This window comes from Dendropsophus ebraccatus, unplaced genomic scaffold, assembly GCF_027789765.1.
Source record: "Dendropsophus ebraccatus isolate aDenEbr1 unplaced genomic scaffold, aDenEbr1.pat pat_scaffold_1127_ctg1, whole genome shotgun sequence".
Lineage (NCBI taxonomy): Eukaryota > Metazoa > Chordata > Amphibia > Anura > Hylidae > Dendropsophus > Dendropsophus ebraccatus.
In genome coordinates, this window is record NW_027208544.1 from 1 (window position 1) to 55,099 (window position 55,099).

Sequence of the window (55,099 nt, forward strand, 5' to 3'; positions counted from 1 at the left end):
CCAATACTGGATGCAGCAGTGCCTAGCTGCTATCCTCAGAACATTCACACATTAAAGGGTACCTGGCATGATAATAAGTGGAGCAGAACGGCATGCAGCCACAGGCGACACTGTTTCTAAAAAACACATAGTTCAGTGCACGATCCTTACTAATCTGAATAGGACTTGTGCAATAAACTTAACTGGCCTGGGACGTATTTCAGGAAACAATTTTTTCAGGAAACAGAGCTGCACTCTGCTCACCATCCTGGCCGCTACATTTTAAAATAATTTTTATGATAATCCCTTATCATACACTGTTTTATTGTATTTTGGTGAACAATGTTAACTCAGAGGAAAGGAAGCCGAAATGTTCATTTAAGTGGGTTTATTTTATTTAATGTGACCAAGCAACAAGTCTCCCAAGTAGTTTTTTTTTCTTTTACCAACATATTATGTAAAGCTGCATTCACACATACTGCATTTGCAAATTTCAGCGAAATGCAATATAGTTATGCCCTATGGCTCTGCTTTCTCACAGCGGATTGAAAACCACTGTGAGAATATAGCCACATCCTGCTTAAGAAATCATCTGCAGAGCCTTTGAACAAAATAATACATTACCTGCCCAGGCTCCTTTCTGCTTCTCTAACTCCCAGGTCCCTGACGTCCCACTCAGCCAATCAGTGAGCTGTCCTGCCACAGCGCACTGATTGGGACGTCAGAGACCCAGGAGCTAGAGAAGCAGAGTGCGGGCAGGTAATGTATTATCTTGTTTAAAGGTCCGGCAGAGGATTAGTTATATAGAATGTGGCTACATTCTCACAGTGGATTTAGTGAGAGCCGTATATCACAACAAATTTTGCTGCGAGACTCGCAGTGTGAAATCTGCAAATGCTGTATGTGTGGACGCAGCTTTACATAATATGCTGATACTGTAAAATGAATCCCCCCCCCCCCCAAGATAGCACTCTTGTAGAGCCATATGAAATAACTGTGCCGCATATCAGAGTGGATTTCGCTGCAAGACTGAAAAGCCAAGTTGATCAAAGCCAACTGCTGTAGCTTCCATAATATGGAACAACCCAAATAGAAGCATGAAATCTGAACAGCCTGTCTGCCAAGAACACTAAGTTCATGTTTTTCTGAGATGGCTATAACACAGAAGGCTCCCTGGTTTGACAAATAACTTACCCAGATATATCAGAGTAAATAGCAGTGTCGACACAATATGTTGGGAGCAAATGGCACACAAGAAGCAATATAGCTTTACAGCTTTCCCTTGAGAAAACCACAAGTCCAAAACAGCAGGTATAGCTGCCCAGTAAGTTCCCAGAAATGGCACTGCTCCAAGAATTGCTGCCAGAGCTTGTACATGCAAGGAAATAGAGGAAATGGTTAAAACAAATGTTCCATATTACTTAATATGTATAAAATTAACAAAAAGACACTATGAGCAATGAGTCAGAGAATACAACTAGAATTTGTGTTAGATTGTGTATAAAAAATAACCCTTTGATGATGTGAAACTGAACATTATAACAATTGTTTAATCTAAACCTTGTACTGTCTGGCTATGGTAACTTATCCTAACAGATATCCAGTTAGTTATAATAGACTTCCACTGCATATGTATAGTGGAGTGGAGTTTAAATGCTAGGATCTCTATGTGAAAAAACTTTAGTCTGGAAATATTACAAAAGCTACTATAGTGACCTCAGTGCGGGCAAACCAATTCCATTGCAAAAGCATTATTTTAATCCATTGTTTCCTCTATTTTCTTTATAGGGGTGTAACTCTAGTGAGGAATGACATGTTCTCGCTAACAGTAAAAAAGAGGAATGGACTGTTCGGATTTGAAGGGTAAATAAGTTAGGTGCTAAGCATCTAAATGTTGGTCCTGACATGGACATCCCATGTTGTTATACGATTAAAGCCCTGTGTGTCAAGTTGTTGTTTTTTTTTTTTGTCACTTTTGTCTTTACCTGAAAAGAACCCACATATATATATATATATATATATATACGTCACAATGGATGTCATTGATTTCGAATGCCACAAATTATTGCTTCATTTGTTATCTGCGGTTTCATAAAATATTTTTCAGCACACTGTATAAAGCATCCATTCATCATCCCATCGACTACATTGTTAAAACCAAAAGACACAATAGTGGAAATGGGCTTTGTCTGCAGTCTGCCCAGTTTGTCATCCATTCCGATAAAAAGCAAGACAAATGAGTGGTTTTATCTTCACTTTCCTATAGTCAATATTTTTTGGGAACCGTCTAGATACAAGAGTTCTGCCTCCAGTAATATAGTTGAACAGTCATGCATACACAATTGGTCTGAATTACATAACTTTAATAATACAAAGGAACTTCTTACCAGAAGGAATAAAGATAATGTTTATCCAAAGACTGTATGAGTAAGCCAAGTATATAATCCATAGAAGCAAGCCATTTTTAGAGAAGCATCAAATACACCCCTAAATATCAAGAACAAAACATGTATATCATCTAAATACCAATTATAATGCAGAATAGAAAACAATGACAGTATACATGTAGTATATTACATATATCAATCCATCAATTGATATATAAAGGATTCAGTATTTTGGCGATTTTCATGTGCCCAAGCATCCTTATATACAACATATTAATATTCAATGCCTAAGTAGACCACAGAAATTGACCCAGCAGGTGAAGGGATTGTTTACAGAGTTCTCTATGGACTAGATAGACACAGAGATAGATTTCATTACAGGGAAGCTTATAGATATTATATAGTGTTTACAGACCTACTATGTCCTGCAAAGAGTGCACATAGAGTACATGAACAATGTGACTCTTGCAGAGCTAATGACACAAATTTTGGCAGGATGTATATGAGAATGTTTTGGGCGTTAATTTTTTACAAATAGATCCCTTTATGCAAATGCTAAGAAGTTACACACATCCATGTAGGTAAAGCAGAGTTCAGCATATGAATTATTCTGATAATACATGCAGAAAATGATTTATAGTACTAAATAAGCAAGTTACATATCCAATTATGTAGCTTGTGGGCAGCTATGGCATCATGTCATGGATGTGCTGAGAGCTGGTGGTTCACAACTTTGGGTAAGTTATGAATCCTCAGACAATGTAGACTACTATTAAATAACTGTGTACCATAAAAGATAGTAAAAGCTCAAAGTGATATTATCTCAACTAACAAAGTTATACTTGTATGGCTTTTCAAGTTAAATATTTTTGCAAACACATTCAATTACTAAATTTGTGTTCTTTAGCAACCACCACTCCTATGTTCTAAAAGCAGTGGCTTGGCTGGTATATACAGTATAGCTGTAGTATACACACACACACACATTACAAAATATATGCACTATATCTGTTTGCAAATATGTTATAGCTATTTATATATCTGAGAGACCAGGAGTAGGGAATCTACAGCTGTTGCAAAACTACAACCCCATCATGCCTGGACAGCCAAAGTTTAACTTGACGTCCTACAAGATTAACTATGTTAGTTTAGATAGGAATAGCCTTTTAAACATCAGCTTCTCGAATAAAAGCTGCAATAAAATGAGCTAGAAACAGTGCAGAGTGGCTGAAATAGTGGTAATCATAAAAAGCATCCACAGTAGAAAAGATGCAGGTAACAAGCAGGCCCACGTGCATACACTCATGTGAAAATATCGCACACACTAAATTGCACCAAGACACCATGCAACTTAGTAATGTGCAATATCCCCACCCGAGCAAGCAAAAAAGGAGCAGCAGGATACAAGGACATGGGTCATTCAGGAGCATGGAACATTCAGGAAAAAGAACATGCTGCAATGGGAAAGGGGCAGTTCTTTATGCAAACATGCACATGCCAAACTGTACAATGGCCAACAAATTCAGTTTCCAAAACTCCCTAAATGCACTAAGAGAAAATATAGACAGCTAGAGACTCTATGGACCAACAGACTCAGTGCACACTAACTTTAGAGGTAGCTTGGCGCAAAAAAAATAAAGAAAAAAAAGACACGACGCACAGGGGGTGGCGAGAACATGAGTTATATAAACCCAATCCGGTGCCAATGCAGAGCTACCGTTTCCAGTCTCCCACTGATCTCCCGGTTTCTGTGAAATTTCAGCCCCACAGGAACTGTCCGTAAGCAGCGTTGCCCTACCTCAGTCGCTGCTTGGCTGAGCGGCAGTTCCTTTGGGGACGTGATGATCAGAACAAGACACTAGGACAAGTAAATGTTCTCACTACCCTCCGCCACCTGTTTTTCTTTTTTTAATTTTGACCTGACTACCCCTTTAGGCACCATGAAGATTCTGACACAGTTTAGCAATGTTATGGATTACTATTATTTACAACTGAAAGACACAGTATGTATGGGCACAACCTGTTTATATAGTTGTGTAGAGGAGTCAGTGTTACTGCAGCTTCAAAGTGGTTTTCCAATGTTTCAGATCTCTTGAACTGCACACCCATATTTTCTTCAAGCTCTCTGTCTTCCTGTCTTTTGGTATGTTTCCATTTGTTGGCAGCAGCTTTAGTGTGGTTTTAGGTTTTGTTGTGTTTGGCTAAGGTTATCCCTATATAATGGATCCATTTACAGTTGTTCTGATATTCTTTGCATTTGAGTTTTCCTGGACCTGTTCTTGTTAAATAGTTCTTTAGTCTGTGTATTCTTGCTGTGTGCTGGTTGCTGCACTTATCTAAGCCTTCCTGCAAGACAACTACCACTCCATGAAACACTACAACACTCATTACCACTGACATCTATGATGAGTTGCCTTTGGGTTTTGACCCCAACACTGGATACAAGCTTGTATGGGTCTAAATATTCTTCTGTACCATTATTCCTAGAGGTGTATAAGTACTGGGAGCCATTATAAAGGGCCAGGAAAGGCAGCTGCTAAAGGTGAGGCCTGGTTCTAGCAGTCTTTAAATGTTGTAACTCTGATGACCTGCGTTTCGGTCTGATCCCAGGGCTGTTAGCGTTGACATCCCAGCCAAGTTGCCAAACCTCCCACTTGACAAAACCTTCTTCTTGAGATGTAACTCTCCCTGTTCTAATGTACAGGGGGTAATGTTACCTGCTTGGGGTTGTTACAGGAGTTCTGGGCCTAAATGTACCGAAGTCCATGAAAATCTTTTGTAGAATCCAATTTCCCAAATTTAAGTCAATTACCAATATTTTTTAAAGGATCTTGACCCACATGTAGTTCAGAAAACCAGAGTATGGAAATGCAATAGAAAAAGACTTGAATCATGAGTGGGGCAGATGAGATAAAAGCAGAGAAGACAGTCTGAGGACTGGAGATTTTGTGCCTGTATGTGAGGGAGGAGTAGGGGATTCAAAGAACAGGGCCACGATGGAGATTGAAGTTTAACCATTAGCTTTTTTGAAGATCACGATTATCATCCATTTACAATTATATTCAGAACACTGCCAACTGTCTGCTACATGATTTGATAAAAAAATTAAGTGTTGTAGATATACGCCAGAAGCATATCTATACTGTTTAATTCTAATATATATTCACTCTCTTCACATAAAATCTGTTAAAGGGATGCATCTAACCTACTGTTATGTCCCATAAAGCACAGGGCACTGAGGATAAAGGTAATTTTCTTACCTGAACATCTAAAATTTTTATATGCAAATGAGTCATTTTGGTGCACTGGAGGCGGGACTACTAACTTTAGAGCACTGGTCTGCCCAGTCCCTTCTTGTGAATATTACAGCGGCACTCTGCAGTGACGTTACTTAGGTGTTCATCACTGCAGAGTGCCAGTTAAATATTCATTAGGAGAGGTGGGCCGTATCGGTGCACTAAGCGTGGTAGTCTCGTCTCCAGGTCACCAAGCCGTCTCATTTGCATATGGAATAACCTGCTGTAAGTTTCCTTTTAACAATGAATACCACTGAGTCTATACAAGAAGGTGGTCAAACAGATTATCCGAAAACACAAGGTTTAGCATTATAAGAAAGTTACAGGACTTACAACTAGTTTAACAGACAACTAATGAAAGATCATTAAAGGGGTTATGCCACAACCAAAAGTTACCCCCTATCCACACGATAGGAGATAACTAGATAGGTTGGGGTCCGACCACTGGGAGCCCCACTGATCATAAAAACTGAGGAGAAATGTGCCTCAGAATAAAGTGCACCATATGTGGCCAGGGCTCTATTCATTGAACATTGACTAACGAGGAACATGCGCATTGTGCTCCATTAATTCTGGTCACATTTCACCTCAGTTCTTATGATCAGTGGGGATTACTTACTTGCAAGATAAACCCCTTTAATGGGACACATAAAACAGTAAAGCCCAAAGCCTTTGAAATCCCCTGTTAGCCATACACATTTATTTATAAGCCCAGAAACTTGGATGACTTAATTCCTTAACATCTCACAAATCCCATAATATTCATGACACCCTGGTAACTGGAATCAAATTTCCCAAAAGAACATCAATGCTGGAGTTTTCTTTAAACATTCAGTGAAGACAATCTGATTTGTACTTCCTGCTAAAGCTGCGAATGGAGGGTTTTACAGTACCTTATTGCCTCTTCTACTGACTGTCCAATAATATTGGAAGATGGGCCCGGCTGAGAGAGAGTGTGAGACTTATAACCCATTTTACTGGTTTGTAGTACTCATCACTGGAGCTCAGGAGATAGAACAATGTTGTAAGAAAAATCACCTGAAAAACATAGCAGATACCTGTTTGTATAACATACTCAGCTATTAGTATGATTTCTGAGCATTGACAACATGATCATATGTTTGAACAGGATAATAGGCTAAGTTCATCATACACCACGTACCACTAAATTTGATTTTATTAGGGAGTGTCTGGCTTGTACATTTTTATCCTTGGTAGTTTTAGGATAATATTAATAAATCTCTACCAAGGGCTCACATATTAGGGGCTACATACAAGATTCTCCATCTTTAAAATGCTTTTACAGGCAAAATGTACTGGTTTTTGCTGTGACTTAACCCGAATAGGCTAAAACACCCTTTACTGGTATCATAAAATTAAAATAATGTAATTTATTTTTATTTTGGGCACTGAAGATCCTCCAAACCAGTAATGAATAACTAACACAGTCCATTCTCACACCTACTCTATACTACATACAAAATGTTCTACAGGCAACTCAAATTTGTATTACATACCAAAGACAGGACAAAATTCAGAAGTGCCGTGCCACTGTAGATGATGACTGTAAAAAGTGTTGTTACAGTGGTGAAAAGCAAACTCAAGTTGCGACTCATTACAATCCAAAGGGATTCCAATATCTGGTTTAGCAGAATAAAGAAAATATATTATCAACCTAAATAAAGGAAAATAGCTCAGCTGTTATAAGACAACACACATGTTACATATAGGACAAGCAGAGAACAATGGTTGCTTAAAGAGAATCTGTAACCCTCACCAAGGGTCTAGAGTTGGTAATACTGCAACAATCTTAATAAACCCTTCCATGTCATACCTGTAAAACTAGTATTAGTGTATTTTTTTCTGCATGTTTTTTGGTTACTGCTGAATAGTGTTAGAGAGGTGTGTCCTATGGTCCTCTGTGACCTAGGACTGCAGTGCCTCTTTCCTCTGTATTGTGCCTATGCCTGTCCCTCTGCATAAAGATCTCCAATGCAGGGCACTGCCTTAATCATTCTAGCAGCACAATCATGGTCTCACTCAATCTACCTGCTTCTCTAGTGCATAGCATGGCAAATCGCATTTAGGCAAGGCTCTCTGATAGAACCCTACATGGGAGCTCATTATGCAGAGGGGCAGGACATAGACAGGAATACAGCAGAAAGAGGTGTTGTACAACTAGGGCACCGAGGACCTGAAGAAATGCCACTTTGACAATATTCGCCAGTGAATGAAATAATTTTTGCAGAAATAATGACACACATTTTTCAAATATGACATGAAAGAGTTTATTTTGCTTAAAGCTGAGGTGCTGCACAGCCCTGCAAGTATATCAGACACAGCCCTGCAAGTATATAAAAAAACAGAAAATTTTGCTTTAGGAAATCTTAATGTAATCATGATATATAAAAATCTGCACCAGCTAAATGACCTTCATCTGAAGGATCAAAACACTGTATGTTAAAGCGTTACTAGTTAAAAGATTCTGATTGCACCGGGTCTCACTTCTGAGACCCTCTTAAGTCCAGAGCCACAGCAGGGCACTTCCCCCAGCGGTATCTCAGGATTGCAGTGGGTCTCAGGAGAGTGATTAGTAACTTCTGACATCTCTGATGTTTTTTATAGTTTATTATCAGGGCATATAAGTTAGACCAATGAGAGAATAACATGAAGAACAAAATATCGTAAAGCCTCACCGATAGAAAGGTTTCAATGTTCTCATGAACAAAAGATGCAATATCTTGCCAGTCCACAAATTCCCCCAGCCAGCTGTTTTGACGTTGTATAGTCATCTTTTGCCCTTTGTGCCTTCCTGAATTAGTTACATTCTATTAACAGAAGATGGAAGGAGTTACGTTATTTAGCATTCCAGCTAATAAAGATAAACACATGTATAGAAATCATACAGATTACCTTTATGACCCAAGAGTGGTACAATCTGTCCCAAAGCTCTAAGACTTGCTTCTCAATAATAGCAGTATTGTTGACTTTTTCCCCTAGTACCTTGTGTAGCTGTAAGGAAATATTGACACTATTTATATTGTTACATCAGAAACCAGCATAAAATGTGGATATGCCATAAATGACGTTGATTAGAAGATCCCTCTAAGCAGTTTTTAGGATATTTAAATTAGTTTAACTGAACTAAAACTTAGCTGTATTTTCATACAAGATAAATAAGGTGAATAAAAGTTAATAATAGGACATCAGTGCACACATAAGGCTTGGGTCACACTTCCAGGCTCAGTTCAGAGAGTCTGTTTGGTGCCACGAAATGAAGCCGGGCGGTTGGTTCAAGAACGGACAGTAAAAGCAATTCGGCAGTTTATTACTCCCTGTAATAAAGACACCGATCAGCCGATGATAACGATCATCAGCTGATTGTGTCTTTTGGTCCTGACCTAAAATCATCAGTGGCAGACCACACATCGCAGCCGGCACTGATGCCTATGTAAAATTTATACATACCTGTCCACACTCCTCGATGCTTCTGCCCCCCCCCAGTGTCTTTCTCGTTTCTGGCTGCTCCCCACAGCTGCTGGTGGAACTTCAGAGCCAGCCACTAGCCGCTGCCAGTGATTAGCTTTGTGGTCTGTCACTTCATAGACTGGTTCTGAAGTTCCACCGGTGGCTGTGGGCAGTGGGCAGATCCAGGAAGATCCCGGGGAGAAGGTAGAAGCACCAACGTTGCTAACAATGTCTGTGCAGTCGTTGCTGCCCAACAGTCGAGCTGTGTAATAGGCTCAGTAAACTAGCCCTGATCTTACATTACTGTTTGGGTGGTGTAATACGACCCTAACTGATACAGACGCATACCCAAAATGCCACTGACTTCAATTTCCATCCTGTGTCCATTTATTTTGCAGGATTTAAGCAGACAAACAATTACTGCTTGCAGTACTTGCGACAGCACAGAGATTCCCAGTAGAAATGTGAACCTAGCCTAATAATTACTGTAAGCTGCAAATCTGCTACAGATCCTATATGTGTGAATGGGCACTAAAGTTGGGCACTACACGAGAGGTTAAATTTGCAGTTTTATTAAATATGTGTACATGGCAGATGCTACAAGTTTACCTTATTGGTGATCCACTCTCTGCCATACTGATAAACATTGTTAGCAGCAGAATTAAGAGCCTTCTGGATAACTTGCGCTTCAGGTAGCCAACTACATTTCAAACATACAAAAAAAATCTTTTGGCTTACTTACTACAATGTCAAATTTTACACAAAAGCAAAACATTACATACAGTGCACATAAATGGAATAATTTTTATACAAAGTGAAGGGTCAAAATGAAATAGTTTTTAGACAAAGTGAAGAGTCACTCAGTGGCCTGTGAAGCTTTAAAGGAAATGTGTCATCAGGAAATTACCTATTGTTGAAATCAAGTTTTTATGTTAAAGTGACACTGTCACCCCCTTTGTGCATTCTGACATCTCTACACAGGTGTAAAGGGTAAATTTAGCGCTTTTCATATCATACGTCATGGTGTTTGTTCAAGTAAAAAGTGTCCTTTTATCAACTGCAGATTGCATTAAGTGGGCGTGGCCCGCTGCAATAGCGCCACTTAGCCCCGCCCACAACAGCACCGTTGGCCCCAACCCCTCGACGCCCATTGGTTGGCCAACGTAAAGGGGTAGGGGTCTAGACCTTTCGGCCAGCCTGTTCCAATGGCCGACGAGGGGGTGGGGCCAACGGTGCCGTTGTGGGCGGGGCTAAGTGGCGCTAATGCTGCGAGGCCACGCCCACTTAACACAATCTGCAGTTGATAAAAGATGACTTTTTACTTGAACAAACACCATGATGTATGATATAAAATAAGGTATTAAAACCGCTAAATTTACCCTTTACACCTGTGTAGAGATGTCAGAATGCAAAAAGGAGGTGACAGTGTCACTTTAAACACATTCCAGTATCTGGCTCAAATCAGTAAAAAACAAATCTAGTTGATACATTCCCCTTAAAGGGAACCTGTCATTACTTTTATATAGCCTGAACCACAGGCTGCATTGGGGCATCGGGGTGGTACCCATAGCCTCTGCCCATCCAACCAGCCTCAATTGATTTCATCCAGGAAGTGAAGCCTTGATGCAGTAGTAAGTGGAGGGAAAAAAGCACTTTATGTGCATTTCCTGTAATAAGTGTATATTAGGGATTTTATAACTTTTGGAGGGCAATACAATACTTTAAATGTAATATATTCTTGAAATCAGCTATTCATGTATAGACAAAACTGTAAGCTCCTTACTTTGCCCATTCTGGATGATTAGAGACTGTCTCATTGATTAGATTACTGGTCACTTCAATGATATGCACACTTTCCTCGTGCACCTGGAGATAAATGTTGATAAAATAATAAGAACAAAAACTGTATTTATACACGACCACTACCACAAAATGTTCTTATCATTGACATTTTTTTTTATATTTCGCTTGGGCCATTGTAAAAGGAAACAAAAAAGGCACCCTCTTCACCTCTTTCACCTGGGTCTCCTGCAGCTCCTGGTGTGATGTTATCTGGACCTCTGCTTTCTACTTCTGAGTAATCTCAGAAGTGATGTTCCACTCAGCCAATCACTGGCCGCAACTGTGTCCCTTCTCAAGAACTGTGTAAAAGAGCCATCACAGCTGAGACAAGTCCACCTCGGAAACAGGAAGCAGCGCAAGCAGAAATGACATCACACTGAAAACTAAAGTGAGCGTCATGGCTCTGAACAGCTAGCGGTGATTACTATTACTACGTGCTCTGCTAGTGGCTCCAGCAGAGCAACCAGTGACAGTAATAACTGCTTGCTGTACAGTGGCTTTTGTGTGCTAAGAAATACTGACAGGCAGCTCCCCCTGTGTATTCTATATTCTAATATTAATACAAAGTACACAAGGGGGCCCTGCTCTGTGTCAACAGTGCAGTGTTGCAGCCCTGGACAGCGCTGCAGTTGCCAATGCGAACATTGGTGGCAGCAGAAGGGCCTTTGTTGCCCCTTAGGCCCCTTTCACACATCTGCCTATTTTGTCAGCAATTGCTGGTCAGCATTTCTGGACTGATTGAGGACCCATTGATTTCTCTTGCCCCCAATTCACATCTGTAGTTCTTAAAGGAGAACTCCAGGCTGGGGTGATGGGGAGGATGAAAGAAGTAACATGCTCTCACCTCCCCTGCTCCAGCGCTGGTGCTAGTATCCCACAGTTCTGGTCCCCCGGTCCCGGCTGCTTCTGGGTTTGAGCTGGGACCTGGGATGTGACGTGTTAGGTCCGCTCAGCCAGTCAGTGGCTGTGACCGGTCCCTGCTTTGGAACAGGATCTGCAGGATACCAGAACCAGCAGTGGAGCAGGGGAGGTGAGAGCATGGTACTTCTTTCACCCTCCCTTTCCCCAGCACTCTGCTAAAAATCACCCCAGACCGGAGTTCTCCTTTAAGGAACTGTGATGAGAACAGATCACCCATTTCAATCAATGAGTCGGTTGTAACTGCGGACAGTATAGATACATATCTGTAATCCTGTCCAGTACCCCTTGTCCAGTATCCCATGCAGCAGTTGGTTGCAAATGTGGACTTTCCCTTTAGCTTTAAGAAGCTGTAAATATTTTTTTGTTTCCAATTCATTTATACCAGGTGTGTCAAAGCTTTAGCTGTCCAGTCATGATGGAAATTGTGGTTTTGCAACAGCTGGAGGGCCGCAGTTTTGTTGTGATTTATACAAAGTCAACAGAGCAGTTCATTTGTTTCTACTTGCTTATTAGAATTCCTGATTTTAAAATTATTTAAAAAATTTGTTAAAGAGCAAACAAAAAAACATGTTATACGTTTCACAATTATACTCTGGAAAATTCCAAGTCAAATAACTTAAAGGAACCAATCACCGGAAAAACGCATATAGAGCTTTTGAAATGTGCTGTTAGAGCACACAAGCACACTTGCCACACGTGTTTCCATAGCCTCCGTGCCTTCCCCATGTAAGCCGCAAAGTAACTTTATAAAACTGGCGCCCTGTATGCTAATTACCTGAGGTAGTCACCTGGGCGGTGTTCGGCTAGCAGGTAGTCACGGCCCCTGGGCGTTCTACCGCTGTAATCACGCCCCTCTGGGCGTGATTCAAATGGCCGAGTAGCTGTGACATTCTGATGCCGGACGCCGCCGCACATGCGCAGTGCAGCCGCTTCCATTCCGGCGGTACTGCACCTGTGCAGAATAGCCTCGAATAGCCTGTTAGCCGGAGTTCGAGGCTATTCTGCACAGGCGCAGTCCAACCGGAATGGAAGCGGCTGCACTGCGCATGTGCGGCGGCGTCCGGCATCAGTACGTAAGCGCGCCTGACGTTGGGCACGGCGCGCTCCCGAGTGACGCCACAGCCACTCTGCCATTTGAATCACGCCCAGAGGGGCGTGATTACAGCGGAAGAACGCCCAGGGGACCACGACTACCTGCTAGCCGAACACCGCCCAGGTGACTACCTCAGGTAATTAGCATACAGGGCGCCAGTTTTATAAAGTTACTTTGCGGCTTACAGGGGGGAGGCAGGGAGGCTATGGAAACACGTGTGGCAAGTGTGCTGTGTGCTCTAACAGCACATTTCAAAAGCTCTATATGCTTTTTTCCAGTGATTGGTTCCCTTTAAAGTGTACCTGTCGTTTGTAAAAAACTTTTCACATGTCATAGAGGCACCAGAAAGAAAAAAAAAAAGAAATTGGCAGCACTTCAATGCCTCTGTTCACACTGTGGAATGTGTGGCTAAAGTACAGACAAAAAAACAAAACGTGCAACAGCAACCTGCAGGTTTTGTATTTTATGTCACAGAGACACATCAAAAGTTTTGATCGGTCCAAGTCGGAGTGTTCAGACCTGTACCATATCAGGAGAAAAAGCGGGGAGAGGACCGTGCTGCAGCGTGTCCTTTCCTCGCTCTGTGTGAGATAAAAAGTCGCACTCCATAGACTTACTTTATCAGCCAGACTCTTTATTTTCTAACAGAGGAGGAGTGGACCATGCTGCAGCCTCTCCCACTCTGTGTAAGAAAAAAAGAGTGGGCTTCATAGACTTACATTACACAGACCCAGAGCGATCCAAAACTTTTGACATGTTTCTATGAAATGTCAAAAGTCTTTAAAAACAACAGTGACACTTTAATTGTACTTCTGGGACCTTCCATATCAGAATACAGTTTAATGTTACCTTTGCCGTTAGGAGTAAGGCTAACAGGAGAGTGCCGATCACCAGCAGAAATATAATAAATATGCTTATTATTTTTGTTCAAGCATTTTCTCCAACCATATTATCATCTACAGAAATAAGGAAAAACAAGCACAATTTTATAAAATCCTACTCAATGCTGCTAAGTGTAACTGATGCAACATATTAGCAACAATGTACAGAAAAGATGAGCAGCACATACAATGCCTGGTGAGCAGAAGTAGAAGCTAATATTCCATAAACACAAGCACAGTGCAGGTAGTCAGAACATTAGTACATGAATACATACATTTTACACAAATATGTTAACAGCATGTTACATGTTCAACTAACAGTATATCTTACCTTTCATCGGCTGCCCAGTTTAACAGAAATAATATTTCCTGATGTCAGCTATTTCCAACAGGTGGAAAGATGGGATTGCAGACCAAAGCCATGACAATATGCCCACCCTATGGAACTAAGACTGCAGCTCTGGCTTTTGTAGGCAGCATGATGAACATGAGTATTTAAGTGTGGTCTGGACTGGAGTGGCTTTGTGCCTTTTTGTGCCATTTTAACAAAGTTGCATTTGTTAAATTAGATGTGGAACTGAACACATACTCACCAACAGAACTATTTTGAGGACAGACCCCCATATGGTCTTGTCACATCTGGTGTAAAGCTAATACTGTAATTCCACCATAAGAACATTACACCAACAGTTACATATGGTGGTGTCAAGGAGACGGTCTGGGGTTGATTTGCTTCTGTAGGACCTGGGCAATTTGTCAAAACTGATGGGAGTCAAGAATTCTGCTCTGTATCAGAAAATCCTGAAGTGTAATGTTTACCAATCAGTTTGAGAACTACAGCTCAAGTAGAGGGGGCTATAGAGCCGGACAATGGTCAGAAGCACACAAGCAGGTCCACCTCTGAAAGGCTCAAAAGAAACAAGCAGTGCATGCTCTGAAACCTTCAATGTAGATGAAGTAAAAATAATTCTGCAAAGTAGATTGGGCTGAAATTCCTCAGCAGTGACCGCAGCTGTTACTGCCAACAGATAGTATGATCATTTAAAGCTGCATTTCTTTTTAGTCTTGCTGCTTTTATATTACATTATGATTAGTTAGATGATCTGAACCCTCACAATATGACAAATAAACAAAAACTGAAGAAAAATGGTGAGCAGCAAGTACTTTTTTAAATGCATAGGACTAATATGCCTGAGCATCAACAGACTGCAAGGTAAACATGCTACGTTCAATCAGCGTTTTGACCATCCGTCACCATTCCGTCTACCCTTTTCCCGTTTTGGAGTAAGCAAAACGGAAACTGTCGGAACCGTTTAAATCCCCATAGATTCCCATGATATTTTAGTGTGCTCCGGTTTGCCCTAATTGTGCTCAGTTTGCATGCAATCCGTTCAAGATCCGTTTTTTTGAACGGAAGAAAAAAATTGTGTTTGCAGTATTTTTCTTTCCGCTTAAAAAAACGGATCACGAACGGAAAGTGCACTTCCGTTTTTTTTTTACATTGTAGTCAATGAGGACGGATCTAAAACGGAAGGTATTTCCGTTCAAATCCGTTTTTGCACTGAGCATGCGCAGAAGCAGCAAGAAACCAAAGAAGAAAAATAAACGGATAGAAAAATGGATGCTGACTGATGCAAACGGATGCAAACTAATGTACAAAAGTCTGTTTTTTTTAAGCCAAAATACAAACGGACCATTAAAAAAAGATGAACATTTTGCAATCAGTTTGCATCAGTCTGCTCATCAGTTATGCTCATCCGTTTAATTATATGGACGGATCCGTTAGAAAAAAAGAAAAACGCTAGTGTGGCCGAGCCCTAAACCTATCTGTTCTAGTAGCTACCCTACAATAATCATTAGAAGCCATTAGGGCTCGGTTACATGGCCAAAAAATGAAATCTCAGTCTTTTAAACATATGGGTGATTCACAATTTGAATCTCAACTTTTTATTTTTACTATTTTAACAGTGTTTAAGGCAGCAATGTACAATAACAGTGCCCCATATAAGCAGTTATGCCCATATATGCCCCCGAATAGTTTTCAGGCCATTTTGTGCCCCAAAAATAGACAAAACCCCCTCTGAGCCCGCTATATAGTATAGGAGTTCAGCTCTGTGCATCCATATAGTGGTTAGGCCCCTGTGTCATTCATGTAGATAGCCCCCCTGAGATGTTAGCACACCCAGTGAGAAGAATCCCCTATGCACCTGTCCCTCCATGTAGGTAGTCCCTCTAGTAGTTGACCCCCCCCCAAGGTTATCCCTTTGTAGTAAGCCCCCTTTATAATCCTACCTACAGTAAACCCCCCCCCCCCACACACACACACGCACGCACACTTCAATACTCTGGTAGATAAAACTTCCTTTATGGGCAATACTCTCTTTGTAGGCACCATCCCCTTTGTAAAAAATAAATAAGTAACAAAACACACATACTCACCTGGCTTCTGACCTGTCCCCCGACTTCTGTCACTCTTGTGCCGGGGAACTGGAGGAGGTAGCAGATTCTAGTGGCCGGAGGCATAATGCTGTCGGTGGCCACACGAGAATCCTGCTGCTTACCCCTTGTGCACTGCAGCATGTGACATACCGTTCACTTACATGATGCAAAAAAAAGGAGGCAGATTGAAAAAAAGGGGCAGATTGATACTTCATTGCTTGTGCACTGATGACCCCTGACCTCCGCAGGGAGTCCCACACATACTACTACTACTACTACTTCTACTTGCAGGAAGCAGGTTGCGTTGGTCAAGGGTTATCAGTGCAGGAGTGATGAAGCAGAAACATCTTGCTCTTTAACCCTTTTTTATGTTGCAGAATGTAAGTGAACTATGCCACTTACACGCTGCAGCACATAGAGACTTAAAGGGGTAGTGCGGCGCTAAAAAATTATTCACAGAATAACACACATTACAAAGTATACAACTTTGTAATGTATGTTATGTCTGTGAATGGCCCCCTTCCCCGTGTCCCACCACCCCCAACCCGTGTACCCGGAAGTGTGGTGCATTATACATTACCTGATCCGTGTCGAGGGTCGCCATTTTGTGCCAAACGTCATCTTCGGACGGCGACGGGCCGAGTCGCTGCCGCCCGTCCCCCCTCCGCCGCATCACAACTGTGCTCAGGCCCGATTGGCTGAGCGCAGTTATGCTCAGCCAATCGCGGCTGATGACACGGCCGCGTCATCAGCTGCTCAGTCGCGATTGGCTGAGCACAGTTATGCTCAGCCAATCGCGGCTGAGCATCGGATGACGCTGCAGAGGGCGGCCGGCATCGGAACAGACGGAGCTGTTCGCCGGCCGGCCGAAGAAGACGTCACTGAATGAAGATCGGAGACTGTGTCGGCACGTGACAGGTGAGTATATCGCATCACACTTCCGGTACACGGGTGGGGGTGGTGGGGACACGGGGAAGGGGGCCATTCACAGACATAACATACATTACAAAGTTGTATAACTTTGTAATGTGTGTTATTCTGTGAATAATTTTTTAGCGCCGCACTACCCCTTTAAGTAACAGAACAGGACGTTTCTGCTTCATCGCTCCTGCACTACCACCATTTTTTTAATTTAAATTAAGATTTTCAAAGAAATAAAATCATTCAGGCCCTTTAGGGGCGAATTAATCAATTAATTTGATTAATCGCCCAGCTCTAGTAACCATAGTAAGAAATACAGTCTTTAGGCTTGGCCTACATGGCAGCATTTGTTCATGCTTAAAGATTACCACAATCCAGTTTCACTGTAGCAATAAATGTTGTTGGCAACCTTGCTGTCATTGCATGTTTTACAACAAGGTCAGATACTTTGCAATAGTCGGAAGATTACTCATTGCCTATAGTGAAACACTGAAAGAGGTTATCCACCTTAAACTAACTTGTCCCTTATAAGAAATCGCAGAAGGGGGGGTTCCGACCTTCATACCCCAGCTAATCTCCAGATGGGTCGCCGGCTCCTTTGTTATGAATACAGCCACGGGTACGGAACATGACTTGCGGCTCTATTTATTCCTATAGAGCCGCTGGAGAAGCTGAGTACAGCGCTCGACTCTTTCCTGTGTCTCTGCAGGAATGAAAAGAGCCGCGGGTCACGTGACATACCCGCAGCTGTATTCATAAGAAGGCAGCCAAAGGCCCATCTGGAGATCAGCGAGGGTACAGAGGTCGAACCCCTCGTGATCTCTTACTTGTCCCCTATCCTGCGGACAAGTTAGTTTAAGGAAAAAAACCCCTAGAAGTTGCCCTGAAACTGAATACTGTTTGCAGGTTTAAATATATGCTGCCATCTGGTGTCAGAGCTCTGCCCTGCAGTCAGTAAAATAAGCTACAGCACATTGAAAACACCAGGTACAAGGGTGGATATCGCAGGGGGGGCTCTCTTCAGTTGCTTTTCAGAGCTATCTCATAGATCATTTTTGTACTAGAAATGCTGTTAATACCTGTTTTAAAAGTGATTTGCAGTGTTTACAGGGTAAAATAAAACTTTCTTATATTTTTTTCCTTCCCAGTGTCCCTGTTCATGCTGCTCCCATTTTTTCTGCAAGAAGCATACTTTAGACAGAACATATCTCCTTTTGGCAACAATACTATCCCTTCATTCCTTCTCAGTGGGTATTGTGGGAGTCCTATTACACGGGACAATGACAGCCCGATATTTATTGTAAACGAGCACAGATCTACTAGATCAGCGCACAGCCCGATAATCAAGCAAGGGCTGCAAGGACATCATTAGCGATATCCGTGCAGTCCTTGCCCAAAAAGTTAATACAATACTTGTCAACGTTTCTGGTGTTCTCCAGCGCTCTTCTTCCTCCCTGGTTCCGTTGCTGCAGCTTTAGAGCGGCCTGTCTGAGCTGACAGCCCGCTCAGCCAATCACTGTCCGGGACTGTCGCAACTGGCTAAGCGGCCTGTCAGCTCAGACAGGCTGCTCTAAAGTTGCAGCTGCAGGTCCAGGGAGGAAGCAGAGCGCAGGAGAACAATGACAATGTCAACAGGTAATGTATTAATTTTTTGTTCAGTTGTCAGCCTTCAACCGAGCATCGCTATTACAAGTAGCAAGGCGGGTCGGTGGCAGATGATTTTAGGTCAGGGCCTAAAGAAATGATCAGCTGTTGATTGTTTCATCAGCTGATCGTTGTCTCTATTGCATCGAGCGATAATCGACCAGATCAGCTTATTATCACTCTGTGTAATAGGGACCTAAATTAATTGTAATTCTATATACTGGATTAAATGAATGGCCTATACCCTCACTTCATTACTCTAGAAGCCAGCAAACAAATGTATGGCATATTAATGCTTGTGTCAATGCTGTTTCCAACAACAGCAAGTACACACATTAACTAAAAGAAAATTATAATACATTTCATTACTTGTTAGCTATTTCACAGTCTAGTATATTAAGAGGTTACAAAGGTTAAAGCTGGCCATACATTAGGGAGTTCAGATGGCCAATTTCTCAACATCATACATGTTGTTAATGGTTGGACTACAAAGATTGTCTTCTTGGATGACAATGCCATAAGATAAAACACCAAATCACTGATAGGTTTCTGATATGATGTGTGGTCTGTTCTGGGCTTGCACTGATCAGATGCAGATGTACTATACCACAGACAGCAACCTAAAAAATCTAATATGAAGAGGGTTTTTTTAAACAGATATTTGTTATTGTCTCTCACACTAGTTTGTATCAAAGTGACTGGTGCTTGACAGGTCATAGTCTGAATCAGCCTCTACAGTCATCCAAAATCTCCAAAGTATGGCCACCTTAAAAAGCACACACAGCTGCTAGTGAAAACCCATGAACCTTTGTTGCCAGACACACGGACAGAAACTCACTTCAGAAGACAAACAGATCAAGAAGCTGTTGCTTTACCTGCTCATTAAGCCAATGCCACATCTTTATGTGGGCAGGAAAGTGCAACATAAAAAAGGGGCAAAGAGTATTGGGAGAGAGGGAGAGAAGACAGCAGTACATTAGTAAACAGTACACAAATACAATAAGGCAAGAACAAAGGACACACATAATAGGTAAAAATACATAGCAATAGAGTGCTATATATTTCCATGATATACTTAAGACATGGTTACAATGTTCACTAAAGCTAAACATCAGATCATGCAGTGTACCTACAACCATAATACAGGTTAACCTAGAATACATTTCTTGATGCCACATACTGTTATATTCTCTTTAAACAGCTTTTTGATATTGTGCTATCTATATCTAACATTATTAGAAGTGTGACAATATTTTATCTATAACACTGCAGAAGTAATGTAAGGGATTATTTCAAATGTAAATATACTAATTTGGTGTAGCTCACTATTTCCTCAGTGCCAAGGTTAACTAGACTTGTGATTACCCCTTATGACTAAAATACCATAGGTGAAACAGAACAAACTGTTGTGTCTAGTCCTCAAAGCAGTAGATATAAACTAACAGAGTTGTGGTCAATATGAGTCCAATTTTATACTGGTCTTAACCCTTAGACGACCCAGGGCGTATAGTTACGCCATGGAAGTCTGTCCCCAGACGACCTAGGGTGTAACTGTACGCCCTGGGTGTTTCTCACGCTATGAAGCGCGCTCCGGAGCGGAGCGCGCTTCATAGCAGGTGGGGGCCGGCTGCAATCAGCAGCCGGGACCTCACCGGCAATGACACGCTGCAGCGATCGCGCTGCCGCGTGTCATTAACTCCTTAAACGCCGCGATCGCGGCGCGACCGCGGCGTTTAAGTGTAAGTGACAGGGGGAGTCCCCTGTCACTTACCGATCGGGACCCCCGCAGTGTGACTGCGGGGGTCCCGATCGGTAAAACGGGCCGCCGGAGCTCTCTCACCTGCCTCCGCGCGGTCCGATCGGCGCTCTGGTCACTGAGCCTGCACAGGCAGGCTCAATGAGCAGAGCACCGATAACACTGATCAATGCTATGCCTATGGCATAGCATTCATCAGTGTAAAAATCCAAGTACTGTATGTACAAGTCCCCCAAAGGGACTTCAAATGTGTAAAAAAAAAAAAGTTAAAAACACTAACACACTACCCCAAAACCCTCCCCCAATAAAAGTTGAAATCACCCCCCTTTCCCATTATATAAATAAAACATATAAAAATAAATAAATAGATAAACATATAATATACCGTAGCGTGCGTAATTGTCCGATCTAGTAAAATATAACAAGCGTCATTGCGAACGGTAAACGGCGTACACGAAAAGAGGGAAAAAAGTGCGCGGATTACCGATTTTATGTTACATTATATATATAAAAAAATTAATAAAAAGTGATCAAAACGTCCGATCTTCACAAATATGGTATTAATAAAAACTAGAGATCATGGCGGAAAAAATGACACCCCATACAGCCCCGTAGGTGAAAAAATAAAACCGTTATAAGCGTCACAATAGTCCCATTTTATTTATAATTAATTGCCAAAAAAAAGGATTTCATTTAAAAAAAATATATAACATTAGAGAATCTGCGTAAACCTGCATATGGTTGTGTTCGGGACTGACCTATAGAGTAATGGTATCATGTCGCTTTTACCATATAGTGCATTACGTAGACACAGGAACCCCCCAAACGTTACCATATTGCATTCTTTTTTGCGATTTCACCAATTTATATCTTCATAAATAATATATTGGAATTCCATCATACATGTTATGGTAAAATGAATGACGCCATTACAAAGTACAACTATTCCTGTAACAAATAAGCCCTTACATGGCCTGTAGATAAAAAACTGAAAGTGCTGGAGCTCTTAGAAGGGGAGGAGGGAAAAACGGAAACACTAAGATCAAAATTTGCGCGGTCCACTGGGTCATTTTGGGCCTGGTCCTCAAAGGGTTAAAGGGGTATTCCCCCAAAAATTATTTTGCATTAATACGCTGCCCACCCGTAGCTTTCCATCTTTCCAATATAAAGTTATTATGGATTCTGCACAGTTTTGCTGTTATCCAGCTGCATTCACCCCCACGGATTGCATAGAATCATCAGACCTCAGTCCACTCCGACACGCTCCCTGCTCCTGCCCCCACCCTCTGTGTCGGCATCACGTGTCCTCAGTCCCAGCACAGTGAAGTGACTGAGAACACTGATGGGGTGGCTGCTGTTAGAGAGGCAGACAGTGATCAGCGCAGCTGTGACTACATCCCTCTCTAACAGCAGCCACCCAGTCACCCCCAGCCCAGAGCTCACCCTCTGTGTCCAGAGCCTCCCGGCAGCACTCACCCGGAGCACACAGCCCCCCGCCCCACAACCAACCGCCCCCCCCCATCACCCGTGGCATCCCTCACTCACTTGAGGCATAGCCGCTGCACTCACCCGCTGCACCTTCCCCCCCCCCCCTCTGCGGCAAGCTTCGCGCCCCCCCCCGCGATCGCCCGCGGGAAGCTCCACCCCCTGCGATCGCCCGCAGGTAGCTCCGCCCCCCCCCATCGCCCGCAGCAAGCTCCGCCCCCCCCAATCGTCCGCGTCTCTGCTACACCGTCCCCCCCAACTCAGCTCTGCCACACCGTCCCCCCAACTCAGCTCTGCTACACCGTCCCCCCCAACTCAGCTCTGCTACACCTTCCCCCAACTCAGCTCTGCTACACCGTCCCCCCAACTCAGCTCTGCTACACCGTCCCCCCCAACTCAGCTCTGCTACACTGTCATCCCCAACTCAGCTCTGCTACACCGTCATCCCCAACTCAGCTCTGCTACACCGTCATCCCCAACTCAGCTCTGCTACACCGTCATCCCCAACTCAGCTCTGCTACATTGTCATCCCCAACTCAGCTCTGCTATAACATCACTTCCAACTCAGCTCTGCTACACCGTCATCCCCAACTCAGCTCTGCAACAATGTCACCCCCAACTCAGCTCTGCTACAATGTCACCCCCAACTCAGCTCTTCTACAATGTCACTTCCAACTCAGCTCTGCTACAACGTCTCTTCCAACTCAGCTCTGCTACACCGACACCGCCATCTCAGCTCTGCTACACTGTCATCATCTCCTTCATTGTCTCAGCTCTGCTACTTCACCATCATCAGGCAGAAGCATTGCATGATGGGAAATGTAGTTTCCTATCTTGGATATAGATTGGCTTTTAGAAAAACTTGTAACTCAGGAACGGCAGCAGCTAGAAAGATGGGAGACGTCTCAAAATACTCAGAGGGACTTGGTGAGTAAGGCCAGCTAGGTTTGGGAGCATTTCATTTTTTTAGCTCTTGGGGGGAATACCCCTTTAAGTAGCATATAATATAGTAGATGTAAAATGTGTAAATGTTTCAAAATAACTAAATATGCTGGGAATTGGATCAATATAGATCTATTTATTTGTACATACTTATAACTAAATGACCATGTATCAGAATAGATCAAGTCTATATATAAACGCAATAAATATAAGCTTCCTATAACATTTAATATTTAAACATTTATTTGTAACCTATGATAAATCCCTTAAAAGAGAACATAAAATAATAGACAATATACAAATATAAATTGTGAAGTATCACCTCATAACAGGGCCCTTGTAGTTTGGCCAATATTTAAAAAGAAAAGAAACAAAAAATGACACAGTAAATACCATTCATGAGTTGTCAGATGAGGTCTAACAGTGGCACACTGATCGCAATAAGATTGTGTCTCAGCCTTCTCACACCAGTGGAGGGTAGGAAATGTTTTGCAGCTCCGCTATAGTCTTAAAGCGACTCTGTACCAACAATCAGACCCCCCACCCCCCCACCCCACTCCAAAACTGCTTGTACCCTCAGATAGCTGCTTTTAATCCTAGATCTGTCTTAGGGTCTGTTCGGCAGGTGATGCAAGTATTGTCCTAAAAAAACAAGTTTTAAACTGGCAGCCCTGTGCCAAACAGCCGTGGCCTATATTGTGTATTCATTAGTCTGGCACTCCCTCTCTGTCCCTCCTCCCCGCCCCCTTCATCATTAGGAATGCCCCTAGAACATTTTCTACTATTCATCCCCTGTGTCAGCAAGGCACATGGGCTGGACCGTTAAGGCACCTGTGCAATGTTCAGACAGGAGAAAATGTTCCAGAGGCATTCCTAATGTTGAAGAGGGTGGGGAGGAGGGAGGGACGTTAGGGCACAGATATTGTAAGCCACGGCCGTTTGACACAGGGCTGCAAGTTAAAAGTTGTTTTTTAGGACAATAACTGCATCCTGCGTCAGATTGTGGGTACAGATTTGCTTTAATGAACAGTCTCAATGAACATTTTCCATACAGGCTAAGGGCCCTTTTACACAGAAAGATTATCTGACAGATTATCTGCCAAAGATTTGAAGCCAAAACCAGGAACAGACTATAAACAGAGATCAGGTCATACATGAAAGCCTGAGATTTCTCCTCTTTTCAAATCCAGTCCTGGCTTTGGCTTCAAATCTTTGGCAGATAATCTGTCAGATAATCTTTCTGTGTAAAAGGGCCCTAAGCCTGTTGCACTGGGTGTGGCAGCCACCTAGCATCAGTGTAGTGTCAGGGCGATTTCATAATGTCTTATTGGCTACTGGTGGTGTGTGTGTGGCTGCAAAGACAAATAACCTGCACAGGAACAGAGAAAAGCTGGGGCAGTAACCTAAAATGGCAAAGTAACGTAACCACGGAAGTTATAACTAGGACTAGGCAAGTGGAGCATCCAATGGACTACGAGAGGCAGGCAATAGGAGCACAAGTTCGGCGAATCGGGTGAATTTTGGCAGCAGAGGGCGGAGGACAATAGCAAACCATAGCAGGGAGGGGGCTGGTCACTAAACAAACACATAACAGGCCTTCATCTTGTTGCCTGCCATGTTTTCCGCAGTATATTCTATGTTAAGCAGCGCTATTGCGCCGGTTAACAAAGAATTCGATACCAGGGAATCCTGGCCCTATTAGATAAGAGAGGTTGGGGAAAAGTTGGCGGTCAAAATTTGGCAGTTTGTTTCTGAGCTGGAAGAGTCCATTCTGTGGGGGAGATCTGTTCTGTTCTCTTTTCCTAGATGCTGGATGATTGTATATGAGCAGTAGTGTAGGATATCCTGTGTAATATAGAGGAGGAGTAGCCATAAGTAATGTAGCAGTAACCTCTGTTATCAACGTGGTGTTTTCTCTCTGGGAGAAGATTGTATGTTTTATTTCAGTGTGCTATGGTTGCAGCAGGCTGTGTGTGTACTATGGTTGCAGCAGGCTGTGTGTGTATATATGTGCTATGGCTGCAGCAGGCTGTGTTTGTGTGCGCGTGTGCTATGGCTACAGCAGGCTGTGTGTGTGTGTGCTATGGCTGCAGCAGGCTGTGTGTGTTCTATAGCTGCAGCAGGCTGTGTGTGTGTGTGTACGCTATGGTTGCAGCAGGCTGTGTGTGTGTATGCTATGGATGCAGCAGGCTGTGTGCGTGCTATGGCTGCAGCAGGCTGTGTCTGTGCTATGGCTGCAGCACGCTGTGTGTGTGTGTGCTATGGCTGCAGCAGGCTGTGTGTGTTATGGCTGCTGCAGGTTGCGTGCGTGCGTGCGTGTGTGCTATGGCTGCAGCAGGCTGTGTGTGTGTGTGTGTGTGTTATGGCTGCAGCAGGCTCTGTGTGTGTTATGGCTGCAGCAGGCTCTGTGTGTGTGTGTGTGTGTGTGAGAGAGAGTTTTGGCTGCTGCAGGCTGCGTGTATGTGCGCTACGGCTGCAGCAGGCTGTGTGTGTGCTATGACTGGAGCAGGCTGTGTGTGTGCGCTATGGCTGCAGCAGGCTGTTTATGTGTGTGTTCTATAGCTGCAGCAGGCTGTGTGTGTTTGTGTGCTATGGCTGCAGCAGGCTGCGTGTGTGTTTGTGTGCTATGGCTGCAGCAGGCTGCGTGTGTGTTTGTGTGCTATGGCTGCAGCAGGCTGTCTGTGTTATGGCTTCTGCAGGCTGCATGAGTGTGCTATAGCTGCAGCAGGCTGTGTGTGTGTTATGGCTGCTGCAGGCCGAGTGTGTGTGTGTGTGCACGCACCTTTGGCTGCAGCAGGCTGTGTGTGTGTGTGTGTGCTATTGCTGCAGCAGGCTGTGTGTGTGTGTGTGCTATAGCTGCAGCAGGCTGTGTGTGTGTTTGTTATGGCTGCTGCAGGCTGAGTGAGTGTGTGTGTGTCTATGCTATAGCTGCAGCAGGCTGTGTGTGTGTTATGGCTGCAGCAGGCTGCGTGTGTGTGCTATGGCTGCAGCAGGCTGTGTGTGTATGTATATGCTTTAGCTGCAGCAGGCTGCATGTGTGTATTATGGCTGCAGCAGGCGATGTGTGTGTGCTTGACAGAGAGAGAGAGGGGGGCAGAAATTAAAGGGGTATTCTGAGTAACAGTGAAAAATCCGGGGGGGGGGCAGGATCAGTCCCTGATGATTAGAGATGAGCGGATTTCCCGAAGTTCGCGTTCGCATAAACCTGAACTATCGGCATCTGACTCCCGCCTATGCTAATGGCTGTATCCCAGTTTTCTAGGCCTTCCTTAGGCTGTATCCACCCGCTGCACGGAGTCGGCAGACAGCGGGAGTCAGATGCCGATAGTTCAGGTTCATACGAACCCGAACTTCGGGAAATCCGCTCATCTCTACTGATGATTCAGGAGCACAGACGCTGACAGATAAATCTGGGCCAACGTCTGAACTCTATATCACTATGGCTGACATCTCCATTACTGATGCTGAGCCCTATATCACTACGGCTGACCTCTATACCACATGGATCTGGCATTGTTAGCAGTTTTTCTTTGTGTATGGTGAATATTTACTTAGAAACATATAAGTTTATCAGCCGAAAAAGACCACCTGCTCCATCTAGTCCGCCTATTAGAATATACAGTACCTGGGGGAGAAGCTGCCCATCACTATGGCCGATCTTGGCAGCCTCCACACAGTGAGCAGTGTTTGCTAACATAACTCGCTGAGCAGAGGCTTCTGTTTCATATATTCTAATAAGAATATTCGGTACGCGTGGAGGGTGAACGTTATTAAAGCAATGTATTAACAAAAAAAAAAAATTATTATTATTATTATTATTCTCCTGACTACTCATTTAACCAAGAACAACAGCTCTAAAATATTAGTCATTAATCACTAAGGACATACCGGTATGCCATGGCCGCCTGGATGACACAGCCACAGATGACCCTGGAAGCACCGGCACACCTATATTTTCTATGCAGCTATGAAGTGAGGTCAGTAGCTGAGCTCACGCCATAGCAGGTGAGGACTGGCTGCTTTTAGCAGCTGGGCCCTCACCCTTAATGACAGGCTGCTGCGATCATGTTGCGGCCAGTCATAAACCACTTTAACGCCACAATTGTGGTGTTTTTTAAAATAAAAACGCCAGGATTGCAGATTTTTGGTTACAGTATATATATATAAAAAAATTAATAAATAGTGATCAAAACGTCCGATCTACTCAAATATGATACTAATACAAACTAGACATAAACATGGCACAAAAATTTACACCCCATACAGCCCCTTACGCGAAAAAATAAAACTGTTATGAGAGTCACAATAGGGCCATTTTAATAATTATTTGCAAAAAAAAGCTTTCTGTAAAAAATAAATAAATAAATAAAACATTAGAAAAGCTGTGTAAGCATGCATATCATTGTGTTCGGACTGACGTAAGTTTTACCATAAAGTGCATTATGTAGACACAAGAACCCCCTACAAAATTGCAATTTTTTTCCAATTTCACTCCATAAATAATATTTTTGGGGTTCTGTCATACATTTTATGGTGGATTAAAAGGCGCCACTACAAAGTACACCTGTTCCTGAAAAAAACAAGCCTTTACATGGCCCTACAGAAAATGACAACGCTTTAGCTTTAGAAGGCAAGGAGGAATAAACAAAAATGAAAAAATGAAAATTGGGGAGGTCCTTTATGCCATTTTGGGTCCTGAAAAGAATGAGTGTCTCCCTTTTCTTCAAGCTGCTGTTTACTTGTTGTGACAGACCACAGAAGGTGGGGTGGGGCTAACCTACTGCTATGCACAGGAGACAGAGAAATAAAGCCTGTGCTGTGTCCTTGCAATACATGCGCATCCTCACTGTCCCTGAAAAGTAAATCAAGGCTACTCATCTAAGCATCAGCAATTTAGTGCTTGCTGTGCCTTGCCTTGCTGTCTTCTGCACTTTCATCAGCACTATGTCATAGCATAGCAGCAAGTAGTTGATGTGCTGTGATTGACCAGACAACTAAGAGAAAGGAAGACCTGTGTGTATACTAGTGTCCCACAGCCCAGCTCTGGCCCCATCCCCTGAAATTCAGAGAATGAGAAGTAGCTGTGCCCCAGGAAGGTGACTCAGAGACTTAATGCCTTTATGGACTTCCCTCTCCCGGCAGCAATATGTAATAAGATGCTGGGAGCGGGGGAACTGTACAGCTATGCACTGCGCTGTAATGACAGATACAGATCCGTGCGGCTGATTCATTACAGCGCGGGGTGTATCTGTACAGTTCCCCCGCTCCCAGCATCTTATCACAGATGCCACCCGGGCGGGGAGAAAGTCGGTTACAGGCATTCCATGTCCGTGTTCCGTGCGGAACGTGTGAATGCAGTCTCAATCTAACAAAACCATGTTTTTTTAAGAATTTTTTTTTAACCCCTTAAGGACCTATGATGTACGATACACCAGTAGGTCCAGAGGCTTTATGAAGCGATGCTCAGGAGCTGAGTTTGCTTCATGGCAGATGAGAACCTGCTGCTACCAGCCGGTCCCTCACCGTTAATGACAGGTAGTAGCAATTGCTTTGCTGCCTGTTATCAACTCCTTAAACACTGCCGAGCTCCTGTCACTGACCTGATCGTTTTCCCCGACTGCCAGAGGTAAAATACTTAGCTCTGTGCAGTCCCATAAGCTATGTTCTCATAGAGTTTATGAGAAGATTGCAGATAACACTGATCAATGCTAAGCAATGGCATAGCATTGATTAGTGTAAGTAATTTAATGATTGCTTCTAATAGTCCCCTGGGAAGACAAGGAGAAAAAAAATGTAAATGCAAAAATGAAAATTGACCTCGTCCTTGAGGTCAAAACCACTGTGTCCTTAAGAGGTTAAACAGGTACACTTTAAGCTCAGCATTCATTAAGTAAAGCCACTTACCTTAGTGTCAACTTTCAGAACAAACTTTCCCAATCCTCGAATGGGTCTAGGTGCCAAAGCTTCTTTACGTTCCCTCAAAAACCTTTCTATTACTTCCCACCAGCAACCAAAACGATTCCCCAAAAAACCAATCACTCCAAAGTGGATCACCAGCTTTTTTACTGCAAAAACTAAAAGACAAATTAGAGACAAAATCTTAGTTTCTTTAGCAAAGCTTTTACAGAACACTTCCTCTAGTTTGTAACTTGTATACAATGTTATTTTTTTTTATTGTCAAGAGAATTTCAGATTGTAAAAGAATATCAGTGTTAAAATGTTTGTCCATGAACAATATCACAGACTTGGCCTACTTTATGGAAAACAACAAACCATCTCACTAAGGCTCTGTCCACACGGAGCAAAACAGGCGTAATTATGCCGCGGAATCCCACCAGCCTCCCTGTCATAATGACAGTCTATGGGAGGCTCGCGCACCTCCTCTCTCGGCATCTCTCCGCGCTGAAGAATGGTCATTTTCTCACAGGGAGAGGAGACTGTCATTATGTATGTCATTACTCATGCATTAAGTCAAAGCGCCCGCCTGCCTCAATGGAATGTCGCGCACACCTTTGCTCTCCGCTCAAAGAATTGACACGTCCTCTATGTCATCACTGCACAATTCAGACGCTTGAAATGCAATATGGAGCACCCCATGGCCAAAACAGTAGACTGGAGTAGAGCTCATTGACTTTTATGGGGGCGTTTTCAAGGTCTGCTCTGTGACCTGTGCTGGGGGGGGGGGTTTAGAGTGCCAAAAATTGCCTATTGTGAATGGTCTGATTCTATTATTACCATATACTGGTGTCACCTTTCATTATAATACTGTATGTGATAAGGAAAAAAGAGATATATTCAGCTTTGTGGCCAAAAAAACTGCGTCAACAAGGTGAGGGAAAGAGTGGACACATCAGAAGAAGGAAGTAAGTTTGTTAAACAAATGTAGCAGCAAAAAACTTGTGACATATCACAAGTGACTGATCAAATTTCCCAAGTTCTGTAAATATGTGTAGCTATAAAACTCATAAGAAAATGAAGTTAATGGGAGTGTGGCTTACGAGCAATAGGTACTGGAAGGAGCTGTATGATCCACAGATGAAGCCACAGCTGGACTATGACTATGGCCCACACAAGTAAAACAAAATAGATGTCACTGGTTTTCTTTTTTTTAAGAAAGGCTCCAATGTCACTTCTTTGCCTTCCAAGTGAAGATGAAATAGGAGTCGTGGGTGTTTCATTTGTAATAGATTCTCCTAAAAAATATACAAGAAACTTAATTAATTACAAAAACTAGGAAAAATAAGTAGAGTATGAATACTTCACAGATCCTGTTTTGAACCAGTTTTGTGGTAAAATTGTAAGAGTCAGTACAAAGTATAATTGATCTCATAAAAAGCCCTTAAAGCGTAACTGTCATTTCAGGGTCATTTTTCTGAAAACATTAAATATCAACAGTTCAAGCGATTTTAAGAAACTCTGTAATAGGTTTTATGTACTAAAAGAGTTTCCTTCTGTACTAAAAAAGCAATCTCCCAGCCTCCCCCCTCACATCAGATGAAGCAGGATTTCTGTCCCCATTATGTGGCTATGGAGAGGGGAGGGGCTGTTAGGAGTGACTGAGCACGGAGGATTTCTGCAAAGCACAACACCCTGCAATCTTCTCTCAGTAAGTTCATAGATAAGCATTGACCTTTCTGACACCTGAATTTAGCGTTTTAGGTGCCCAGTCTACAAACAGCTGACCTTCATGTCACCTCTTCCTGCTCCCTCATCTCCCTCGGCCCCTCCCCCCTTCATAGGCTTACAATGGAGAGAGCAGAACCCGTCTTCACTGGCTTCTCTGTAATGAAGACGTGTTTGCCTGATAATGCACAGATAAGAAGTCAGGGGGGGAGGCTGGGAAATTGCTTCTTGAGTACAGAAGGAGGCTTTTTTGTCTGATAAAACCTATTACAGAGTTTCTTAAAATCGCTTATACTATTGATTTCTGCAATAAAAAAAACATGACAGTTACGCTTTAACCCCTAGACGACCCTGGACGTAGGGTTACGTCATGGAAGTCTGTCCCCAGACGACCCATGACGTAACCTTACGTCATGGGTGGTATTCCCGCTATGAAGCGCGCTCCGGAGCGGAGCGCGCTTCATAGGAGGTGGGGGCCGGCTGCAGTGAGCAGCCGGGACCTCACCGGTAATGACACGCTGCAGCGATCGCGCTGCCGCGTGTCATTAACCCCTTAAACGCCGCGATCGCGGCGCGACCCGCAGCGTTTAAGTGTAAGTGACAGGGGGAGTCCCCTGTCACTTACCGATCGGGACCCCCGCAGTGTGACTGCGGGGGTCCCGATCGTTGAAACGGACTGCTGGAGGTCTCTTACCTGCCTCCATGCGGTCCGATCGGCGATCTGCTACACTGAGCCTGCACAGGCAGGCTCAATGAGCAGAGCGCCGATAACACTGATCAATGCTATGCCTATGGCATAGCATTCATCAGTGTATAAATCAAAGTACTGCATGTAAAAGTCCCCCAAAGGGACTTCAAAAGTGTAAAAAAAAAAAGTTCAAAACACTAACACACAACCCCAAAACCCCTCCCCCAATAAAAGTCTAAATCACCCCCCTTTCCCATTATATAAATAAAACATATAAAATAAATAAATAGATAAACATATAATATACCGTAGCGTGCGTAATTGTCCGATCTATTAAAATATAACAAGCGTCATTGCGAACGGTGAACGGCGTACACGAAAAGAGGGGAAAAAGTGCGCAGATTACCGATTTTATGTTACATTATATATTAAAAAAAATCAATAAAAAGTGATCAAAACGTCCGATCTTCACAAATATGGTATTAATAAAAACTAGAGATCATGGCGGAAAAAATGACACCCCATACAGCCCCACAGGTGAAAAAATAAAACCGTTATAAGCGTCACAATAGGCCCATTTTATTAATATTTAATTGCCAAAAAAAAGGATTTCATAAAAAAAAAAATATATATAACATTAGAGAATCTGTGTAACCTGCATATGGTTGTGTTCGGACTGACCTATAGAGTAATAGTGTCATGTCGCTGTTACCATATAGTGCATTACGTAGACACAGGAACCCCCCAAACATTACCATATTGCATTCTTTTTTACGATTTCACCAATTTATATCTTCATAAATAATATATTTGGAATTCCATCATACATGTTATGGTAAAATGAATGACGCCATTACAAAGTACAACTATTCCTGTAAAAAACAAGCACTTACATGGCTTGTAGATAGAAAACTGAGAGTGCTGGAGCTCTAAGAAGGGGAGGAGGGAAAAACGAAAGCACTAAGATCAAAATTTGCGCGGTCCACTGGGTCATTTTGGGCCTGGTCCTCAAAGGGTTAAGTGGATCTGAAGACAGAACACTTTTTTTCCTCCTTACCTTTTAAAGCCATGTCTTATTTTCCCATCTAGAGATCCATTTAGGTTTTTTATTTGTGACTGAAAATTGTACTTTGTAATGACAAGTTTAACAGGAAAAAATATCTTTACTGAAATTTGTAGTATACACAGAAATTTTTTTTTACAAAGAAGATACACACAGAAGACCACAATTGGACAACATACCCTAGGTGTAACTGGCATTTCAGTATGCACTGTCCTGTTTTTTTTATATGAGGAGTAGGGCTATATCTGCCCATTCTATTACTAGTATATGGCATTTTTCCCCTAGTTACTCTCTCTGTCTGCTTTTCCTATGATCAGGGAAGAGAAGGGAAAACTTGTGAATACAGAATGAAGCATTTCTGCCTATTAATATCTAATACAGAGCTTCTTATATTTACTCGTAATATTAATGCAAAGCTGTTTAAAATGAGACGGCACTGTGGCAGTAACAGTATTCCATTTGTATATGGTGATTATGTAGAAAGTAGACCAGCACTTGCCACAATTCACACTTGAGGTGCAGGGGACTAATAGGCACAGGCACCTCACAGAAGTGTCTGATCACAATGTGATAGAGGTGCACAGAGGAGCAGTAATATGAGAGATAATAATCCAGCAATTTGAGAAGGAAAATGTCAGCAACTTACCTGACCACGCTCCAGCGGCGCCTGTCCCGGCCGGAGCGCAGCGCCGCCCTCCTCACCGAGGCCGGGTGACGTCACGGAGACCCGACGGCGTCCCTAACAACCAAGGGAGCAGCATAGGGAACGCCTTCGTGGTTGTCCGCGACCGTTTAGGGTCGGCCGAGGCAAGTAGGTAGGGTCAGTGGGTGGGTTCAGATCCAGGGCCCACTGTCTCTGTCCTGTCTGTGCTTGCCAGTCCTGACAGAAAAAGTCTGGCACTCACCTGTAAACCAACGCAGTGTAAGGTTCATTGCAGACACATTAGGCTAGAGCGTGGACACGCTCTAGCCCGATGTGTCTGCAATAAACCTTACACTGCGTTGGTTTATTGGTGAGTGCCGGACTTTTTCTTCCTTCAATTGCTGGATTCTATTTGTATAATTGAGGCTATTGGAGGACAGATGCACAGGTGATCAGCTGCCATTTTCCAAGTATGGCCTCCTCGCTATCCCAACCTCATCCCGGTGTGATTTTTGGTTATGGAGTTTTTTAAAGGACCAAGTCTACCGTGACAGACCTACATCCGCACCTGCTTAAAAGCACAAGGCACTTGAATGCACCACTTAACAGCATTTGAAATGAATCAGGGATTTGTCAACAATTTTTGAGGTGTGTATACTTCTCCAAATAATATACTGATGTTGGCGATGAGAATATATAATCTATCTTGACTGCTTCTTTCTTGTCTGGGATAAGGAGTGTTGTCTTTAAAGTGTACCTTTCATTTCAACAAACTTCTAACATGTTATAGCCACATGTCAGAAACTTGTATCGGTGGGGGTCCAGGTGCTAAGGCACCTGCTAATCACTAGAATTAAGGGGAAAGGTGCCTAGCAGCACACAAACTGTTTTTTTTTTTATCTCCACTGTCACTACTTAAGTAGCAGTAGACGGAAATATAATGACAGCCTATGGAACTTCCGATAGACATGATTTCTGGAAGTTCCATAGGCTACCGTTATAATCCTGTCCATTGCTACATTACCAGTGAGATGGAGAGGAAGTGGCAGAGTGCACACTTCTAAGCACTTCTGTCCCTTCTTTCTGACATGTGACTATAACATGTCAAAAGCTTGTTGAAATGACAGGTACACTTTAAAATAAAATAACCTGAATTAGATTGATAAACCAGTATGATCCCAATTCAGGTTAAATGTCAGGAATAGGAATATTTCTATTTCAGGAATCACAGGGTTTCCAGCATCAGTGCTTGCTACAGGAGGAGGAAGAAGAATTTATCAGAAACTGCTATAGATGTATAATCCCCAACTGTGTACAAACTCCCATTAGCGACTACAGGTACCAGTTTTCACATCTTTGTATTTGTGCTATTGACACTGGTATCACACCGATTTGTTTAACCAAGCTGGCATGGTCCCTGGCATGTGTTCTGATGCTAGATGTGCACTGCTCACTGCTGCCAAGAGATCTATGAGGGGTTCTGTGTATTTTCGGATCTCTCTGCACAGGTGCACCATGGTCTAAATATCTTTACACTACAAATAATACAGCCCACAATCACAGTTGACTCTAAAAATACTCCAGTGAGGAGATGAAATGTTGCTATTACTTTCAATGGGTTAATAATCATACCAAATTTTCTACATTTTTGGATCACTGCTTCTTCAATTGGATTCATAAGTGAACAAATAGTTTTGCATTTCCAGCTAAGAACAGACTTACAGATATTACATCCAATAAAAGAACTGCAGCCCTTTCATACTGCTGACTGGCAGTGGTGCTGGGAATTAAACACTGATGGCCTACCAAGAATAGTCCATCAGATTTTAAAATAGCTCAACCCCTATAGTAAAAATAGTTTTCAAATATGACAATCTAATAGTGCCTTTTACACGGACCAATGGGCTGCTGAATGGCACATGTTTGCAAAGAGGCTTGACCAATTGAGTTGCAAAGCCGAGGTCACAGAAATGATCACTGTATCACTGTCAGCTGCACCTCACCTTATTACACAGGATGATGTGTCGCCAATAAGGATGATTTTGTTGACCACATAGAAAATTCAACCAGCCACCAAACATTTGCTTGTTTGTCAGCTGATCGCTAGCCCTTTTACTCAATTATCGCAAACAAGCACGTCTCAGAAGTCTCCTTAGCCTGATAATCGGCCTGTGTAAAAAAGCCTTTAGAAAGCCCTTGATTATCACATGCTCTACAGTATGGTATGCAATGATAGCAAAAAATATCATGATCTTACTGAGTACTCAGTCACCTGGACGTTGTGTTGGGGTCAGCTCTTCCTGGTGTTCTTCAAAACCGGTGATGGAAATTGCCATGGCAATAGTTGAAGCTGCAATGGTTATAACTTGTCCAGGAAGTACAGTGGCTACAAAATAAAGCGTGATGAAATTTATTTAAAAAAGGAAAAATATAAATGTAACAAACAAAATGTAAAACTTAATGATACCATAATGCTACTGTAAAAAATTAGTTGAATATGTTACTTTACTGTAAATTCTTTGCTATACTGTCACCCTGTATTACTATGACATTATTACCCACTTAGACATTTATGGAACATCCTAAAGATGTGTCATACATGTCTGATAAGTGCAGGTTCCAGAGGTGGGATCGTCATAGCAACCAATAATAGCCCTGCTTTTTTTCTCAAAATTAGCTGTGATCAAAAATCAAAAACACTTTTTTCTCAAACAGACTAATAAATCTTGGCTTTTGTGTTTTCTGTGTTATCTACTTTGCAAAATTGAAGTTTCTCAGTTATAAACATAAAAATAAAACAAAAAATAATAAATATTATTTGATCACTGAATGTACTGTGTTAAATTTCACGTGTCACCAGTTCCCTACATGTCACAAGCAGGTCCTCAAAACTAGGTCTGATATCTGGGTGTCCTTAACCATGTGACTTGGTAAAATCATGGTTACAATTAGAGATGAGCGAACCTGGAGCATGCTCGAGTCGATCCGAACCTGAACTTTCGGCATTTGATTAGCGGTGGATGCTGAAGTTGGATAAAGCCCTAAGGCTATGAGGAAAACATGGATATAGTCATTTGCTGTATCCATGTTTTCCAGACAACCTTAGAGCTTTATCCAAGTTCAGCAGCCCCCGCTAATCATATGCCGAACGTTCAGGTTCGGATAGACACGAACCCGAACCCGGTTCGCTCATCTCTAGTTACAATGTTTTCAGGGGGTTGGGAGTTCTGTATATATGGCACTCGCGCTACTTATGCGTTTCTGAATTGGAGGTTATGTAACCAGCATAGCATAGTGAGCTTTATTAATTTTTATCTTTAGTACATTATTATGGGAGCTGCCATCTTGTCTGAGCTGTTTTTAACAGCATTTACTGATATGCTTTATGGTAAGCCTCGTGGACATAAGACATGATGAACATCTCCAGACCCTATCCTTTGTAAGCATGCTCTGTGGCCTCAGTGACCTGTGAAAAGATCATTCAAAAGTCTGTTGCACTGACCAAAGACAGAAAAATAATTCTCAGCTTAGTTTTTTTTATAAATTATTTACTCAGCTAAGTTTTAGGTGTAGTGGCCAAAATAAAACCGTAAGATTTCAGTATTTGATAATAGAGATAAAAAATGTATAACATTTTTAAAAATATGTTTATCGCAAAAACTTAATTTAAACAAAAGGTCAGTCTAATGACACATTCCCTTTAAGAAAACACTATAGCTTTCTGTGCTTTGCTGTTCACAGAACTCGTCTACCTTTTAATACTTTCACCCTCAAGCTGTTACAAAATTATAATTCCCATCATGCCTGCACAGCCAAAGCTCAAAATTACATGATGAAAATCCATTAAAGGGGTTGGCCACTTTATAGTAAAATAGGTCAGTACAAAGTATTATTAAGTGTGCTCCAGGGCTGTGGAGTCGGTAAGCCGCAGCTCCGACTCAAACTACGATTCCTGAATTTTATCAGGACCGACTCCAACTCCTGAATTTGATCAGGACCGACTCAGACTTCTGCTCCTTCATAAATGGCCAGTCATATACCAGGGGAGTTATTTATCACAGTGGCTCAGCAGCTTCTCCCTAATGTCCTTCATGATCCTGGGGCAACTTCGGAGTGAATAAAGGAATACTGTATATAAAGCAGATTCTCCTGTTTGTGCAGTGGATGCAGCCAGTCTCCAGCCTCCATGTCCTGAACTACTCACAACTAGACTAGATGGAGCAGGTGGTCTTTTCCTGCTGACAGTCTTCTATGTTTCTAACTAAATATTCACCATACTTAAAGAAACACTGCTAACAATGCTAGATACCTGTAATATAGAGGTCAGCCATAGTGATATACAGGGGGTCACACATAGTGATATAGAAAGGGGTCACACATAGTGATATAGAGGGGTCACACATAATGGTATAGAGGTCACACAGTGATATAAAAGGTCACTGTGGGGGCACGCAATAGCACACAGACACACACACCCACACAGCCTGCTGCAGCCATAGCACACACACAGCTTGCTGCAGCCATAGCGCACACCACACACACTCAGCTTGCTGCAGCCATAGCACACATACACACAGCCTGCTTCAGCCATAGTGCGCGCACACACACAGCTTGCTGCAGCCATAGCATACACACACAGCCTGCTGCAGTCATAGCACACACACACAAACACACACACACGCAGCCATAGAACACTGAAGAAAAACACACAATCTTCTCCCAGAGAGAAAACACCACACTGAGGACAGAGGTTACTGCTACACTACTTATGTCTTCTCCTCCTTCTCTATATTACACAGGAAATCTTCATATTACACTGCTGCTCATATAGTCATCCAGCATCCAGGAAGAGAACAGCACAGATCTCCCCCCACACAATGGACTCTTCCAGCTCAGAAACAAACTGGCAAATAGTGACCGACAACTTTTCCCCAGCCACCCTTATCTAATAGGGCCAGTGTCCTATTAGAATGTTGCTCATAATATATATTCATGAGCAAAACTTGTAAAATTCATATCAAAATTCTATTCTACATTTTTTAAAGATTTTTTTAAAGCTGGAGTCTTAGTCGGTACATTTTTTTCCGACTCCAGCCAAAACTAGCTCAGACTCCACAGCCCTGGTGTGCTCAATGAATATACTGACAGCAGCTCCCTGTGTACCTCATAGAGCTAAATCAGGTTCCCCTCCTCTAGGCTTGGCTATGACCATGCCCTGTCCACTGTGTCCTCCATAGACATATACAGGCTCAGTGGTGGACACTGGGGGGCGGGGCATGGTCACATGCTCCTCCATGTAAGCAATCTTATGGACCAAAACACCACAGAGCAGGGCAGCCCAGCCTGGAGGAGTGGAGTCTGATTTTAGCTGTATGAGGTACATAGGGAGCCCCTGTCAGTAAGGGCTGTGAGTAAACTTACTAATACTGTACACTGAGCAATTTTACTATAAAGTGGTCAACCCCTTTGATTTATCAGCATTGAAGGGATAGGCCAAACTTTTGGGGTTTGGCAACGTTCGCTGAACCCAAACGCTCTGCATTTGACTTCCTGCGGTTGCAGAAGTTGGATGCAGCCCTAGAGAGTCCTAGAAAACATGGATAAAGTACATTAAAATAGATACAAGTCTTGGGCCAGTGAGCCCATCAAGGCGTGACAGTTTAGCCTCTCCGCTCAATACTAGTCAGCATTATTTTCTATTATGATAGATATAAGGGATATTGTAATGGACAACATAAACCGAACCTCTGCAGCCAACATGTATCTATGAATGTTTTACACCGAATTGACTGCAGATTAAAAAGTCACAAGATGACTTGGGTTTATTCACGCCCTTACCTGAAGAACCCTGTGCAGACTGCTTCTCATGCAGAGTACCTACTGTCATCAAGAATACAATAATGAGAAAAACTGGAATTTTCCAAGACCCAGCAACGGATGCTGAAAAAAATACAAAACAACATTTACATAAGTACAGCTTTTTATTACAGGATGGGAACAAATAACGTGCAGATAATAGTATTTTGTAAACCTTTATTGAATAACATTGTACTATATATATTACAATTTACACTGCTGCAATGGTAAGAATCAGAGAGAGATTTCTAAGACATTTCTAAGACCAAGTACCTTTTTTATTTTCTTGATCTTTTTATATGACATGATTATAGAACGCTTTTTTGGAAGGCGATTTTTCTTTTTGTTCGTTCACCAAGTGGGATAAATAATAAAATAACTTTATTGTTGGGGTCATTATGAATTTGGTGATACCAAATATGCCCCAGGAGGGGACTTTAAAAAGCAATCTCCTAATTGCTGATCTCCTCTAGTACTAGAGCATTGTACTTTGCTTGAGAAGATAATGCTGACCCCAGCATTGTTAAGGTCAGTGTGCCGTAGCACATGCTATTCCCTCCTACTCAGCTATACCAGCAGTCTATGGAATTACTGTATTATGGAAGTCTATAGGACTTCCAGTACACAGAATTACCAGAAGTTCCATAGACCATTATAGCATACCATACCATTATAATTTTGTACACTGAGTCACAAATAATTACTAAAAAAAACAACAACACATCATTGGAAATATTTACCCAAATGAAAGAGAAGTAAGAGCCACACAGGAACAGAAAAGGCAGTAAGGTAGCGCTGAGTGTCTGGATTCCACTTAAAAGCGACAGCCAGAGCATACCCGGCGACCAGCGTCCAAATCTAGAAGACAAATAACACTTAGTACACACTGACGGCAAGATCACAGCGGACAGCGGCAGAATATGGAGTTTCACACAAGTGTGTTACAGGCACATTCTGCAAATGGACCCCAATGCAGAGGTCTAATGACCCAAACTTTCAGCATTGTAGATCCCTATGATCTTGTCAGCTTGGGTTATTAGATTCATCGTCAAGCTATACAAGAGCAAAAATGCATCGGTAATACTCTGGTGTGAAACTGGCATAAGGAGAAGGGTGGCTAGCATGCAGTTAGACTAAAGTTGGACCCTGGTGTTTCTGTGGTATACAATTGGAATCTTAACATATACTGTCTTGACTACTTTGCTCGGGATGAGAAGCGCTTTACACGAATAAGATTTTGTGTATATGTTATCCTGGAATTTTTCCAACAAAACTATACATTAATCTGCTCATCTCCTTCTGAACATGCTTTTGAAGAATAAACAGCATTTCCATTGACAGGTTCCCATTAAAGGGGTAGTGCGGTGTTTAATATTTATTCCCTAAATAACACACATTACAAAGTTATACAACTTTGTAATGTGTCTTAAGTGAATGGCCCCCTTCCCCGTGTTCCCCCCACCCCGAAAGTGTGTATTTACGTATTCGCTGTCGCTCCAGCCGTCCCTCATGCTGCCCCCCCCCTATGCGCACCAATCACAGCTGAGCAGCTGATGATGGATGGGGGCAGGCATGAGGGGCGGCTGGAGCGGTCCAGCCGGCCTCCCGAAAATGAGGTCGTCGACCCAAGATGGCAGCCGGGGTCGACAACGAATACGTAAGTATAATGCACCACACTTCTGGGGTGGGGGGAACACGGACAGAGTAGATTTTGGTCTTAAAGGAGAAGTCCAGGATCAGACCTTTTTTGGTCCCCGCTCAGACCAGAAATGGCCAGGGACAGGAAGCAGAGGACAGCGGACCCCAGAGCTAGAACCAGGGAGGTAGGTGTATGTTATGTTCAGCCACCTCCTCTCCAGCTTATTAGAAAAAAAAAAAAACGCTGACCCCGTACTTCTCCTTTAAGGGACCAGGCTTATTTAAATTTTTGCATTTTTGTTTTCTTCCTCCTCGCCGTCTAAGAGCCAAAGTGCTTTCATTTTTCAACCTTCAAGCCTGTTTAGGGTCTCAATTTTTGCGCCACAATCTCTAGTTTTTATTGGTATCATATTTGTGAAGAAGGGACAATCCTGGCATGTTTTCAGTTTATGCCATTCACCATATGAAAACATTATTGTTATATTTTACTAGGTCAGACAATTACGCACACTACGATATACTATATGTTCCAAATATGTTTATTTTTTTATTTAAAAAAATTGGAAAAGGTGGGTGATTTAACCCCTTAATGACGCATGACGAGTATACCCGCCATGCGGCCGGTAAGGAGGATCACAGAGGGCTCCCGGCGTGAGCCCTATCTGCAGCCCGCGGTCCCCGGTTGCTTTGTGTAGCCAGGGACCGCGGGTATTAACTATTCAGGGGCTGGCTAATTAACTATTCAAAATAAATAAATAAATAAATAAACATATATTTGGTATCGCCTCGTGCGTAATCGCCTAAACTATTAAATGATCACATTCCTGATCTCGCACAGTGAACGGCGTAAGCGCAAAACCCCAGCAAAGTGCAAAATTGGGCATTTTTGTTTACATTAAATCCAGAAAAAATCTAATTAAAAGTGATCAAAAAGTCGCATATATGCAAACAAGGTACCAAAAGAAAGAACAGGTCGTGGCGCAAAAAATGACACCTCACACAGCCCCATAGACCAAACAATAAAAGCGTTATAAGCCTGGGAATAGAGCGATTTTAAACACATTTAGTTTTCTTTAAAAGGTTTGAATTTTTTAAAAGCCATCAAATAAAATAACAGTTACACAAGTTACATATCGTTGTAATCGTACTGACTTGAGGAACATAGTTAACATGTCAGTTTTACCATAGGGCGAAACGGCGTACATACGAAACCCCTCGAAATAAAAGGAATTGCATCTTTTTTCAAATTTCACTGCACATAATTTTTTTGTTTTTTCAGCATATTTTAAAGAAAAATTAAGTCTGTATTTGCAAAGTATAGCTGGTGTCGCAAAAAATTAGGGCTCATGTGGGTCTATAGGAGGAAACATGCAAGCTCAGTGGCCTTTTAAACATGGAGGAAAAAACGAAAGAGCAAAAATGAAAACAGGCTCCGTCCTTAAAGGGTTAAACTTTTATTATGGGATGTGATTTTTTATTTATAGAAAAACTTTCTTTTTTTTACACAGTAATTTTTAGTCCTGATAGGGGACATCTATGTGCAATGCACTGATTGCTCAAAGAAATCAATGCAGTACATATGTACTGCACTGATCTCTACAATCGGTCCTCCATTAGGGTATGTGCACACTACGGATTGCGAGCAGAGAACTTAAAGCGGATTCAGCCACCCACCCCTTCTTGAATGAAATGGAGCCTATGGGACGAACAGAACTTCAATCTGGGGGGTGCAGCAGAATGCACCTGAAGTTCTCAGCTCGGACGAGTGTGGGCTGCTGGAGTAAAGGATTGCCAAGCCGAGATGAGCATCATTACACTGCTAAAGCCAGGCCTCGTCATGCCAATTGAGAATATATAGGGTGCACTGTATGCTAGATATGACTAAATAGTCATGGGGTTGATATCATCAGACCAGTATAATTAAATGGAGCCCCCTTTTAAAACATTACTACTATAGGGCATATGCACACTGAGAAAAAGTCAAGGAATTGAAGAGGAAAGATTTTTGCTTGAAATTCCTCTTTTATTCTGCTCTGGCAGAATAGGAGCAGAAAAGGAGCACAATTTGAGCAAAATTCAAGCTAAATGCAAGCTGAATTTCAAGCAGAATCCAAGCCCCATTGACTTCTATAGGATTCCTCTAGCAGAATCTGCCACTTGTCACTTCTTTGGCCTCATTCACAGTGAGCAGAAACAGCAGAATTCTGCGGCGGAGAGCTCTCCGCCGCACTCAGTGTCATGCAGTGAGTAAAGGAGAGGGCACACGTGCGTCTGCTTCCTGCCCTCTCCGCTCAAAATGACGTCACTTTTTTGAGCGTAGAGCAGTGGGAGTGGACGCACGCGTGCCCTCTCATTCACTCGCTGCTGGACACTGAGCAGGGCGGAGAGCTCCGCCGCGAAATTCTGCCGTTTATGCTCAGTGTGAATGAGGCCAAAGAAGTGACAAGTGGCAGATTCTGCTAGAGCAGGCATGTCCAAACTTTTTTCGAAGAGTGCCAAATTTGATGAAGTGAACATGTGCGAGGGCCGACCATTTTACATGCTATATGCTTTATAGCACAGGCAGATAATAGCAAGCTGGATACCTGGGGGGCCGTAAAAGTTCGGAACGCGGGCCGTAAATGGCCCTCCGGCCGGACTTTGGACATGCCTGTGCTAGAGGAATCCTATAGAAGTCAATGGGGCTTGGACTTCCGCAGTTTTTGCTCAGTAAACTGGGCCTCAAGGCGGAAAGCCGATCTGCGGCAGAAAAGTCTGCAGTGTGAACAACAGAGCGGAAATCCCATTAAACACAATGGGACATTGCTCTGTTCATATTTTACGGGAGGAATTTCACACAGAAATTAAGAGCGGATTCCTCTTGAATTCCTTGCCTTTTACTCAGTGTGCACAAGCCTCTACTAAGTAACAGCCATAACTTTCCCACTTTATCTCCTCTAAGAGTCATACATGCTAAGCATCTAGCAAACCTGCTAGACTCAGGAAGGAAAGAATTTATTTATTACATAGTCAAGTTCATGACATTTCTCGCACATATACTTTTTTTTAACTCAAAAGTGCTACAGACCAAGCTTCTGCATTGTGCACAGTAGATGTTTAAAGGGGTTATCCAGCGTTTGGAAAACATGGCCACTTTCTTCCACAGACAGCACAATTCTTGTCTCCAGTTTTGGTGTGGTTTTGCAACCAAGTGAATGGAGCTTAATTGGAATCCACACCTGAACTGGAGACGGGTCAGGTTGTGTCTGAAAGAAAGTGGCCATGTTTTTCTGAAGCTGGAAAACCCCTTCAGGGTACAAACCTACTTGCCGGATCCGCAGCGAGACTTGCTGCGGATCCCGGCCCTATTCTTTCAATGGCAGACAAAATCGCAGCAGGGGTGTACATCCCTGCTGCGAGTTTGTCCCCAGCCCGCCCCGTTAACCCCCCGGCCGCCGGAGCATATACTTTACCTGATCCCGGCTCCGGCTTGCTTCGGCAGTTCCCGGTGTCTTCAGCAAGCCAGAGCCGGGATCAGGTAAAGTATATGCTTGCCCACAGCTGCTCTACCAGGGGCTGCTCTACCGGGCTAAATATTTAGCATTACCTCTCTCTAATGTTTTGTATGTAGATAGGAGGCTTGTTTCCTTACAGCGATTTAATAAAGAAAACTATTCCATCTCATTTCCATGGTAAATGGTAGATTGTGGTTTGTTTGCTAGTGAAATAACTACTATTAAAGCTTGGCTACAACGAACTATGCAAAACATTAGGGCGAGGTACAAGAGACCAGGTTTATTTTGTCTTTATCTTAAAATTGGCTCCATGTTTGGTGCTTTACTGGACCATAGCCGACAAGCAGCAGCATCCACAAGACTGCTCACAGAAGTAGTGCCAGCACTGCTAAGAGAAGCATATTCCAAAATAGAGACCAGAGATTCTTATAGGCCACAATAAGTTTTAGGATTTTTCTACATGATGTCTAATGTTGTGTTTTAAGTGCCAATATGTTTAACAGCTATAAGGGTTTTTTTTGTTGGGGGAAGTCACCAATGCATACCTATGATGACCACCATGCTTCTGTAGCTGTTACATTTTTCTCTGTGTTAACAATGTGCAGTTTGCACGCTGCTGTGGCTGAGTGTTAGTGGAGTCCTGGCTATTCATCTGCTTTTTGTGTTATATGTGGGGTTGCGGCTACCTCCTTTTAACTTGCACTCGACCCATCTGCTGTGGGTCTTTTACACAGAGTAGACATATCTTGTAGACATATATTCCGAGAGAGACCATTTGCTAGTACAGGGACCAACTCTCCAATTTTCTATTTTTGTATGTCTTTATGACATGTCACAAGATTTTTTCAAACGTCAGTGACACTTAAAAGTGTCACTGCCGTTATACCTTTCAAAATCTAAACAGTAGATGTGATATAAAGCAAGTTTGTAATTTACATTCATTTTTTTTTTTTAGTTATCATAGAAAATACAGCATTTCCTGTTTTCGGACTTTTTTTCCTCAAAAAAAGAGGAAAGAGTCAGAAAACAAGAAGTCCTGTGTATCTCAGACCACCTGAGCGCTCACAGAAGGCAGTCATGTGACTGATGGACACATTGAGCTGTGACTCTTTGTACCAGCCAGAATTCCTGTGTTTAGTCTGTTTTTTTTCACCAGCACAAGTCAGAAAATCTGCCTTCAGGAGACTGGACCTGGATTTCTGGTAAGTTCAGCTTTGTTTTACAGCATGATAACGACAAAAAAAAATAATAATAATAATGAATGTACTGTATACTGCAAACGTTATATCAAATCTTCAGTTGATTTAGATTTTGAAAGTTATAACAACAGTGACACTATTACTGCCCAATTTCTGGGCAGTGAAAACTTACATGACAGACTACAAAGGTGCCAGATTTATCACAATGGCTCAGCCAAATCTTAAGCATCTACTTTGTCTGGTCTAAAGGCCCTTCTGCATGGCCAACTGTAGGCCCAATAAGCTAATATGTAATAGGTTCAGTGATCCTGTCTGAGCTGAGGACAGAAGGGAAAACAGTCAGCTGATTTTTTTTTTTTAATACTATAAATGATTCTCAATTTTCTTTCCTTTTTTCCTAAATAAAATGTTTCTACTTGCAGGCGCTTTAGATACCATTTTATTGGTGTTTGAGGCAGACACTGTGCTGCTTCACACTCTCCCCCCTCCTGTAGTAAAGTCCCCCTATATGTTATGGAAATACAAGCTACCATTATGGGGGGCGCTATTGCTGGCAAGGTGAGGAGAATATTGGACGCCATTACCTACTGCTAGAAGCAAGAGGAGAAACACTGCATTGACTGCTTTAAAGGGAACCAATCACACAAAAATTGGCTATAAAGCTAAGGAAACGTGCTGGTAGATCAGCCAGCACGCTTCCTAACCATCCCCCTGTCCCCTCCGTCCCCTGTACATAGAGCCTGCAAAGTTAGTTTATTAGTCTCCCGGGCTCTATGCAAATGACCATCTAAGTAGTCACGGTGGGCGGATGGCTTCTTCAAGTAGTCACGGTGGACGGGTGTCTTTTTCAAGTAGTCCGTGTCCTGGGCCGGCTCCGGCGCTGTTATCACGCCCCTCTGGGCGTGTGTAGAAAGTGCCGCATGGTGACGTCATTAGAGGGGGGGGCGGCATTGCACATCGTCCTTGCCGACGTCTTTACTAAGCTGCGCATGGGCAGTGCAGCCGGAGAAGACGCTGCGGTACTGCGCCTGCGCGGCATAGTACAGCAGCGGCTTCACCAACAGTACTGCGCATGTGCAGCTTAGTAAAGACGTCGGCCAGGCCGATGTGCAATGCCACCCCCCCCCCCCTCTAATGACGTCACCATGCGGCACTTTCTACACACGCCCAGAGGGGCGTGATAACAGCGCCGGGCACTTCATCCTGTCTCCAGTTGAGGTGCGGTTTGCAATTAAGCTCCATTCACTTGAATGGAACTAAGTGGCAAACCCCTCCCAAACCAGAGACAAGAGCGGTGCTGTCTCTGGAGAAAGTGGCCATGTTTTTGTAGTGCTGGATAACCCCTTTAAGCTTTGCTTTACACCAGTAGTTGGCTTACTTCAGACACAGATAAAGCACCAAAATTTTGGCACATAGGATTTTAGGTCGCACCCCCATTCCTTTTGACATGGCCAACATGATAAGTGTGTCTCAAATGCTATGATGCACAATTCTGGTGTATGGGGAGAAAAAACTTCTGGTGCATCAAGCATAGTAACCACAGGGAATGATCAAGAATTCAGGCGAGTGTTTTGGCTCCTGGCGTGCTGATTTACACCCATGCACAACGCTAAGCCCCTGGCCAGATGAGTCAGATGTTGTATTGGGGAAGGAGGTGGCACTTTGCATAGTAAATGTGTCTCCATAGCTGTGCCATATGCGGAGCCAAATAACAGTACCTGTGCTCCATTCTATCCCTGTATAACTGGCTCCCTGATTCCTTCCATTCCTAGGGACACCTATGGGAACCACCATTGCTCCTTGTAGTACAGCTGTCATACAGAGATATTATACAGGTGCCCATAGTAACCAGTAGGTGGGCCTGCCCTCTGATTGGTACCCCTGGCCCCCGAGCAGCAGATGGTGGCACCGGGTGCCCTCCTCACCCACAGAGTGCTGAAGTAGTCCAGAGCCCCGCAGATGACGCCGCACACGTGTGCCAGCAGCTCCCGCACCCCGAGGTAACTTCCGGCCAGGTAGAGCAGGTAGAGGAGGGGCGCCCCGGCCAGCACGGGCACCAGCACCCGCAGCCTGCGGGCAACCAACTCCCCCAGGGCCTCCAGGCTGTGGTTGACGAAGCTGAACGGGCAGCAGCAGGGTGGCCAGGACGATGGGGGAGCCCCGTCTCTGCAGGCGGCACAGCCAGCGGCGGCACACTCCGGTCAGCGAGTGCTTGAAGGGGTGAAGGAAGGTGCCGCACAGGGCGGCCCACAGCAGCGGCCGCAGGAAGGCCTCCAGGATGAAGTAGACGAGCACGGCCGCCCCGCAGCACCCGGCCGCAAACAGCAGCGCTCCCGTGTTATAGAACGCCTGCTTGATGTTCCGGTCAAAGCGGAGCGGCAGCCCAGGGGGCAGCTGGAGGAGCGCGGGCGGGCTGCGGGACGAAGTTGGTGCCGGCGGTCTAGGAGCTGCGGGGGTGTCGGGCAGGGCTGCCGGGGCGAGGGGGGCAGCCCGCCGGGAATCATGTGTGGGGCTGGAGGAGCGAGAGCCGTCCCGGTGCAGCTCTTCATTCTCTGCCATGTCTGAGGGCGTCCACGGCCCGGGCCCCGCTGCTCCCGTGCACGGCCCTCCCACCACATGGTATCTGCACGCCCCGCCCACTAAATATTACGTCACCACCTCGCCCGTAGATACTACGTGCACGCCCCGCCCACTGGCTGCTCATTGGCTGTGGTTTTGCTCTCAACGCTGAGTGCTGCCCGTTCACATGAGGTGTGAGGAGCGGCATCCGGTGATAAGCAGCGGCTCCGGTCACGTGGAAGCTGCCCAGTCACCCTCTGCCCCCTCAGTGCCCGCTTCTAGTCTGAATCATATCACAGTGTTGTATCCCCGTATTACTGTGTATGGTTTTTTGTCTGTACACTCTGGATGTATATCTCCCAGGTGTCCCTATTTTGGAGGGACAGTCCCTACTTTTGATTCCTGTCCCTCTTTACCCCTTACATGTCTCTTTGTCCCTTGCATGTCCCTCTTTTCGACCTAGGAATTAGATTTGCATTATTAAACTTTTTATATTGCTCTAGTAAGTGTCTGGTTTCTTACTGTATAATAGACCCAAACCTGCACATTATTCTAACACGTGGCATATTGGATCCTAAAAATTGTTATATCCTGATGAATCATGTGACACTACGGCCCCTGTCACACATCATATCACACGTGCAGTTCATATGGCCCCATGCACACATCTGTAGGTGTTTTGGATCCATTTTGAGGCCATGATCTGTGCCACAAAAAACTTCTGAAACACATTCGCCAGATCGCACCTGAACTGCCAGCTCCATACTGTGCAACGGGGTGAACGCTCCTTAGCTACCATCCTCTATCGCCATACCTGCCGCCTCTCTCCCGCTGCAGTAACTGATCAGGTTCAGGACTTTACAGTAGATGATGGTAACAAAGAAGCGTTCAGCGGTTCAGGTGCGATCTGGCGGCCCAGGGTGGGGATGGATGCACTACTGTTCCAGGCCGTGCAACAGGAAGGGCCTGTTATCATTTTTTACATGTAATTACTATATATATATATATATATATATATATATATATATATATATATATATATAGTTTCTTGACAGTGACAGAAAACCTTACCCTGGGTCATATATTCATCTACATAGATAGATTAAAAAGAAAGATGAAAAAACTGTCCCCCTATACTGCTCAGGAGGCTGTCACTGTTCTGTTGTTTCCCGCCCCGTGGCCAGCTGCTCACTGATTGGTGTGATGTCAGTAGTGGGCGGGGTTACAGATGAGGTGTTACAGCTGCCTGTCAACAGAAGAGACAGAGATTATAGGATTTTGGTCTCAGAAGGGAGGGGGAGAACAGAGGAGCCGAGACAATGTGGACCAGGAAGTGAGGATTTTCAGCAGCTTCAGGGTGTCAGGATGTGTTGCGTACAAACAGTCCAATTCATGTAATAGAAACCTATTACAAACTTAGATTATGGGTGGGGATTGGACAGGGTTAAACTCTTTTAAGTGGAGTACCCCTTTAACATTAAAACTTGATTTAAACAATGTAATTTTCTGACAACGCATTCCCTTTAGGCCGAGCATCACCCGTAGGCCTGAATTTCTCCTGACCAGCTTTGTGGCCTGCACCCCAGCAGCGTTTTATACTTGTGTGAGAGTGAAACGGTTCAAGTTCAGGTAACTGTACCGAATACTCTCATTGACAATATCATCCACCATGCACGAGTTGGAATTGAATAAAACATTATGTGTGTTAATGTAATGATGATATATGTCAGTGATTACAATGTTAGAGCAAAAATGATAATTAGGGAAAACTACAATTAAAAGAAACCTCTGGTACCCGGTAGTGCAGATCTGTGGGGTCACTGCACGTTGGTGTTCTGCTGTTTTATTGCAAAAGACTGAATAAACAAAAAAAAACGTCTTTGTTAAGTGCTGGACTGCCGAATCTTTTCTCCAGTGTTGCATATCTACGCATCGAGCCATATGTGAGTCCGGGCACCAAAGAGTTTTGCAGTCTGTATACAGTGTGGCCGTAGTTCTGTGCAGCCACACAGAAAACTAATGGGTCTATTTTGTGTCTATTGTCTATTCAATGAATAGCAGCAGCACAGAATAGACTGTGCACACAATGTGAAGTGCAGCTCCCAGCCGCACTTTCCATTGTGTGCTATGCTTAATTGGAGCCAGTACCAGTACCACCGTGTCACAGAACGGCTGATCATACATTGTGTGAAATTGGCTTAAGGTACAAAAATGTTGTTTTCTATGTGTATTTGAAAGTTATACAATTGCAGGGCTCGTGTAAAAGGACAGTGTGGGCAGGACATTCAGAGCTCTGTGCTCTCCTGTGCTGTCAATCACAGTGCAAGGAGCCCAGCAGCAAACTGTTTATAGAAGATTAGGTGAGCAGCTTTCAGATACCACTGGAAATGTAAATTTTATGTTGTTTTATGACTTTCATTGCTTTATCTTAATGCGCTATTTTACTGAAATTGTGAAATTCACTGTTACACAATTTTCGCAGTGATTTTGCGAAACTGGTGTTATGTAACAGTGACTTCTTTATTTCCAGAAAATAATTTTGGTTTTGCCATGGTTTTGCATAGTTGTTGGCAAAATCACTGCAAAATTGGCGCTATGTTACCAAAACTTTTGTATTTGCATTAAAATGTTATAATTGCCAAATTTGTCTGCAAGACCATAAGCCCCCTTACTGGATCCTGTGTTTGGGGTAGTTCACACTACGGAATCTGCACGGATAAATTACGGAGGATTCCATCGCTAGTACGCGCTCGCGACCACGCACCTCTCCGCCCGTGACATGTCATGTCAATTCTTTCGGCCTATAGCGGAATCATCCCACCCATAGAATGGTGTCTTTGGAGCTGACTGAAAGGCGTGCAGCCGCGAGCACATACTAGCGACGGAATCCGGAGGAATTTATCCGTGCAGATTCCGAAGTCTTAACCCGCCTTATCAAGGGAGATAAGTAGTAATCTTTGAATGGTTTTCCCTCTATACAGTCATAACTTTGAGTGAAAATGAAACAATTTATAAGCAGATAAAGATGAAAAGCAGCTGGTAAATTCTTTGGACAATTAATTACAGTCATTATTCTGTACGTTGTGTGCACTGCCAGACGATTTGCCATGAACTTCAAAGGAACACATTATTGACGTATATTCACTCACAGTATTTCCAACAGTCTTTTGGTCAGTCTTTTTTCAACCAAAATCAGGAGAGGAATTAACAAGGCAAAATTATAATGGAAAGGTTTGTACAATTCCTGTGTTTTCAATCCACTTCTGGTTTTGGTTGAAAAAAAGACTGACCAAAAGGCTAATGGGAATACTGCATGTGAATGAAGCCTTATACTGAAAAATACCTAAAAATGACAGTCGTGTTTTACCTCCATTTCACTGTGTGTGAGTCAGAAAGGATGTGGAATATATGTGGGAAGGGACAATAATGGCAATAATTACATTTTCATATTGAACAATTCCAGATACACCCCCCATACTCAAATCTTCTTTAAAAACAGTGGATATTTTATTATACGAAGCAAAATCATATGCAAACAATACATTCCTTATACTTAAGTAAAAAATGATTGTAGACTTCATACTACATAGTCTGCCCAAGTTCTCGCTAGAGATTTTCCAGGCACTCCAGTGACAAGCTAAATATTTGGATCTCCAAGCACAATAACACCCATAGCTATAAACATTGACAGCGCTCCATGTCGTATCCATAGACGGTGTGATGTGGAGCGCTGAACAAAGAATCAATACTTACTTGTCTGGTATGAAAATAGATCTTGAATAACTAATACCATTTCTTTCTCTCTACTACTACTCTCTTATTAAAGGTGTTACAAAGGAGTATCACCATTTGATAGCACTGTTATGCAAAACAATAGTCATCTCATTTAGTACAAGGTAGTAAATTATGAAATCAACATACATGACAGGCTTAGTATAGATGTCAAGGTACTCTAAGGGTGCATTCACACGTACAGGATCTGCACCAGATTTGATGGCGCAGATTTGATGCTGCAGATATTAATGTAACTAAATAACCGAACACACCATCAAATCTGTGCCATCAAATCTGCTGCGGATCCTATACGTGTGAACGTACCCTTAAGCAATAAACAGCCCCCTACACTGCAAATTGAGATTTTTTACCTACAGACCCACATGGGCCCGTATATTTTGTGGCAACAATTGTACTTTGCAGTGACAGTTAATTTGTCCATAAAATATGCTGCAAAACCGGGAAAAAAATGCTCATGAAAATTGAAAGAAAAAAAAAAGGGTCTTTGGTCTTTACGCCATTCACCCTGTAGTAAAACTGACATGATATCTATATTCCTCATGATCTCCTCCTTGCTTGTGTATATACAACTTGTTGATCACTTTTTTTTACAATTTTTCCAAATTTGATGTGACTAAAAATCTGCAATTTTGCACTTTGCTGTCTTATGCGCTTACATTTACCATATGATATCAGGAATGCCATACTTTTATAGTTTCTGGCTAATCGCACGCAGCAATAGCAAATATGTTTATTTATTTTTCTTTATAAAATGGGAAAAGGGGATGATTTAAACCTTTACTATGAGAAGGGTTATTTTATTTATTAAAAAACTTTTTTACAGTAATATGTAGTCCCCCTAGGAGACTTTTATAAACAATGCACTGCTTGTTCATAGAGATCAATGCGGTACATATCTACTGCATTGATCTCTGCAATCAGTGATCTATTGCTAAGGGCTGCTGAAGCTCATAGTAAAGGATTGCTAAGCCGGGATCAGTGTCATTACATCACTGAGCCCCGGCCCACTCCACAGCACATCTTCCATGCACAGAACAAAATCACAGAATGTGTGAATGCCCCCTTACTTACCATTTAGAGACCATTGCTTGCTGTAAAATGTTTGTACTGTTTTAATGGAGTTTCTGAAGTCAATTGCTGGTCAAGCATGAGTTTTTGGACGATTTTAACAAAGGTCAAGTTGTGTTTGAAGATAACTGGGTCAGTGTATCTCAAAAACAGCAGGTTTAGTGGGGTGCTCCCAGTATGCATTAGTAAGTGCCTAATAAAAGTTTTCCAAGGAGGGATATTTGTTGAATTAGCAACAGGCTAATGGCCATCCTAGGCTCACAGATGCATGTGTGGGTGAAGGCTAGCCCATTTGGCCCAAACCCTCAGAAGAGTTATTGTAGCATAAAAAAGGTTAATGTGTACCTATAACAAAGTCTGGACCTGGTGCTACATGTAATCCATTAAAGCTATACATTGGGGTATCCATTGAGACAACCATGCCAGGTCAGTACTGCACTTGACCCACATTCTGATCTAGTTGGGGTTGCGCACATTACCGACCTGTTAAGGTCACCTCCATGGATACCCAAACTTCTGGCAGCAAATTAATTGTATGCTGTGTCAGGTCCAGACTTTGTGACAGGCTTCTAACAGGCCTCTTGGCCTGTCAATCATCCCTGCAGAGCGTGCTGACAAACAGAGCTGTGACTAGTTAATGCCCAGATGGCTAATTCTGGCCTCTCTCTTTCTACAGCATGCACCTGAAAAAATGTTTTCTCCTATATGCTCCCTAGGAGGACGGCACACCAACTATGGTAAGAGAACGCTGACAGCGTTATATGTGTTATAGTTGTGATTGGTTACCTTCAAAACTGGCTATGATAGAAAGTGTCAGAATAGACGGTGCATCACCACTTGCTCCATGTGGGGCTATGTATCCATAGATTGGTAAGAACAGCCAAGCTGACCACAGTCTAACACCCAAAGCATCTACAGTGGGCATGCAAGCATCATTTTTACATCATGCAGGTGCATATGCAGCCCTAAACTGGAGGAGGGGCAGAGGCATTATGGGGTGCATCATGGGTGCTGCATAAACCACTATTCTCCCCATCAAAAACAACACAGATGTGAACACAGGTATAGGGCAGGACTTGTCTGTATAGTTGTATAGAATACAGTACTGTGTTCTACATGCAAACTTTGTCATTCATGTGTTCGTGTACTTTGCGTGTCTGTATGACAACTTAAAAACTTTAACCAGCATTTAATATATTTGGCTTCTTCAATATGGTAATCACAATAAAAGAGCATTTTTGTGCAATTTTATGTTTTCATCTCACAAAAGACTTGACTGTATTTAATACCTGCTTTCTACTTTTTGTCAGTACAGAACTTGCCGTTAGCAATAAAGACAACATAATGAAGATCTTCACATGACTAGCAGCAGAAGACTGAGCGGAAGTAGCCAGTCATGAGAATCTGATTAAACACAAACTGGCACAATAGCATCATTTGTTTATACAAGGCTGCTGTCCTAAAGTATTTCTACATTTTCAATTTAGAATAAGGATCCCTACTAAATTTGCTTATAATACCTATATGACAAGACAACTGACAAGACAAGGTGCTGCTCCCTTTGCACATGCTGTGTTGCAGGTTAACTGTTATGCGGTTCTATTAGAATACAGACCAACTAGATTTTAAGAAGCAATTGGGCAGGATTTCTAACTATTTATATTAGCAGGTCTGTTTTAGTGGAGCCTTTTGAAAAGAAGGATTTAGGGGTAGGGATTTCTGACCTAAATCTGATGCAATTACTCTTTTCTGTATACTGGGGGGCATTCCTCCACAGCACTGTCCCATCCGGGACATATATGTATTACCAGCTATGTCTATCTCCTATGCACAAGTAGGAGGTAGGGACTTGCTTCCTTCTCCTAACATGCTGCTTTTTCCATCTGTCATTGTTGACAGATCATTGTCTAGGTTACCGACTACCACTCTACTCTAAAAACAGTCATCTGGCTGCAAAATATTTGATGAGCCCTACAAAATCAACTGTGTTGTTGAGGTGAGGATTTAAATCTGTATAGTCTGGAGGAAAGAAAGGAAAGGTGGGACATGATTAAAAACTTTTAAATATGTTAAAGAGGTATTCTGTGCAAAATGTACTGACCATGAGGGGCCAACACCTGGCACTAGCACCTATAGGACCATACACTTTCAATGCAGTCTCTGGCACTTCTGGGAATTCTGTCATTCACCTGCAACAGAGGAGGACTGTGCACCTGCAGGATTTTTTTTGAGCGTATCTTGCCGCGGTCCCAAAGTGATAATTACACGTTAACATTAGAATTTAAAATTGGAAAAAAAGTTCCAAAAATTTCATTTTAATTTAGTTTTTTTTTTTAAAGGGTTGGTTCACACTTACAGGATCTGCAGCAGTTTTGAAGCTGCAGATTTGCTTTGAATCTGCAACTTGAAATCCGTGCAA

The 55,099-nt window shown here is 42.9% G+C and overlaps 1 pseudogene; it reads right to left on the reverse strand.

Moving 5' to 3' along the window:
* Nucleotides 1-1,169: 1,169 nt before the first annotated feature.
* On the reverse strand, nucleotides 1,170-47,884 carry LOC138774826 (transmembrane protein 245-like; annotated as a pseudogene).
* Nucleotides 47,885-55,099: the final 7,215 nt, after the last annotated feature.